The sequence below is a fragment of the Sminthopsis crassicaudata genome, chromosome 6 (assembly GCF_048593235.1).
Source record: "Sminthopsis crassicaudata isolate SCR6 chromosome 6, ASM4859323v1, whole genome shotgun sequence".
Lineage (NCBI taxonomy): Eukaryota > Metazoa > Chordata > Mammalia > Dasyuromorphia > Dasyuridae > Sminthopsis > Sminthopsis crassicaudata.
Genome location: NC_133622.1, coordinates 107210640 through 107271186, shown reverse-complemented (window position 1 = coordinate 107271186; position 60547 = coordinate 107210640). Strand labels below are relative to the sequence as shown.

Sequence of the window (60547 nt, the reverse complement as noted above, 5' to 3'; positions counted from 1 at the left end):
CATATATATAGATATCTATGTGTATATATGTGTTTACATATATGTGTATATATATATGTGTGTGTGTATATATGTATATAATATATATATATATATACAAACATATATATATATTTAGAGATATTTGCCTTTCTAAGGTCCCTTCCAACAATGATATTTTCTCATATTTATTTTTTTATTTCTTTGACTTTTTTCCATTTTTTTTTTTCTTCAGATAAGTACAGATGTTAACAGTGGGGAGGACCTCTTTATAATATCATTAAATTCAAGGTACTCATAATGTTATGTCACAGTCTCCTTGAATTGTCCCACCACAGATATTCTGCCCCAATCCGTTAATACCACCCTTCCCTCTTAATCATTAGAATGTTTGATAAGGATGAAGACCTTCTATTGATGGGAGTTGAGGTCCCTTTAAGATTCCTTTCTGATTACCCAAACCCATGGCTGACCTTGATTCACAAATCCTGGTCAAAAGCACCCTTTTGAATATCCAAGCCCAGCCCCCACTATCTGCTCAACTTTCCCCAGCCCCCACCAGATCTGAGCTAACTGAAAAGCCCGCCAAGAACTTGAGGTACCGCCCATCTCTTTCTAGGTATAAAAGAGTCGAGGTGGAGCCCTCTCTTTACAGGAGCCCTCCCCCCAATACATGGTATCCTTCCGGCCATGTAAGGGTTCCTGCCCGCCCAGCGGCCACCTCAATTTCTCGCTTGGAAGCCTCCAAAATGGAGGTGTCCACCACCCGGCTTGGCTGTAACTGAAAACTGCTCTCTTTCCCTGGAAAAAAATTCAGAGGGCCAGCCTCTCCAGGCCAAGAACCCAGATCCTCAACCACCCCAAGGCCCAAGGCGGAGATCCAAAGTTCTCTAATCTCTAATTCTGCTCTCATATCTTGCTGGGAAGCCTCCAAAATATAATGCTGGAGAAACTGAGGCAAGATAGAGATTAGAGAGTTTTTAATAATTTATTTGAAAGGGAGAGATTGTGCTGGGGGCATGTTGCCAGAAGATCTTTATCCTTATCAAACATCCTGTTGATTAAGAGGGAAGGGTAATGTTGCAGCCTGGGGATTGGGGCAGAATAACTGAGGTAGGACAATTCAAGGAGACTGTGGAATAACAATATTAGATTTTAAAAAATTTAAGGCCACGAGAGGTTAAGTTACAGCAAGAATTGGAACAACATTCCTCATTACCAGATCCAGCTTTTTTTCTATTCCATTTCCTAGAACTAGATAAGATGGATATTAATTTAATTTGTTCTCAAATCAGAGGGCTAACTTTATTAGTTTACCTTTCGATGTTCCATTGATATTCTTAATCCTATTCTTGTTTTGTCTTTTTTTTTTTATTGCATTTTAACATAGTAATTATCAACAAAATGCTAAGCCAGGCATATGTAAAATAGCTAAAACTATGACTTTGGAAGAAAACCAAATTTTTATAAGCTGGCAAGTTTTCATCATTTTTTTTTTTTTCTTTTTAATTAAATTTCTAGTCTATGATGCAAAGAATACACACACACACACACACACACACACACACACACACACACACACACACACATATCATTAAATAATTCTTTATATTAAAACACAAATAAAATCAAATCCCAAACTTTGAATTGTTTGCCATTTCTTTTTAAAGTATCTACTAAATTTAGATAACTACTTCTTCAATTATTCAGTGGGCCTGAACCTTATTATTATGAGTATTTTATCCATCAATAGATAACACAACTTACTTAGAATAATTTTAAAGTTCTGTTTTCTATTGGTAAAAGCCATAGACAGAAATAACTAGGCAATAAAGTCAGTTGTTTCTAAAGCACTGACATAGTTACACATGTTAAATAGAGTATATTTGTTAAATCCTTGCAGCTCCCAAATCTTGATGCCCTAATTATGTCTCAGGATATTTTATATATATATATATATATATATATATATATATGTATATATATATATATATATATATATATATATATATATATATATATATATATATATATATATATATATATATATATATATACATATATATATATATATATATATATACATATATATATATATCAATATAAATGAAATATAAAAGTGTATTCAAGGGTAACATTAGTGAGTCTCTTTTTTCTTCTCCCTTCTATCTTTCCAAAATGTTGAATTTTTTTTACTAGAGGACAGAGTTGTGTGTAATAACAAATGGATGTGTATTAGAATTCATATGTTTAAAGGTTTGTTTCCAATATTGCCTGAATCTATTTACGATGATAAAGAGCTATGAAATAAATCTATCAGTATAATAATATATAAATATTGTCATTTTGATTCAGTTTCAAATAAATTTTAATAACAACTCATATCCAGAACTGTGGTCAAAGAAAGGGAGGGGGAAATCATCACTACTCTATATTTTAAAATCCATGATAAGTTTTGATTTCCAAGAGATAAAAAGATTAATTAATTAATTAATTAAATTCTAAAATAACACAATGATGAAAAAATCATTCAAAGTCAGAATCACAAAATCTTGATTCTGACCCATTAATTAATTAATCCCTAATTAACTATGTGATCTTTACTGATTATACTTCTTTAAAATTAGGGACCTATTGATTACTAAATCCCCTTTCAGCTCTAGAATTGTATGTTTCAAATTTTTACAGGAAATTAGTTTTTTATCCTGCTATCATTATTAGTTATTTTGCCGGGATTTTAAAAGGATAGGTCATTCTCTCTTTTTTCAAGGGCAAAAATAAAAGCACTTCAGGGTGGCAAAGGAGAGTCGCTCAGGATCACTCTGGAAGTCTGGAGCAGAGTGAAAGTTGTCATCAAAATTTAAATCCTCTATCAGTGAGATCTTGGACAAATCACTTAAGAATCAATTTCCTCATTTTTAAATGAGGGGATCAAACCAAATGGTCTCTAAAGTCCCTATCAGATCTATCTCTATGATTCTCTGAGCCTAGGATAAATATATTACTTTTCCTAATTATCTTAAAAATTTTGCCAATATTACTATTGTGATAAGCATTGTCCAATATAAAGTGCTCTTCTACTGAAGGCTGCAAGTAATCTGCAAATTAAGAATATTGAAACAAACCTCTATTTACCCTTAAACATTTGGGGTAAGATTACATTTACAGAAGCAATGACCATCCCCTACATTGAATAGTTTATTTTAAATGCAAAAAGATAAATATCATAAGCCCCTGTATAAATTGTCACTGTGTTTAAATAAGGCATATTTTTAAAGTCCTTCAAGTTACCAAAACACTGTGTGCTTGGGTACCAAATGGCTCTAAATTGTCCTAAATATTACTTTTCAATTTATTTATTCTGACCTAAACTAACAACACCAGCGTCCAAAATCAAGGAATGAAAGGAGCATATCACATAATTACCACAGTAATGTAAAGGCAAACAATATTGCCATCAAAACTCTGATTAATGCCACGACTAAGTCTGCCTTCAAAAAACTGACCCCTTTATTTCAGGAGAGAGATAATAGACAAAAAAATGTGTGCTAGAATGTACCATATATTTTTTACTGTTGCTGCTGCTAAGGATGATAGCTAGTAATTATGTGGGGTTTTAAGGTTTGCAAAGTGCTTTTCAGATTATTATTATCTTCTTTAATTAATTATTATTTATTTATTATTATCTCACTTGATCCTTACAACATTGTGCTATTATTAACTCCATATTATAGATGAAGAAACCAATATTGGCAGAAGTTAAATGAATTATCCAATGTCACACAATAAGCTTCTATGATTGGATTTGAACTTGAATATTACTGACTCCATAGCTAGCATTCCCTGCACCACTTAAATTAAACACTATTGTAAGGTGACAAATGGTATTTAAAAATTAATAAAACATTTATTTTTTAAAATGCAAGTATCGTTTAAGATTTTTTTAAAGTAAACAACTTGGAGAAGAGAGTGCACCGTCCAATTTACAATGTAATTCCCATTTATTCTGTAAATTATGATGATAGGAAATACTCCAATTTAAGTATAACATCTTTAAGGTTAGGAAATTCACTGTGTTCTATTTTTCATTCCAAGTGCTACTTTTAATTTCTGGTAAAATGCATGGGCACGTTCTTTCTGAGCTGGCCAATGCAAGATGCATTGGGACTTAAACATTCCTCTTCTTAAACAAAGGGCATGATTCAGCTTATAATCTGGAATGTCTTCAAGAAAGATCAATATGATGGAATCTAGATTTTGTTCAATTGCTTGCTGGACTGCATGATGTACCTTGAACCTGAAATTAAAAGGGAATTCTTCAATGCGTCAAAAGATTCTTTACTTCCTTAGTGTGTATTCTTCCCCTATTAACATATATCACAAACTATCATTATTATGATATTATTACTACATATTATAAATACAATGATCATTACTACTAGTATGAGGAGTACTACCACTATCACCATTTATATAGCTCTTTATTATCTACAAAATGCTTTACATGTTATCTCATCTCCTACGTTTCATTGGTGATGTTCAGTCATTTCATTTGTGTCCAGCTCTTTCTCACCCAATTTGGGGTTTTCTAGGCAAAGATTATGAAATGATTTGCCATTTTCTTTTCCAGTTCATTTTATAGATGAGGAACTGAAGCAAACAGTGTTAAGTGACTTGCCCAGGATCACAGCTGGTAGATGTCTGAGATCAGATTTGAACTCAGATAGATGAATCTCCCTGATGCCAGTTCTAGTATTCTATTCACTATATCACCTAGTAAATTGTAATAAATTGAGTGACTTGCCCCAGATTACTCAGCCATAGCCAATGTAAGTCAAGGTAGAATTAGAATACAGAACTTCTTGACTGTATGGCCTGCACCCTGTTCACTATGCCTTTAAATTTTCTAATATGTAATATAATCTCTCAAATCAATGCTATTGTAATGTGTTTTTTAAAGGATCTTAAATATGGAGTATAAAAGAATTTTAGAAGATATTTAATCTAACTCCTACATTTTACACTTGAGGAAACTGAGAATCTGAGATTAATTGGTTAAGGTAAGTGGCAGATCTGGGTTAAATTCAGGTCTGAATCCACATGATCTCTTTAACCTTTCCTAGTTCTCCCAGCAAACCATTCCTGCTCTACATATACTTTTCTCCCTGAAAAGAGTTGACACTTTTTATAACTAATTCAAATACAGAATCTTTGAATCTCATATCTCTTCATCTTTCTGCTATTCTTGCCTACCAATTCCCAATTGTGGGCTACCCCCTCCATTCCTCATCTGTATTTGTACTACCCAAACTACTGGAAACTAATAGAATGAGTCAAACAATCATGGAGATTAGGTTCACAACAAAGTGCTAGCATCTATTTTCAAATGAGCCCTCACTGCTGTATATCAATAATTTTATTCTTCATTTCTCAAATACCTTTTCAAGTTCAAAATTCTAGTGACTATGTCTTGCTCAGCAGAACATCTTAATTCCTACTTTACTGAGAAATCCATTGCATGCCTTTTCATTTTCCCAGAATCTCTCTATATTGTTCAATATTCCCCTCCTTTTTTTGGGGGGATCCAATACCTGAAAAAATAGTGGTCCTTTTACTGGGTAAGATTAAATCTCTTCTAATTATGCTTTTAATCACACCACTCCCTTCTGGGTCTCCTCTGTTAACTTGTTTTTTCATCTCCAAACTTTTTCTACACACTCTTTCCTCACAGTCCACAGAAGGGATTACATCCTCCCCTTGAATAAAATAGTCAAAAACTTCTTTGACTGATTTTTGGCATCCTTTTAAACTTTTGAGCTATATCTCCCTTCCTTTTCACTGCCAAATTATCAGTAAGTCACCTATATCAGCTCCTCTGTGTGCTTATATCCCACTCACTTTCAACCCCTTTGCTTCCAGTGCCACCACTCAAAATATCATCAACAATCTCTTCATCTTTAATACCCAATGGTTTTCTCTTAGACCTCACCATGCTTAAGATTTTTTCAGATTTTGATATTATTTGTGATCTTCTAATCTTGGATATTCTTTACTTCCTTGGTTTCTTACACTCTTCATTTCATGATATAAATCTATTTTTACCACTTTCCAGTTTCCTTTACTGTGTCATCCTCCATCTCCTACTTCCAAAGAATAGGCAACCCCAAAGCTCCTTGTCGGGCTTCCTTGTCTTGGAGGTCTTCTCTCTTAGATCTATATATCATCGCCACAGAAATGACTTATAAACATATATCTAGTCCAAATATATCTCCTAAATTGCAATCTCACATCAACTACCTTCTGTATATCTTTGCCTGAAAGTCTGAAATTCAGCATGTGTCAAAGAATTTCCCTTTCAGTTTTTTCTTAAAAAAAAAAAAAAAGCTCTGAATTTCAGGAAATGTTATGTATGCATATATGGATGTATATATATATGGGGGCAGCTAGTTGGTACAGTAGATAAAGGGCTAGACCTGGAATCATAATGACTTGAATTCAAATCAAATCAAATTCAAATAGCAGATACTTGCTAGCTCAGTGATCCTGAGGAAGTTGGTTAAGTTTTGCCTGCCTCAGTTTCCTCATATATAAAAATATATATGTGCACAAATATGTATGCATATGTAATATATCTGCATGTATGTAGATACATATATTTAATATATGTATTATGTATAATTACACATATATAGGAGGAAGAAAAGAGGGGAAGGAAAAAAGTGCTTTTTTTTATTAAGCACTTTCTATGTGCAAGACACTGGATTAAGTGCTTTAAAAGTAGTATATCATTTGCTCCTCACAATAACCCTGGAAAGTAAGTGCTATTATCATCTCCATTTTACAGATGAGGAAATTGAGGCAGACAGCTATCAAATGACTTCTCCAAGGACAGCCAGCTAATAAGTGTCTTGAGGTCAAATATGAACTTTGATCTTTCTGGATTGCAGACCTAGTGCTCTTTGTACAATAATCCCACCTAACTGCCTCTATGGGGCAACCGGATAGAGTGCCAGTCAGCAGACTCCTCTTTTTGAGTTCAAATTCAGCCTGAAACACTTGATAGCTCAATAACACTGAGCAAACACTTAATCCTATTTGCCTCAGTTTCCTCATTTGTAAAATGAGTTAAAGAAGAAAATGACAAACTACTCCAGTATGTTTGCCAAGAAACCTCAAATGAATTACAAAGAGGCTGAAACAACTAAACAATATTGCCTTTATGAAAAGAGATCCCTTAATATACATGCACATCCCATATATATTAACTTACCTTTTACACAAGGGATCTTTCAAAAGATTTTTTGTTACAACAAAAATAATCTTCTTGCTCCTTTTTATGCTGTGCACAATTGCTTCAAGTTCAGGCATGCCAGCTTCAAAATCCCTTTCCTCTAGACAGAATCTGAGGGACTGGTCTTTTTCTTCAAGAGGAGAAAAATGCTTCCAGATCCATTGTGCATCTTCTCGGGCATGGACCACATAAGCTGCATAGTCAGGCTTCTCTGCCTGGTGATCAATTTCTTTGAAACCAAGGACTCGGTGTATGGTCACATTCCAGTAAAAGGCTATTCTCCAGCCTTGAAAGTGGACAAGCATGACAACAAACATCAGAGTGAATAGGAAACTGGTATTTATCATGAAGAGTATCTTAAAAGGCGCACTATCTTTGCAGGAAGCAGTATCAAAGGCCATCACTGAGGTAGCATGAAATTGTGGTGGAGTGTTGCAGAGGTAATGATTAGGCTGATCCTTGATATTTGTATGGGTTCCATTTAACCAATTAGCAAACCAAGCTATACTTTCACAGGTGCAATCAAATGGATTGAAACTCATATCTAAAACACTCAGATTCTGGAAAGCGGGTCCAAAAACACTCTTCTCAACAGATGTTATAAGATTCTTTTGCAGGTTCAATGATGTCAGGGATATCTGATCATCAAACAGAGAGTCTGGGAGTAAATTCAGATTGTTTAATCCTAAATCAATCATCTTTAGATGAGACAAACCCTTAAAGACAGCTGCTGGAATTTCATCAAAGCCATTAGACTCTAAATTAAGTATGTGGAGTCGAAAAAGACCTTTCAGAAAAAGAACGGGCCCACCAGGATTAGCATGTTTCCAAAGTCGAGCTAAGTTATTGTGTTGCAGATTCAAAATTTCCAGTTGACTGAGTCCTTTTAACATTTCATCATTTATGTTTGCTATGTTGTTGTTGCTGAGGTCTAGAATGGTCAGATTCTGAAGAGGATGAAAAGGAGATGGAGAAATATCCAACTGTTTGCAAGCTACTCTGCGGAGCATCAGTCTTTTGAGGCTTGGGACTGAAATAAATGAGTCACTAGTCAATGTTAGATTTTTGTTATAGGAAAGGTAAATCTCCATGATGTTATCCAGACCTTTCCACTCTTGGCCGGTAAGTTCTTGACTAATTTCATTCAGACCTAGGTCAAGGACTTTTAGATGGCCCAACCAAGAGAATGTTCCAGGCTCTATCCGAGAGATTTTGTTTCTAGTCAAGTTAAGAATAAGTAAGGGAGAATGAGCAAGGGATAAGAAGGTAGCATTGGTTAGAGTCTTTAAATATGTAAAGGAGCTAGATAAAATTATATGTCTCAGACTTGTTAATCCTGTGAACATATTGCTGGTAATGCCCAAAAGATTGTTATCCTCTATGCTAAGATATTCCAAACATTTTAACCACTGGAAGGAAAAATCGTCTATCTTAGGAAAGGAAAACATGGCATTTCTTGGTTTACTGAAGGTTCTTTTCAAGTTCAAATATTTTACCTTAGAGAGTCCATAAAAGGAGCGAGAAGATAGGTAGCCTATGTTATTATACTCCAATCCCAGCCATTCCATATGTGAAAGCCAAGCAAAGGAATCATTAGCTATTGCTGACAAACCATTATGGGAAAGGTCAAGCATAGTGAGATTTGTCTGGTTCAGGCCTTTGAAAGTCATGTTGGAAATTTTTGTAAGTTGTATGTTGCTCAGAGAAAGGATCTGAACACTTGTGCCTGATAATTCTAAACAAAGCTCTTCTGTGAGTACAGGCCCAAGCTGAACATTGTTCAAAGAAAGACCATACAATTTTCCAATTGACTGAAAGCATCCTGGAGAAAACTGGAAAAATAAAAATAAGAAATAAAAAACAATTAGTGGTTATTTTACATTACAACATAGTTCTATATTCTTTCAGAAAAGTAAGAAGCCAGGTGGTGATACAATGGGTGGACTTTGGGTCTAGAGTCAAGGAGATCTGAGTTCAAATCCTCTGTAAGACGTTTAGTAGTTTTGTGACCTTAGATAAGACATATAATCTCTATTTGCCTCAGTTTCCTCAACTGTAAAAATGAGAATAAAAATAGTACCTACCTCCTGGGGTTATTATGAGAATCAAATGAGATAAAAATTGTGAAATGTTTAGCATCATATCTGGGATGTGATAGGTGCTTTATAAATGCTAGCTACTTAGTAATAAGTTGGATACAGTTTTGCTTTTCTAGAAAGTGGATCTGCCTAAGTTCCCAAGAAGTTATCTTATGTGAAACTGAAAAGGAAGTTGAGAAGTGGACAGAGTATTATTATACTTGGGCTCAAACTCCATCTCTGGCACCTTCTAGCTATGTGACTGAGCAAATCCCTTAATGTACCTATGCATCATTTTCTTATTAGATAAAATTGATGTATTTTATTTATATGTCTTAATTGGAAGGCAACATGGTACCATGAATGGAGAATCAGTTTCAGAGATAAGAAGTACTTGGCTCAAGGTTCTACCCTGGCATAGATTATTTTGTAAATTTGAGCAAATCACTTAATTTCTCCACTCCTCAGATACTTACTAAATGTATGACTCTGAAAAAAAATACAACTTAATCTTTCTGGGCTTCAGACTTCTCATCTATAAAAGGAGTTGGATTTAATGGTCTTTAAGGTCCCTTCCAGCTCCTATAGAGGATCCTATGGATTGCAAGCAAGTAATGATATGAATTGGAAGAGGAAATTCCCCCCCCCCGGGAGCTCCCCACACTATTAAAATCACAGTTTGGAGATTAACATCATTCTCCCCCCCCAAAAAAGATCATCCTATTTATCTTACAAAGCTTTTAGTAAAAAGTAGTTTATAAAGCTTAAAGAATGAAACAAAATTGAGTAATAAATATCACACCCCAAATAATCTAGATTTTCTCTGAAAATAAAGAATATAAAAGATTTTGATTATTAAATATTACACTCAAATACAGCATTGTTCATATACTTGAAGAAGTTCTTTCCTTACTATGTGACCTTGAATAGATTACTTATAACTTCTCTGAGCTTCTGGTTCCTCAACTGTAAAATGATAATGATACATTTCTACTTATCTTTCAGGACTAATGTGAGAAAAAGTTAATAACAAACTATAGAGGCTAATATAAAATTTGGACCATCCAAATTCTTAGGCAGTATTTTCTGGGGAGTCACCATGTTCAATCCACTTTGATTAAGGTGTCTTGTCAGTGAAAGTAGAGAAGATGATCCTATAGAAAGGTGGTAGGGCTGTGTTCATAGTGGGCCTAGAATGCTAGACAAAGAAGCTTGAATTTGATTCTATGGGCAATTGAGAGTTCTGAGAAGAAGTGTCAAGGCTAAATCTGGGCAAAAGACTAGAAGGGAAGCAAATGGATGGCACAAGACCCACTGGAGGCTTCTGCAGTCTCTCTCTCCTCACCTCTGCCTCTGAGTGTCTCCAAATTTCCATCAGACTTCAAACTGAAATGCCATTTTCTACATTAAGATCTTTTCTGTTTTCTCTAGCTGTTAAAGTGCCTTCTTTCCAAAATTACCAAGTTTCTATTTTGTTTATGTTTATGTCCATTGTCTTTCCAGATAGATTGAAAGTTCCTTGAGGACAAGTTTTTATTTGATTTTTTTATACTTAGTGCCTAATATTATATCTGGCACATAGAAAGTTCCAACTAAATACTTGATTGATTGATTGATAGTCCAGGCTAATGAGAATCTATACTTGACACTGTGTGTTTGAGGGAGAAGAAGCAGTAGAATTAAAGAAAAGAAAATAAATATGAAATAAAGATAAAGAAGAAGAAATAATAGGACTTAGAAATTGATATATATAAGAATTTGAGAGAATAGAAGCAGTAATAATAAAAATAGCAATAACAAAAATATCACATATAACTCTTACTATGTGATAGCACTGTGCTATTATAATTTATAATTATAATTATCTCATTTCATTCTCATGACAACCCTGAGGTATTATTTATATTATTATTATCACCCCCATTTTACAGATGAGCAAACTGAGGAAACCAGCGGTTTAATGACTTGACTAGGGTTATATACTTATTTAGTGTCTGAAGCAGAATTTCAACTTTGTTTATCCTGACCACCTGTTGCTGCAGTACCCCCATTTCTCCAAAAAGAAATAGAATGTTGGTGGCCAACATCTTATTAATGAGTCTCTTGACAATGTGTGTCCTTAGACAAAAGACACATGATCGTTTCTAGTTTGTTAAAAACTCTCAAAACTTGAAATCCAGTTTTCAGGAAGTCAGGATCACTCTATGCTAGGACAAGATATCAAAGTAGAACTGCAGTGAAATTCTCTTGACCTGGGTCTAGGACCCAGATTTCAGGGGATACATGAACTTGGATGGAAAGCTAATTAGCATTTTTCTTTATTTTTCCTAACCTTTGGTTTTCTTTCTGATTTTATATATTTTGTATTAAAAACCATTAACCAGAGTGGAGACAAGATGATGGAGAGGACACACATTTCTTTCTGACTTTCTTCTACTACCCTTACACTAATTACGAAATCCAGCCTCTGAATTAATTCTGGACTGGCAGAATCCATGAATATTGGGAGTGCAGCAAATTAACAGCAGAAGATAATTTCAAAGATTGCCAGAAAATGTCTACTTCAGTCGGGCACAGGAGGAGGTGGCCAGGTGAAGAACACCAGTGCACACTATGCAGACTTGGAACTATGCATGGTCTCTATGGGGAGGTGCAGATTCCATGTGGTGTAGAATCTATGGGGAGGCATCTACTCCAGTGTTGGCTATTCTTTTGGGGCTGCAAGCCAATAGCTCAGCAGAGAAATTATAAAACATCCAACACAAACACTAAAAGTAAATAGAGAACCCCTAAATGCCAAAGTCTAAGAGGACTTAGCCATTCCCAACAAGTACCGGGAGTGAATCAGCGCAGACCCAGCAGAGCTGTGGTTGCTTTGCTGCCACATGTAGAGGAAGCTTGGAAAACCTCTCTTGCGCTAAAAGCAGATCCTAATTTTTTTTAATGAGTAAAAAGGCATAGTTAGTTTCTATGGTGAAAGAGAAGAACAGATTTCAAACCCTGAGGAGACTAACAGCAGATTGTCTCCAGATGAAGCCCTAAAGGGTGATATTCCCTGGTCCCCATCACACAAGGCTCTCCTAGAAGAAATAAAAAAAGTTCTCAAAAGAAAGCTAGAAGAAAAATGGGGAAAGGAAAGGAAAACTTTGCAAGAGGGTTTGGAAAAGGCATATAATTCATTAAAAGATAGATTTGAGAAAATGGAAAAAGAAAACAACTCCCAGAAAAACAGAATTTGTAAAATGGAGAAAGAAAATAATTCCTTAAAAAAACAAAATTTGTGAAATGGGAAAAAAATCCATAGAATAAAACAACTTATTTAAAAACTCAGTTGGACAAATACAAAAAGAAATAAACAAAAAGCAAATGAAGAAAATAATTCACTAAAAATCAGAACTAAATAAATGGAAATGAATGACTCAATGAGACATCAAGAATCAGTCAAGCAAAATCAAAAAAAAATAGAAAAAAATGTAAAATACCTATTTGGGAAAACAACTGACCTGGAAAAATAGATCTAGAAGAGACAAGCTAAGGATTATTGGATTCCCTGGTCACCATGATGAAAAAGAGCCTAGACACTATTTTTTTAGGAAATCACCGTAGAGAACTGCCCTGATGTCATAGAATCAGAAGGCAAAATAGCTGTTGAAAGAATTCACCTAACACCACCTGAAAGAGAGTGCAAGGGCTTTACATCTCAGGAAGAGGCAGAGGAAAACTATTACATTTGAGGGAAAGAAGGGAAGGGGATAAACATTGTGTGAATCTTACTCTTATCAGATTTGGCTCAAAGAGAAAATATTATACATGTTTGGTTTACAGAGAAACTTCTCTCACCTTGTTGAAAAGTGGGGGGAAAGGCAAAAAGGTAAAGGCTTCTAGGCTAAATAGAAGGAAATACAGAAATAATAGGGGAAAGATATAAGAAAGGGGAGGGACTCTAAAGGGGGGAGGAATTCTAAAGGGGGGAGGGCTGCTTGAGGCAAGGGGTGCTTATAAGTTAAATACTGGGGAGTGGGGAAAGGGAAAAGGAAAGAGAAAAGTATAATCTGGGGATAATGAGATGGCAGGAAATACAGAATTAGTAGTTTTAACTGTAAATGTGAAGGGGGTGAACTCCCCCATAAAGTGGAAACAGATACCAGACTAGATTAAAAGCCAGAATCCTACAATATGTTATTTACAAAAAACACATTTAAAGCAGAGTGATACATACAGAGTAAAGGCAAAAGGCTAGAGCAGAATCTATTATGCTTCAGATGAAGTAAAAAAAGCAGGGATAACTATCCTGATCTCAGATCAGGCAAAAGCAAAAATGATCTAATTAAAAGAGATAAGGAAGGAAACTATATCTTGTTAAAGGGTACCATAGATAATGAAGCAAAATCAATACTAAATATATATTCATCAAGTGGTATAGCATGAAGATTCCTAAAGGAGAAGTTAAGAGAGCTGCAAGAAGAAATAGACAGCAAAACCATAATAGTGGGAGATTTCAACCTTGCTTACGCAGAAATAGATAAATCAAACCACAAAATAAATAAGAAAGAAGTTTTTTTTTTTTTTTTTCCCACTGCATTAAGTTCTTTTCTAAATTAATTAATTAATTAATTTTAGTATAGCTTTTTATTTACAAGATATATGCATAGGTAATTTTTCAGCATTGACAATTGCAAAACCTTTTGTTCCAACCTTTCCCCTCCTTCCCCCCACCTCCTCCCCCAGATGGGAGGTTGACCAATACATGTTAAATATGTTAAAGTATAAGTTAAATACTATATATATATATACATGTCCAAACAGTTATATTGCTGTACAAAAAGAATTGGACTTTGAAATATGTACAATTAACCTGTGAAGAAAATAAAAAATGCAGGTGGATAAAAATAGAGGGATTGGGAATTCTATGTAGTGGTTCCTAGTCATCGCCCAGAGTTCTTTCACTGGGTGTAGTTGATACAATTCATTACTGCTCTATTGAAACTAATTTGGTTCATCACATTGTTAAAGAGGGCCACATCTATCAGAATTAATCATCATATAGTATTGTTGTTGGAGTATATAATGATCTCCTGGTCCTGCTCATTTCACTTAGCATCAGTTCATGTAAGTCTCTCCAGGCCTTTCTAAAATCATCTTGTTGGTCTTTTCTTACAGAACAATAATATTCCATTATATTCATATACCACAATTTATTCAGCCATTCTCCAATTGATGGGCATTCACTCAGTTTCCAGTTTCTGACCACTACAAAGAGGGCTGCCACAAACATTCTTGCACATACAGGTCCCTTGCCCTAATAAGAAATAACTTAAAGAAATAAATAGAATATTAGAAAAGTTAGGTATGATAGATCTTTGGAGAAAACTGAATGGAGACAGAAAGGAATATACTTTCTTCTCAGCAATTCATGGAATCTATACAAAAATTGACCATATATTAGAACATAAAGACCTCATCATCAAATGCAGAAAGGCAAAAATAATAAATGCATCTTTTTCAGTTACAATGCACTAAAAATTACATTCAATAAAAAGACAGGGGAAAATAGACCAATTAATAATTGGAAAGTAAATAATATCATCCTAAAGAATGAATGGGTGAAATAGCAAATCATAGACACAATAATTTCATCCAAAAGAATGATAATAATGAGACAACATACCAAAATTTGTGGGATGCAGCCAAAGCAGTAATAAGAAGAAATTGTATATCTCTACAGGCTTACTTGTATAAAATAGAGAAAGAGATGATCAGTGAATTGGGCTTGCAACTAAAAAAAACCTAGAAAAAGAGCAGATTAAAAAACCCCAATCAAATACCAAACTTGAAATTCTAAAAATAAAAGGAGAGATTAATAAAATTGAAAGCAAAAAAATATATTGAATTAATAAATAAAGCTAAGAGCTTGTTTTGTGAAAAAAAAAATAGAAAAACCTTTAGTAAATTTGATTGGAGAAAGGAAAGAGGAAAATCAAATGATTAGTCTTAAAAATGAAAAGTGAGAACATTCCACTAATGAAGAGGAAATTAGAGCAATAATTAGGAGTTACTTTGTCCAACTTTATGCCAGTAAATTATAACCTAGGTGAAATGGAGGAATACTTACAAAAATATAGATTGCCCAGATAAACAAAGGAGGAAATAATTTGCTTAAATATTCCCATTTTAGAAAAAGAAATAGAACAAGCTATTAATCAACTCCCTAAGAAAAAATCCCCAGGACCAGATTTATTTACATGTGAATTCTACCAAACATTTAAAGAACAATTAACCCTAATGCTATATAAATTATTTGAAAAAATAGGGAATTAAGGAGTCCTATGAAATTCCTTTTATAAACCAGGTAGGTTGAAAACAGAGAAACAAATTATAGGTCAATCTCCCTAATGAATAATGATGCTAAAATCTTAAATAAGATATAGCCAAAATAGTACAGAAAATCATCCCCAGCATAATTCACCATGATCAAGTAGGATTTATACCAGGAATGTAGGGCTGGTTCAATATTAGGAAAACTATTAGTATAATTAACCATATTAATAACCAAATTAACAAAAACCATATAATCATCTCAATAGATGCAAAAAAAAGCATTTGATAAAATCCAACACCCATTCCTATTAAAAACACTTGAGAGTATAGAAACAAATGGACTTTTCCTTAAAATAATCAGTAGCATCTATTTAAAACCATCAGTAAGCAATCATATGTAATGGGGATAAACTGGAACCATTCTCAGTAAGATCAGGAGTGAAACAAGGCTGCCCACTATCACCATTACTATTTAATATTGTATTGGAAATGCTAGCTTTGGCAATAAAAGTCAAGAAAGAGATTAAAGGAATTAGAGCAGGTAATGAGGAAACTAAATAATCACTCTTTGCAGATGATATGATGGTATACTTAGAGAACCCTAGAGATTCTACTAAAAAGCTATTAGAAATAATCCACAACTTTAATAAAGTTGCTGGATACAAAATAAACCCACATAAGTAATTGCCATTCTTATATATCACTAACAAAATCCAACAGTTAGAGTTGTAAAGAGAAATTCCATTTAAAGTAACTACTGATAATATAAAATATTTAGGAATCTATCTGCCAAGGGAAAATCAGGAACTATATGAGAAAAACTACAAAACACTTTCCACACAAATAAAGTCAGATCTAACCAATTGGAAAAATATTAAATGCTCTTGGAGAGGGTGAGCAAATATAATAAAGATGACAATACCATGTAAACTAATCTATTTATTTAGTGCTATACCAATTAGACTCCAAAAAAACTATTTTAATGACCTAGAAAAAATAACAACAAAATTCATATGGTCAAGAATTTCAAGGGAACTAATGAAAAAAAAAAAAATCAAATGAAGGTGGCCTAGCTGTACCAGATCTAAAATTATATTATAAATCAGTGGTTATCAAAACCATTTGGAATTTGCTAAGAAATAGACTAGTTGATCAATGGAATAGGTTAGGTTCAAAGGACAAAACAGTCAATAACTTTAATAATCTAGTGTTTGACACAAAGACCCCAGCTTTTGGGATAAGAACGCATTCTTTGACAAAAACTGCTGGAAAAATTGGAAATTAGAATGGCAGAAACTAGGCATTGATCCATAATTAACACCTTACACCAAGATAAGGTCAAAATGGGTTCATGAATAAAGAATGAGGTAGGCATAAAGAATGAGATTATAAATGAATTAGAAGAACATAACATAGTTTACTCTCAGCCCTGTGGAAGAGAAAGGAATTTATGACCAAAGAAGAACTAGATATCATTATTGATCACAAAATAGAATATTTTGATTATATCAAATTGAAAAGTTTTTGTACAAACAAAACTAATGCAGACAAGATTAGAAGGGAAGCAATAAACTGGGTAAACATTTTTACAGTCAAAGGTTCTGATAAAGGCCTCATTTCCAAAATATATAGAGAATTGACTCTAATTTATAAGAAATCAAGCCATTCTCCAATTGATAAATGGTCAAAGGATATGAATAAACAATTCTCAGACGAAGAAATTGAAACTATTTCTAGACATATGCAAAGGTGCTCCAAGTCATTATTAATCAGAGAAATGCAAATTAAGACACCTCTGAGATATCACTAGTCAGATTGGCTAGAATGACAGGGAAAGATAATGCAGAATGTTGGAGGAGATGTGGGAAAACTGGGACACTGATACATTGTTGGTGGAATTGTGAATTCATCCAGCCATTCTGGAGAGTGATTTGGAACTAAGCTCAAAAAGTTATCAAACTTTGATCCAGCAGTGTTACTACTGGGCTTATATCCCAAAGAGATTTTAAAGAAGGGAAAGAGACTTGTATGTGCAAAAATGTTTGTGGCAGCCCTCTGTGTAGTGGCCAAAAACTGAAAACATAGATGTTCATCAATTGGAGAATGGCTGAATAAATTGTGGAATATGAATATTATGGAATATTATTGTTCTGTAAGAAATGACCAACAGGATGATTTCAGATAGGCCTGGAGAGACTTATATGAACTGATACTGAGTGAAATGAGCAGGATCAGGAGATCATTATATACTTCAACAACAATACTATATGATGATCAATTCTGATGGATGTATCCCTCTTCAACAATGTGATGAACCAAATTAGTTTCAATAGAGCAGTAATGGATTGAACCAGCTATATCCAGAAAAAGAACTCTGGGAGATGACTATGAACCACTACATAGAATTCCCAATCCCTGTATTTTTGTCCACCTGCATTTTTTATTTCCTTCACAGGTTAATTGTACACTATTTCAAAGTCCTATTCTTTTTGTACAGCAAAATAACTGTTTGGACATGTATACATATATTGTATTTAACTTATACTTTAACATATTTAACATGTATTGGTCAACCTGCCATCAGGGGGAGGGGGTGGAGGGAAGAAGGGGGAAACTGGAACAAAAGGTTTTGCAATTATCAATGCTGAAAAATTACCCATGCATATATCTTGTAAATGAAAAGCTATAATAAAAAAAGAATATTATAAATAAATTAGAATATAAGATAATTTATCTCTCAGACCTATGGAGGAGAAAGGAATTTATGACCAAAGAAGAACTAGAAATCATTATTGATCATAAAATAGACATTTTGATTAATTAAGTTAAAAAGTTTTTTGTACAAATAAAACTAATGCAGAGAAGATTAGAAGGGAAGCAATAAACTGGGAAAACATTTTTACAATCTAAGGTTCTGTTAAAGGCCTCATTTCCAAATTATATAGGGAATTTACTCAAATTGATAAGAAATCAAGCCATTTTCCAATTGATAAATGGTCAAAGGCTATGAACAGACAATTTTCAGATGAAGAAATTGAAACTATCTCTAATCATATGAAAGAGTGTTCCAAATCACTATTGATCAGAGAAACGCAAATTAAGACAACTCTGAGATATCATTACACACCTGTCAGATTGGCTAAGATGACAGGAACAAATAATAATGAATGTTGGAGGGGATATGGGAAAACTGGGACACTGATATGATACATTGTTGGTGGAGTTGTGAACAAATCCAACCATTCTGGAGAGCAATTTGGAACTATGCTCAAAAAGTTATCAAAGTGTGCATACCCTTTGATCTAGCAGTGTTTCTACTGGGATTATATCCCAAAGAGATCTTAAAGGAGGGAAAGGGACCCACATGTGCAAAAATGTTTGTTGCAGACCTTTTTTAGTGGCTAGAAACTGGAAACTGAATGAATGCCCATCAATTGGAGAATGGTTGAATAAATTATGGTATATGAATGCTATGGAATATTATTGTTTTGTAAGAAACAACCAGGAGGATGATTTCAGAGAGGCCTGGAGAGACTTCTATAAACTGATGCTAAGTGAAATGAGCAAAACCAGAAGATCATTATACATGGCAACAAGAAGACTATATGAGGATCAATTCTGATGGACATGGCTCTCTGCAACAATAAGATGATTCAAACCAGTTCTAATTGTTCAGTAATGGAGAGGCCTCTGTACCCGGAGAAATGAGTGTGGACCACAACATAGCATTTTCACTCTCTGTTATTGTTTGCTTACATTTTTTGTTTTCCTTCTCAGGTTTTTTTTCTTTCTTTCTAGATCCGATTTTTCTTGTGCAGCAAGATAACTGTATAAATATGTATACATATATTGTATTTAACATATATTTTAACATATTTAACATGTATTAGACTAACATATCTAGGAGAGGAAGTGAGTGAAGGAGGGGAAAATTTGGAACAGAACGTTTTGCAAGGGTCAATGTTGAAAAATTACCCATGCATAAGTTTTGTAAATAAAAAGCTAAATTAATAAATAAATAAGCAAAAGAAGCAAAACAAAACAAAACAAAAATATTAAGCAGAGACAATATCCAGACTGCCAGAGAGATTCATGTTACAGAAAAAGATTAAAAGCTTGTGTGTGCTAGAACCAGCATTTTCTTGATGCAAATTCCTTTCCCACCCCCACATCCCCATCCGATGACCTCACAATTCTCTCACTACAACCTGATTGTTCCCAGCTTTCTTCATGCAGAGTTTTAGTCAAGGCACATAAAACATCCAGTTGTGTACAGTTGGGTCTTCTTAGAATTGGCGAATGCTTGAGACTAGCAAAGTCATCAAACTCTTACTAACTAGATGTGTTTTCAAATAGAGATGAGAAGGTGGCCACCTCCAGAGAAACCAAGTTGCACAGTATTCCCATTAGACATTCTTGCCATGTTCAGACAAAATAAGTACCTCCTTTTTGTTAAATGCTCAGTGGCTTACAGGTGTCTTATTTCATTCCAATCTTGAACTTTGTTTCAGAGACACACATTTGTTTCAGAGAAACAGACATGCCCAACCGGACTCCTGAAATATTACTTCGTATTAAATTCCAGATTTCTAATTTTTCTAATATTCCAGCAATCTTCCCTGACCCAAGCTGTGTAATTGGATATTGAAATCATTGCCTTGGGGCTGAGCTTTTTTCATCAGCTCCTCTCTCTTCCCTACCTTATTTTCCAGATAGCTACAGTTTTCTTTAGTTCAGGGGCTGAGAATAAAAAGAAATGAAAGACAAAAAAATCAAGCCAAAAAGAGGTTAAAAGATGAATCCAGTTCCTAACAGGATGAGTATTCTGAGGAACACTGTAAATACTCTTCACACAAGCAGATATCAGGTAGCAGCTTGCCTTTTTTTTTTTCAGCCAATTAGGAGGAAAACATGCAATAAATATAGTTGATGAAATCAGAAAAAAAATGGGTCATCTCTAAATCCTAGTTATTGAGTCTGGCTAATCTAGGGCATAATATTCAGAAATAAGAACCAATTCTCCTTAATCAAAAAAAGATTAGAAAGGCAGAGTGGTGTTCTCAGAAGAATGATATATTTGGAGAGAGAATCTGTCTTGTTGAGTAAACTTGGCAAATCATTAACCTCTTTACACTGCTTCCTCATTTACACGAGTGACTTCTGCAGCAGAGGTTCTTAACCTCTTTGTTTTTTAATCTGACATCTGTATTTCAGCATCAGTCTTCCTTTATAATACTATGTATTTTATCTTGTGCATTTAAAACATTCTGAGAAGGGATTCCTAGCTTATCAATTTATTAATAAATAAGCATTTATCAGTCTTTCCCAAAGGAATCCATGACAACAACAACAAAAAAAAAAGATTAAGAAATGCTGATTTTAAGAGCTTTGTCTAAGATCCTCTGCTAAATTAAAATCCTATTTCAACTGGAAATTTGTCTGCAAAATAATAAATACAATGGGACAATATTTCTTTATGAAAAGCAAAGAACAGAACAAAAGTTAGTTACCTCAAAGGAGAAAAGGCAGAAGAAAATTCTGAAAATGATTTTCTAATAGGTTTATAACTCTGACCTATGGAAGAGACTTCAAGATCATCTCATCCAACTCCATGGGTTCCAACAGGCCAAGGTTTCCTCAATCTCCCTTTAAAGATGAGGCAATTTGGAATCACAGGAATAAAATCTGTGGTCTCAGATAGTATTACTATTAGTAAGTAGGGGAAACAAGAACCTAGATTATCTTACCTCTCTTTGTAAGGTAGTATGTATGCAGAGCTCTCTCTTGGGTGCAACATATTGGAAAATATAGCATTTTAAATAATCATAATGGAGACTCTAACCTTCTTTATTAGGTATTTTCAGATTTTCATCAATTGGATTCTTTTATACAGAGCTCAACTTTAAGTCAATATCATTTCTTACCTCTTTCAGTTGGTTTGAAGACAAATCAAGTTTCCTCAAGGATGAATTACTAAGATAATCAAAGTTTTCCTTTTGTAATGTGTGTATTTTGTTGTTAGTTAACAGAAGTTCCTGGAGATTTTCTAGTTGTACCTGAGTTCCTAATTTAGTAGATGATAAGCCACTGTGAGATAGATCTAATATTCGTAAATCCTGGAAGGGAGAAATTAAAAACAAAAACATGTTAGTTTTCCATTAAAAACAACCTTAAATATATCCCATAATTATCCCTAAAGTCATAATATCACCTATAATCATTATTTCAATTCTTATGATCATTATCAGTTTGGGTGCTCCCTCTAACAATATGCAGTGTCATATAGATGATCATGTTCAGGAGATCATAGATTTAAAAGTGAAGAAGTCAAAAGCTAAATTCATTGCCTTCATTTTACAGATGAGGAAACTGAAGCATAGAGAGGTCAAATAGCTTAGGTTCACATAGCAAAGAAGTGTATGAGGTGAGGTTTCAATCCTGAAGGTTGAGATGACTAGAAATGTCATTACCATTTTGCCAACCATTAGATATTAAGCTTTTCTATATTTAGCTAAGCCTATTGTTGGATGACAAGCACAACATGTCTATGCAGTTTAGTAGGATTTTTTTAGAGGTTGCATTTCAATAGTATAACCTTCAACATGATCATGACCTTTATTAATACTAAACTATTAATAAGGAACTGAAAAAGACTTTGGTGAAAGATTCTATTAAAATGTGGGAAAATCTATGCTAGAGTGTTTTTTTTGTTTGTTTTGTTTTTTAAGCAACTTAATGTTTAATTGGACTGAGCTGAATTAAACTTCTGGCTGACAAAAGTACAAAATCTTTTGGCCTACTAAAGACCATTTTTAAGGACTTAATTTCATAATATTAGTAGAATTATTTTTATCTTTTTACCCAAAATGAAAAAAATTAAACTTAATAATTATTTGTAAACTCTCTCATCATGTGTGAATAATACACTTTAAAAAATGACATTTTGATAAAGCTAAATAATGATTTCATTTATTTATTCATTTAATCATTCCACTCCAACACTGATTCAAATTGAGAAAAAAACATTAGATGGAAGCATACTATTTAAGTGTAAACTAAAAGGATAATGTGAATTAAAAGGATATTTTGAAATATCTGTTTTGCCCTACTGTATTTTTCCCCACTATTCCTGTTTGATGACAATGGTCAGGAACTGCTATGACTGTCCTCAAAAATCTCATCATTCATCATCTCACAGACAGAATCAACAACACTAAAATTTCTCTTCAATGTCTTATAAGGTGAGAGTTGGTCAACATCTATTCTCCCTTCCTGGTCTTACAACACATGTCCTAAATAGTTGCTATCAGCTCTAACTTATAAAATTGTAATTACAAAAGGAAGCAATAAAAGCTGGATTTTTTATTTGGGATTTGGACCCATGAGTTCATTGAGTCCTGCCTTGTTTTTGTTCAGATGCAGAGGAAAGACCAGAGAGATACCAGATACTCATAATCATCTGTTTCAGTTAAAGCCAAGAAACAAGCAGTTTTGTGGGATAGCTGGATAGAACATTGGACTTAGAGTCAGGAAAATTTCAGTTCAAATCTAGTCTAAGACACTTAGTAGCTGTGACTCTGGTTGAATAACTTAATCCTTATTTTCCTCAGGTTCTCTTCTGTAAAATGGGGACATATTAGAGAAGAAAATAGCAACCCACTTCAGTACCTTTGCCAAAAAAAAATCCTATAAATTCTGTGAGGTCACTGGGAAGTCAGACACGACTAAACAATTGAATAGCAACAAGCATTTATGTAGGATTTGGATCTTGGATTTGAAAGGAAGACCTGGGTTTGAATACTGCCTAAAACATTTACTGGCTGTAGGACTCTGGGCAAATCATTTTATTTCTCTTATATATAGCCAGAGATGTGTCAACTATAAAAAGGTAATAATAATATCTATATCATAGGATTATTATAAGAATCAAAAAAGATAATCTATGTAGCACATTCTGCAAATCTCCAAACTCTATATACATGTTAGGTGGTGGTGTTGTTGCTATTTACATTATTGCTATTCACATTATCTCTGGGGAAAAAAAATAAGTTTATATTACCTTTAAATTTATAAAAGGATTGTTACTGATTTTTTTAAAAGAATTGAACTTTAAGTGAAGTTCCATAAGATTTATGCAGGAGGCAAACATGGCATCAGAAATCTGGGAGAGCTCGTTGTGTTGAAGGTTCAAAACTTTCAACAGAGGCAGACTCTGGCACAATTCTGGCTCCAACTTTGAGATGCTATTGAATCCTCCATCCAAAATGACAAGTTGGTTATATCTTGTAAGATTTGCAGCTGGCAATCTTTTGAGTTGATTATGGGTCAGGTTCAAGGTTGTGATGTTGGTGGGAAGATCAGGAGGAATTTGGGTCAATTTCAAATGACTGCAATCAGCCACTTCTTGTCTGACAACACAATTTTTTACAGATTGTGTGCACACTATCTGAAGGGGCAATATCCCAAGAAGGAAATAGCTCCAATAGGACCAACATCTTTCCATGCTTATGTTCTGCAAAAGAATCCAAAACATGTACATGATTAAAAACACATGATTTTCTAAATAATTTGCCCAGATTGCTTGTTATCTATACAACCAAAATAGCCGCTCCTATTTTGATAATGCAATAAGAGTTGCATTATGGATACAAAAGGATCTTTAGAATCAGGAGGGATCTGTGTTAATCTCACTTCTGACAAATATTGACTGTATGATTATAGATAAATTAATTAATATCTGAGAATCTCATTAATTAAATTAATTAATTTAAAGTAATTTAATCAATAAAATTAATACTTTTAATTAAATTAAATAATTAATAAGTTAATTATTAATTAAATAACTTAGTCTGGAAGATACACAGCAAATGTCAATTTGCATTGATAAAGGAAGTTTCTTACCCTCTATTAATGAAATCACAGCTCCAATTCTTGTCCAAATTTCCCCCAAAAAATTACCAAATCAAGAACTGTGTTGTATAATGGATATATAGATGCACCACTGCCTGACACTCCCCCCAACACTTCTCTCCTTACACTTTAGCAACATTCCTCCTTTGATTGTATTTTGTATCTCCCATGTCTGAACATTTTCACTGACTGTACTCTAGCCTGGAGCATTCTTTCTTCTGGCCTCTCTATATTGAGATACCTTAAGACTAAAATTTAAAAACATCAAACTCCAGACTCAAGTTAATTCTTGAGTTACAAAGTCTTGCTGATCTTACTTTTCCAATTTTGATCATCAAATCAATGTCAATAATATGATAAACATGCATGTGTCAATTGAAGAATACAAATTCAATTCAACAAATGCTTTTAAACATGTATCATGGACAAAGCTTGAAAAGTATAATTGACTTATATCTGGCCTTAGAATTAGAAAGACGCTAATGCAGATTGGCTCATTCAATGTCTTGATATGTTCAGATGATTCTCGATGATGGTGCTTCCAATCTGAGTTACAGATACTATATGCAATATAAGGCACTTTTAGAAAGTATAAGGAAAATATTTGGCAATTGAAACATTTCAAAAGTAGGAATATTAGTGAGAAAAATGTACCAATCAAAGAGAAAATAGCAAGAAAGCAGGGAAGTAGTGAGAAAAGAAATGTTACAGTGTACCAAAAAAAAACATGTGAAGGATACTGCTACAACAATAATTCCTATTGACCAAAACAAAATGAATGAGTTTTGGATATGAAATCCTTTTTATTTTAACTAGAACAAATAGTACCAATAACTCAATGAATAGAAGAGGAATTAATTGATTTCTATGAAGCCAAAATTCCAAAATCATTTCCAATTGATGGGGTAACAAAATGTCTGGCATACCATTGAAGAAGCATCCCCCTTTTTATTAGTTAGGCTCACAAAGCTTTAATTTTGCTTGCAACTTATCTCTGAATCAAATAAATCTCAATAAATTCTGTAGTCAGTCAAATCCAAAGCAAGAAATAATTTTGAGGCCAAATATAATGGTTTTTTTCAGAATCTTATCAAGAAGAAAATTGTTGATTGATAAGAGGCAAAATCAAGGGTTTGATTCACTTATTTAACAATGTTCTAATAAACATTGAAATTTTATGAGAGTAAACAATGTTGTTACTATGTTCTAAATAAGGTTTCCCTTGGCCTCAGACTCTTAACACTTCCTAGCTGTGTGACCCTGGGCAAGTCACTTAACCCCAGCCTCAGAAATAAATAAATAAATAAGGTTTCCTTGTGAATCACTTTTATATTCTCTCTTTTGTGCATGTATAGAATATAAACATATTGCCCACATATATGCATACATACACACAAACACACACACAGAGACATGCATAAGTCAACTATAGAATTTATTTCCAATGGACCCTAGGTGGCACAGTACATAGAGTACCTAGCCTGGAGTCAGAAAGACTCCTTCTTGAGTTCAGATCTGGCCTTAATAGCTGTGTGACCCTGGGTAAATCACTAACTTTGATTGTCTCAGTTTTCTCATCTATAAAATGAGCTGGAAAAGGAAATGGCAAACCTCTTTATTTTTGCCAAGAAAATTCTAAATGAGGTCACAAAAAATCAGACACGACTGAAAATGAATGAAAATCAAATATAACTTAAAATGACTGAACAATAACCACAAAAGAATTTCTTTCCATTCATTTTGAATAGGGGATATAGGAAGGTTTACTAAAAGCCCAAAAATATGCAACCCTTAAAAGGGTTGGGAACTTCTGTTCTTAGGATATTAGTTGAACAATAAATGTGTACCTTCACTGGAATATGGAGATTCCTTGGTAAGATTTTCTTACTCCAATGGAATTATGAATCTAGTTCAAATATAAGGATATATAAGATCTAGTGATAATCACTGCAAATAGAGATGTGACAGAATCTCTCTCCATGAGACACACAAATGACTCTAGGGAAGCTTAGAAAACTATGAAAGGCCAATAAAAAGTCTAATAGAACAATCTGAGAGATTTAATGTAAAGAGGGGCCAGTGCCAGATAGGGAGAATAAAGTGGATAATGATGCCTTGGAAGACTTGACAGCTGAACATTGAAGAGAGTCACCAAGTAGAATTTGAGGGGAGGGAAGTTTTGGGGGAGGCTCCATTCAAGTCATAAGGAAAGACTTAGACAAAAGCACAAATGTGAAAAAGAGTAGGTTGAGAATAGGGTGTAATGAACCCAGTGTGGCCAGAGTAGAAACAGTGAAAGGGAATACTACAAATAAAGCCATAGAGAGAAGAGGGAGGGGCAAACTTTTATTAAGCACTTAATGCACTTTGTGTCTAAGCTGAAGCTTTGGGAACTTTGGAAATGGGGAATAGCATTATAGCTCAGAATGCAAATAGGCATTTCTGAGGAAGTATATTAACTCTTCTAGTTGAGAGATCTTGCATGTTATTTTCAAATATTTTCCCCAGCAGGTCCATGATGATGTTTCAAGTGGGGAAGCAAGAGGAACATACAGCACCCCCTAAACAACTTGCCCACTTTGCTTCCTACTTAAGTTTATCCAAGGCAGTCTACCTGAAAATAAATAATGCACAGGAAATGACCCTCAGCATTTGAGTTTTATATTGAAGGCTTTAGTGTATGTATATCACTAATTGTGATTTACTGTCTTAGAAAGTTGACTGAGACATTAAGAGATTAAATCACTTATCTTTAGTCACTTGTCATCAGTCCAGTCAGTATGAGTCTCAGACAGGATTTGAACTCAAATTTTCTCTGAAACCACTCTAACTCATACATACATAGTCAAATTATTTCCCTCAATAATTAATCTTACAAACTTTCTTAATTATGCCCACTGGCTAAATTTTCTCTGAACTAATTGTTTTCCAGGACAGTTTTTCCATCTTCATTCATCTATAGTAAACCTCAGAAAAAATAGTATCTCTGGTGCTAGAGGACCTGAGTTTAAACTGTATTTATGAATCCTGAACTTGTATAACCTCCCACAACGTCAGTTCCCTCACTTGTAAATTAAGAGTGATTGGACTATTTGGATTCTAAGATCCCATCTAAATTTTATTCATGTTCTAAGTCTATGCATCTATGATGCTGTTGCTTTTTATCAGCCTACAAGAAGAATGGGCAGATTCATCAAATGAATCTTCACAAATCATTTATTGTTGAGCCCTTTCCTCTTCTCCAGGGCCTTCATAAAAGAGCATAGAAAGGATGAATAGATACCACTTTTTTATATCTGTCACCTTTCTGCTATTCTTTTTTTTCCCCTTTCCTGTCTCATATCCCTTAGATCCAATCTAATTTCTTCCTTTGAGCTTGAATTTCCATGGCATCACTTTTCTAATTTATTTTTCAGTGAAAGAAGAAAGGGTTTCTTAAAGAAAGCAACTCTCCCAATTTATATTGTTTAAATGTGCTTTGGGTGTCACTTTGATTTTTTTTTCCTCTCACTCTCTGATAATCATAACTTTCTCAATAAACATGCAAATAAACATCATTGACCAATTTCTTCTTTCAATTATCATTAAATCAGAAGAAGATTCAGTAAACTTTACATTCCAATACAAGCATTTTTATTCCTGTGCTTTCCCCTACAGAATTAATGAAAGAAACCTTTGCAATCTATCCTGTGGTAACTTTCTCTTTTTTGCAGTAGCTCAAAGTCCAGGGATTTGTTTAGAAATCACCTGTTTGCTCACCTTCTGAAAGTGAAACTACAGAAACTTAAAAATAATTAAATAAGAAAGAAAAAGAAAACCCAAGCGACTTTCTTTCTTACTTGGTTTTATGTACAGGAGAACCCCAACAACTCACCTGCTCAGTAATAGTAATCCAGAATTCTCAATTATTTGCTAAAAACTCCTTTCTTTGGTTTCTTTTACACTTTCTCCCCACTTTGAAGAAAATGATTCTACAGAGTGAGAATTCAGGGCAGGACACACCCTTGTTGGAATAGGGCAGGGCTAGGACCAGGAATGGATACACAAATTTACATGTCATTTCCTCTCTTTGGCATATATTTCTAAATAAAATAAAAATTGACTCAATAAAACTGGTTTATAATCATAAACTAATTTAATATGAATTTTTCATTATGAAGCACCCTTTGGTGATTCAGAGAGGCAAATAATAATGATAATGGGAACAAAAACCTCAGGAAGAGAGGGGGAAAATGAAGCCAAGTATAGTTGGAAGAATTAAAAAAAAAAAAAAAAAAAGGAGGGGAAGTCAGGGAGTTTAGGTTTCATGAATCCAAAAATGTTCAACTCTGCTTTATACCAGAAAAAGGATTTTATAGTGGTACACTAAGTGAACTCTTAGAAAATATTGTGTAACAACTTTAGCAAAGTTTCAAGATACAAAATAAATCCACATAAATCATCAGTATTTTTATATATTATTAACAAAGTCCAGCAGCAAGAGATACAAAGAGAAATTCCATTTAAAATAACACAACACAAAATATTTGAGAATCTATCTGCTAAGGCAAAGTCAAGAACTATATGAACAGAATTACAAAACATTTTCCACACAAATAAAGTCACTTCTAATCTCTTGAAAAAATATCAAGTGCTCATAGGTAGACTGAACTAATGATAAAAATGAAAATACTACCCAAATTGATCTACTTATTCAGTACCATACCAAACTCCCAAGAAATTATTTTATAGATCTAGAAAAAATAATAACAAAATTCATCAAAGGTCAATAATTTCAAGGGAATTAATGAAACAAAATGTAAATGAAGGTGGCCTAGTTGTATCAGACCTAAAACTATATTACAAAGTAGCAGTTATCAAAACCATTTGGTATAGGCTAAGAAATAGAGAAGTTGATTGATAGAATAGGTTAGGTTCACAGGACAAAATAGTCAATGACTATAGTAATCTAGTCTTTGACAAACCCAAAGACCTCAGCTTTGGAGGGATAAAAACTCATTATTTAACAAAAACGGCTGGGAAAATTGGAAATTAGTATGGCAGAAACTAGGCATAGATCCACACCTAACACTCTATACTAAGATAAGATTGAATTAAATTCATGATTTAGACATAAAAAGTGATATTATAAGCAAATCAGAAGAATATAGGATAGTTTACCTCTCAGATCTGTGGAAAAGAAAGTTGTGGCCAAAGAAGAACTTGAATACATTACTGAATGTAAAATGAATCATTTTGATTCTATTAAGTTAAAAAAATTTTATACAAGCAAAACTAATGCAGACAAACTTAGAAGGGAAGAAATAGACTGGGGGAAAAGTTTATATTCAAGAGTTCAGATAAAGGCCTCATTTCTAAAATATACAGAGAATTTACTCAAATTTATAGAATTCAAGTCATTCTCCAATTGATAAAATGGTCAAAGGATATGAATAGGCAATTTTCATATGAAGAAATTAAAACCATTTCTAGTCATATGTAAAGGTACTCTATAAGGTTCTCAAAGTACGGCCCACAGGCCAGATGTGGCTCGCTGAGGACGTTTATGCGGCTGCTGGGCAAATGGGCTGAGGGGTGGAGACAGAGTGTGAGTTTTTGTTTTTACTATAGTCCAGCCCTCCAACAGTCTGAGGGACAGTGAACTGGCCCCTATTTAAAAAGTTTGAGGATCACTCTCTAAATCATTATTGATCAGAGAAATGCAAATTAAGACAACTGTGAGTTACCACTTTATACCTCTCAGATTGGCTAAAATGACAGGAAAAGATAATGATGAATGTTGGAGGACATGTGGGAAAACTGGGATATCAACGCATTTTTTATGGAATTATGAACTGATTCAACTATTCTGGAGAGCAATTTGGAATTATCCCCAAAGGGCCATCAAACTGTGCATACCTTTTGATTCTACTGGGCTTAAATCCTAAAGAGATCATAAAAGAGGAAAAAGGATGCATATGTGCAAAAATGTTGTGGCAGCCCTTTTTGTACTGGTAAAAAAAAAAAATAGAAACTGATTGGATGCCCATCAATTGGAGAATGGTTGAACAAGTATATGAATGTTATGAAATATTATTGTTCTATAAGAAATGATCGGCAGGATGATTTCAGAGAAGCCTGGAGAGACCTACATGATCTGATGCTAAGTGAAATGAGCAGAACCAGGAGATCATTATGTATAGCAACAGCAAAATTATGCGATGATCAATTCTGATGGAAGTGGTTCTTGTCAATAATAAGGTGATTCAGACCAGTTCCAGTGGTCTTGTGATGAAGAAAGTCATCTGCACCCAGAGAGAGGACAGTGAGAACTGAATGTGGACTACAACATAGTATTTTCACTCTTTTTGTTGTTTGCTTGCATTTTGTTTTCTTTCTCATTTTTTTTTTCTTTTAGATCTGATTTTTCTTGTGCAACATGAATTATTTGTGGAAATATGTATAGAGGAATTGGACATATTTAACATATATTGGATCACTTGCCAACTGGGGAAGAGGAGGGGAAAAGAGGGGAAAATATTAGAACACAGAGCTTTGTAGAGGTGAATGTCAAAAATTATCCATGTATATATTTTAAAAATAAAAACCTATAATTTAAAAAAAAAGAAAATATTGTTTAAGCAATAGGAAAGATTAGTATGTTTCCCTTAGGGATAATATGACTTTCTATGTTATTTTTGAAATTTTTAAAAAGTATTTTCTAAACTCTTGAGAGTATAGGAATAAATGGACTATTCCTTAGAATAATCAGGAGCATATATTTAAGACCATCAGTAAGCATAATATGCAATAGAAATAAACTGCAACCTTTCCCAGTAAGATCAGGAGTGAAACAAGGTTGCCCACTATCACCATTACTATTCAATATAGTACTAGAAACGCTAGCCTCGGCAATAAGAGCCGAGAAAGAGATTCAAGGAATTAGAGTAGGAAATGAGGAAATCAAACTATCACTCTTTGCAGATGACATGATGGTATACTTAGAGAACCCCAAAGACTCTGCTAAAAAGCTATTAGAAATAATTCAGAATTTTAGCAAATTTGCAGGACACAAAATAAATACACATAAATCCTCAGCATTTTTATATATCACCAACAAAATGCAACAGCAAGAGATACAAAGAGAAATTCCATTCCAAACAAATGTTGAGAGTATAAAGTATTTGGGAATCCATCTACCAAAGAAAAGTCAGGAATTATATGAGAAAAATTACAAAACACTTGCCACAAAAATAAAGTCAGATTTAAATAATTGGAAAGACATTCAGTGCTCTTGGATAGGCCGAGCGAATATAATAAAGATGACAATACTCCCCAAACTAATCTATTTATTTAGTGCTATACCAATCAGACTCCCAAGAAACTATTTCAATGACCTAGAAAAAATAACAACAAAATTCATATGGAAGAATAAAAGGTCGAGAATTGCAAGGGAACTAATGAAAAAAAAAAAAAAACTCAGAGGAAGGTGGTCTAAGTGTACCTGATCTAAAACTATATTATATAGCAGCAGTCACCAAAACCATTTGGTATTGGCTAAGAAATAGACCAGTAAATCAGTGGAACAGATTAGATACAAAGGACAAAAAAGGGTACATCTATAGCAATCTAATCTTTGACAAACCCAAAGATACCAACATTAGGGATAAAAATTCATTATTTGGAAAAAACTGTTGGGAAAACTGGAAATTAATATGGCAGAAATTAGATATGGATTCACACTTAACACCATATACCAAGATAAGATCAAAATGGGTCCATAATTTAGGCATAAAGAGTGAGATAATAAATAGATTAGAGGAACAGAGGATAGTCTACCTCTCAGACTTGTGGAGGAGGAAGGAATTTATGACCAGAGGAGAACTAGAGATCAGTATTGATCACAAAATAGAAGATTTTGATTACATCAAACTAAAAAGTTTCTGTACAAACAATACTACTGCAAACAAGATTAGAAGGGAAGTAACAAATTGGGAAAATATTTTTAAAAGCAAAGGTTCTGACAAAGGTCTCATTTCCAAAATATATAGAGAACTGACCCTAATTTATAAGAAACCGAACCATTCTCCAATTGATAAATGGTCAAAGGATATGAACAGACAATTCTCAGATGAAGAAATTGAAACTATATCCACTCATATGAAAGAGTGTTCCAAATCACTACTTATCAGAGAAATGCAAATTAAGACAACTCTGAGATACCACTACACACCTGTCAGATTGGCTAAGATGACAGGAACAAATAATGATGAATGTTGGAGGCGATGTGGGAAAACTGGGACACTGATGCATTGCTGGTGGAGTTGCGAAAGAATCCAGCCATTCTGGAGAGCAATTTGGAACTATGCCCAAAAAGTTATCAAACTGTGCATACCCTTTGATCCAGCAGTGCTACTTATATCCCAAAGAAATACTAAAGAGCAGAAAGGGACCTGTATGTGCCAAAATGTTTGTGGCAGCTCTTTTTGTTGTAGCTAGAAACTGGAAGATGAATGGATGTCCATCAGTTGGAAAATGGTTGGGTAAATTATGGTATATGAAGGTTATGGAATATTATTGCTCTGTAAGAAATGACCAGCAGGAGGAATACAGAGAGGCTTGAAGAGACTTACATCAACTGATGCTGAGTCAAATGAACAGAACCAGAAGATCACTGTACACTTCAACAACAATACTGTATGAGGATGTATTCTGATGGAAGTGGAAATCTTCAACATAAAGAAGAGCCAACTCACTTCCAGTTGATCAATGATGGACAGAGGTAGCTACACCCAGAGAAGAAACACTGGGAAGTGAATGTAAATTGTTAGCACTAATATCTGTCTGCCCAGGTTACATGTACCTTCGGAATCTAATGCTTATTGTGCATCAAGAAAATGGTATTTACACACATGTATTGTATCTAGGTTATATTGTAACACATGTAAAATGTATGGGATTGCCTGTCATTGGGGGGAGGGAATAGAGGGAGGGGGGGATAATTTGGAAAAATTAATACAAGGAATAATGTTATAAAAAATATATAATAAAAAGTATTTTCTCATTTGTTCCCTCATTTTATCCTTCACCATCAGAGCTTTAATCAAGTGGGACAATCTGCCTTTGCTCCCAGCAAAGCACCTGGCAAAGCATTTTTGTTTTCTACAGAAGTTCAACGTCTACCACCACCACCCTGATTTTCAGTTTTCCACCATTTTGCACCATATAATAGGCTTCCACCCTAATAGTGCCATTACCAATCCCATATTCCTTTCCAACCCTGACTAGATTCTCTCTTCTGGTACAATTGTCCATATGGTCAGATTAACCATTTTGCCACTGACAACAGCACTGCCTTACCACCAATACCCTCAAATCATTTTGTCCTAGATGAACAAATTCTTATTTTCACAGACTATTCACTCATCTACCTTCTCTGTCTTTTTGCTACATACAATATCACTCAACTCTGTTCACTGCACTTCTGGAGATCCATGTCCATTGAGTTTTGGGATTCCTGAGTCAAACTAATTGATGCTGAGTCAGTGAAAACTCACATAGGCTGCTACTATTTATCTGATGTCAGACCACAACATACTTTGAATCTTATTCAGCCAAAAGCCCTAACAACACTTGCCATGAACTCTACTGTAGCATTTCTTATCTATTGATATCTTTGTCAACTCTCATTCTGGAAACAAAGTTCCTGTCTGCCATCATTAATTACCTATTGGATATTTCAAACTGCATATCTTGTAGGCCTCTCAAACACATTAAGTCCAAAGTGTGTCATCCCTTCCTATGAATTATGAATGATTTAGCTCTACTCAGCAAAATAATGACCCAAGATAATTCTGAAGAACTTAAGATGAAAACTGCTATTCATCTCCAAAGAAAAAAAATGATGAAGTCTGAATACAGATTGAAACATATTTTTCTTGAGTTGTTTTTTTTGTTTGTTTGTTTGTTTGTTTGTTTTTGTTTTTTTGGTCTGGGTTTTCTTTCACACCATGATTAACATGGAAATATGTTTTGCATGACTGCAGAAGTATAATTATATTAAATTGCTTGCCTGCTTAATGGGGGGGGGGGAAGAGAGAAGAAGGGAGAGAACGTGAGAACATGGAATACACAAAAAATTTTAAATGAATGTTAAAAATATGTGTATATGTAATTGGGGAAAAATAATGCATTAAAGAAAAAAAGAGCTTTCTTATCCTTGTAGTCTCACAGATTTGCAAGTACATTATGCTCAAAATCTCACTCTCTTTTACTCCATATATATCAAAATATATTATCAAATATTGCTTCTATCTCCATAATATCTCTCACATCCACTACTTAAACAGATTTAATCATCTCACCCAGAGTAGTAATTAGAATTAAATCTCTTTTCTCTCCTATTCATCCTATGTAGAGCTGCCAAATGATTTTTATTAGGCACAGGACTGACAATGTCATACCTCTGTTCAAACTCTGGTGGATACATAATGCCTCTACAAGGCTTTTTAAACTTTTTCTACTCATGACTCCTTTTCACTCAAGAAAATTTTATATGACCTCAGGCATATAGATATATAAAACAGACATACAAATCAAACAATTAATGATAATAAGTCATGATTTAATGGCATTCAGTTATGAAACTCCATATAGAGTTGTGACTCACAGTTTAAGAAGTTTTGCTCTAGAATAAAATACAAACTCATCTATTTGACATTTAAAACCAGTCACAACCTGTTCCTAAGCATACTTTTTTAGATTCATTATATTTTATTCTCCTTCCTTTATTTACTTCATGTGAGGGAAAGTTAAATTAATTACTTTTTTTGCTTTATTTTTTTTTCTTAAAGTCTCATGTAGTCATTAGGTTCCATTTGCCTAATTCTAAGTTTTAAGGAATTATTTTCCTCAGTAAGTTTTTACCTATCTTTTCCATGTTATCAGTTCTGCTTTTAAAGAAATTCTTTTCTTGAAAAGATTAATTTTTATGCTTCTTTTACTATTAGATCGATTCTGCTTCTTAAGGTGATATTTTCTTCAGTAGTTTTGTGTCTTTTTTGCAATCTGTTAAATCTCTTTTCATAATTTTCTTGCATCATTGTAATTTCTTTTTTGAATTTTTTCGCTACTTTTCTTTTTAACTCTTCCAGGAATTCTTACTGGCTTTGGATTTTCTTTGAGGCTTTGCTTGTAGCTATTTTTCACATTGCTATCTTCTAAGTTTGTCTTGGTCTTCTGAAGTAACTCTTTATGGTAAAGTTCTTCTGTTCTTCCCTGGTCATTTCTTGACTTGAATTTCATGTTCAAATTGGACTTTGCTCACTTGGGGGTGGAGATGTACTTTCCCCAGTGTCAGGCTTTTTAATGTTGCTCTTTTCTTGTTCTGCAAGTTTTTGGTTCTCCCAAAATGATGTTATTATTATTAGAAAGAGGTGATCAATGCTTTCTCGGTCTGTGTGCTCTGCAACTACAAGTACTAATGCTCTTCTTAATCCTAGAACTGAGACCAAACCCCTACTCCTTTGTGACTTACAGAATCACTCCTCTCCAGCCTGGAACTATGTATGACCTAGAACGATGTATGAGCAATAGAATTGTCAATTGACTCCAGCTGCACCCAGTGCCAGCAAAAGGTCCCTGTCATCTCTTTCTGACCATTTGTCTAACCTCTTTCTATCCTAGGATGAGAGCTCCTGAAGCTGCTGCTGCAGCCACCTTCAAAGTTCAATACATGCACTTCTGCCATACTCTGCACCTGTGCCCAGCCATGTGCTACAGAACTTTCCTGAATACTTTCTGAACTGTTTTATCCTTTGACATTTTGTTGGCTCTGCTTCTCAAAAATTTATTTTGAGCCTTTATTTTAAAGTTATTTAGAGTGGAATGTTGGGAAAAGTCATCTGGGTTGTCTGCTATTTTAGCTATGTCTCACTCTATAAGATGCTTTTAGAATATAGATATCAAAAGAAGGCTTACAATGTGAAGCTATAAAAAGAGCTAGATTGACATAACAACTAAAATTTCAGAAAACTCATCGTTTCTCTTTGTGGGACAAAACTAATTTATAGAATTTTGAACAGTTTGCAATAATAACTTGAGTCATTGATATATTCAAGAAACCATAGATGTTCTCACTTTCCATCTGTTCTCTCTTGGGTTTTCATTTCAATATATCAGGAAACCAGATACCTATTTGCAATTAGTCCTAAAACACTGATCACAGCTTCCAGGGGACACTTGAATTACCAGAAGCAAGCAAAGCCTCAGACAAGTAGCATCAATGTTTTCACACCAAGCAACTTCATTATTTCTGGATTGTATCTAGAGAGAAAAACATGACTTCCATTCCATAGCAAGTAGCTTATTTATAAAGGAAATAGACAGCAAGTGTCACACTGCTATCAATTACTTAGACAAAAAGACATATTTCTTCTCCACAATAAATCATAAATAACATTGTTTCGAAATAATGCCCCTTATTACTTACCCCAGAAATAGGAGGCTGAGATTGAGACGTTAGCTCCAAAATTCCTGGGAAATTCCACTTCAGTCAAGATATATATCTACTTCAGAACTGATGTATTTACTCAAGCAACATGTCCTTCTCAAGAGTGAAAAGCTATACTCAAACTTATTACAGAAATATATAACACGTCAAAATGCTATCTTCCCAGATTCACTTCCTTTTTGTTGGGTGCAAGTCATAAACCACGGAAAGCTGACTTGAAACAAACACATTCAGGCTTTCCCAAGAGTATTGGTGCAGATTTAAATTCTTAAATTTAAGCAATTATTATTTTTATATCCTTTGACCAATTATCTATTGGAGAATGGCTCTTAGTCTTACAAATTTGAACCATTGTTTATACACACACACACACACACACACACACACACACACACACAGAGGACTCTTATTAGTGATATTTGCCACAAAGATTTTTTCCCAATTATGGTCTCTATCCTTGAATCTTTGAGAAAGTTCCCAGGCTTAAGGCAAACTGAATAAAATAATGACTTGGGGAGTGTGTTTGCATCAGATTAATTAAATTGTTTTCTTTCAAGACTAATTAATTTTTCAGAGAAAAGAGAAAAAGATTTCTGCAAATTAAGTTCCTCTTATCAATTCCTATAGAGTGACTATCTTTGCCAGCATTATCAGTTTGAGATTTCTCAGAGATTTTTCAAAGTATTTAATGTTTTCTTTGACTTACTTATATTATTTTGATTTACTCATATTCTTAGCTCAGTGTCTAGTCTAGTTAGGATTATGGAGCAAAGCATTATGCTTGGGTCAAATTAAGAAAAGGCTAATAAATTGGGCAATAAAAAGATAATTGACAACTTTGGAGAATTACTTCTATTTAGTAATGAGGTTGGAAGCCAGATTAAAAAGAGAGTGATAAGAAGTGGAAATATAAATTATAGATGGCTTTCTAAAGGAATTTAGCCATGATGCAGGATGATAGTGAATGGGGACAGACAGATAAAAGGAGAGATTTAAAATTTTTATTCATTTTATTTTTAATTTGTGAAATAAAACAAGTATATCCATAACATAGCATAGTATAAATTTAAAAAGATGATTGCAGACAAAACTGCAAATCTGTTACATATAACCTTCTTTGGATACAGATAGCATCCTCCTCCATGGGTCTTTTGTAGTTAATTTGGATGTTTATAATAGTCAAAATGATTTATTCATTCATAGTTGTTCTTAAAACAGTAGTGCTATAATTGGAAATTGAGGAAATATCCACCAATGGATGAATAAATTGTGGCGCGTGATTATTTTATAAGAAATGATAAGCAGGATGCTGTCAGAAAAACTTGGAAAGACTTCCATAAGCTCATATAAAGTCAAATGTATTATATAAAAAGTATTACCAAAGTTCTGGGATAATCAGCTGAGAATAACTTTGTAATTCTCAGCAATGCAGTGATCCAAGACTATTCTGAAGGACTTAATGATCAAAATTCTATCCATACTCAAAGAAAGAATAGATTTTGTCTAAATACAAATCATAGCACACTATATTATTATTATTATTTTGAAATTTATTTTATTTTTAAAAAGAGAATAAGAAAAATAGAAAAGGAATACAAAACAAAAAGAACATTGTCATGTGTCCGGTAGAACATCTGGAAGGATTTAAAATATAAAACAACAAATACCAGTTCAAGAAAGTATATATAAGGGGAACATTCTAGGAAGATGGCAGAGTAGGCTGGTAAATTTCAAGATCTCTCAATTTTCCTCATGAATAGAACAAATTTGCACCAAAGGCCCAACTGATGAAAAATCAAGGACTTGGGACAGAACAGGGACCTCCTGATACAACCAAAGAAGATCTGAAGAAGGACGACCTGGAATTAAACAGTCCAAAATGCAAACACCTCCAGGCTAGCTCATCAGAAAGACCAAGTGGGGTACCTTGGGATGAACTGAGTGTGGTTGGAGCCTCAGCAAGAGCTGCTGAAACTTTCATCTCTGTTTGTGGTGTCACACACTCTACAAACGGAGTCGGGATCTGAGTCTGGGAAGATGAAATGAACCATGGGCTGATTGGGAATGCCAAGCCCAACTGTGCTGCTAAGACTTGGCCCTGGGTGAGAAGGAACCAGCACCCAGTCAGTGCAGAGGCAGTGGGGCAGGGACACTGCTGGATCATTTTACTCTTTGTTGTTTTGTGCAAATCTTTCCATTTTTAAAAATATCATCAAGTCCATCATTTCTTATAGTACTTATTCCATCACAATTAAAAAAAGAGATTTTTGATCATGAAAGAGACATGGGCACATCAGTCACAAATGCTCATGAACTATATACTAATTTGTGCCAATGTGACTTTTCAGATCTTTAGTTTGTTTTGAACAAGTTTGTTGTCAGGAAATATTTTTAATAATAAAATGCATATTAATATGAATTATTACTATTATTACTGTAGTGCTTTAAGGTTTAAAAAGCTCTTTTTTTCTCAGAAAGATTTTTTACTTCTGCTAACATTATGATGTAGGTAGTGAAGGCATTGTTATTTCTATTTTATAAAGGAGGAAATTGAATCTCAAAAGAGTCAGATGCCTTGCTCAGGATCAGACAACTAAAAATACAAAAGTATTATTCAAACCCATTTTTTATTTCAAGTCCATCCTATCGGTTCCATTCAGCCATGCTAAAATGAGTCCTTTACTTCAAAAAAGTAAAGGGAGGTCTGGGCCTTTTAATAATTATAATCTATTCAAAGGTTACTAAGATGCTAATGAGGTTATTTATATGTTATATGGTCAGGATGAACATCTGAATTTCTACATAAACTATTTGAAAAATTAGTGTCTGCACAGGTCTACATTTCTAACACATGGCCTCTGTCAATGTTTGCCCTTGAAAAAGTCTTCTAGTCTCAAGTAGAACTGAGTGAAAGAATGAATTGAACATGACTGGGGGGGGGGGAGGGAGGGAGGAGAGGTGTGTGTTAGTATCAACTTAATAAAATTGTTTTCTTCCAGGATTGCAATTGATTTTCCAGTGGTGGAAAAAAAGACTTCTGCAAATTAGGGAACAGCTCCTCCTACCAATGTCACTTGGGTTATAATATATTAATTAATGGAATATTATTGTTCTGTAAGAAATGACCAGCAGGATGATTTCAGAGAGGCCTGGAGAGACTTACATGAACTGATGCTGAGTGAAATGAGCAGGACCAAGAGATTATTATATATTATATGATATATACTTCAACAACAATACTATATAATGATCAATTCTGATGGATGTGGCCTCTTTAACAATGAGATGAACCAAATCAGTTCCAATAGAGCAGTAATGAACTGAACCAGCTACACCCAGCGAAAGAACTCTGGGAGATGACTATGAACCACTACATAGAATTCCCAGTCCCTCTATTTTTGTTCGCCTACATTTTGGATTTCCTTCACAGGGTAATTGTACACTGTTTCAAAGTCCGATTCTTTTTGTACAGCAAAACAACTGTTTGGACATGTAAATATATATATTGTATTTAATTTATAATTTAACATATTTAACATGCCATATGGGGGGGGGGGATTAGAACAAAAGGTTTGGCAATTGTCAATGTTGTAAAATTACCCATGCATATATCTGGTAAATAAAAACTATTAAAATATAAAAAATATATATTAATTATATTGTTATATATATTAATCATATATTAATTAATATATAGTTGATATTTTGTATATATAATATATAATTGTATGTATTAATTATTTTGTTAAATAACACACAAAGTTTTATTATTTTAACATTATGACTAATCTTTACATGATATTGAGTAGAGTATTTACCATCCTTGGTATTAAGTTTTCTTTTAAGATCAATGTTATTCGACACATACTCAAAAAAGTGCTAATCAAATACAATTTTAAAATAAATTTTATTAACTGCTAAAGCAAAAACTTTGAGTTTGCAATCTCTTTGAGTCAACAGCTTGGTCATTTAGAGTAGGTTCCTTAAATAGAATTGCATCAGATGACCTGGAAAGGATTTTTCCTTGGGATGTAACCATAGAAACCATCCAGGCCAATAGCGATCTCAATTCTGTCACCATCACCTGCTTAGTGGTTCTCAATAGCAATTACATCCTGATGAAAATGGTTCTCTCAGTTATGTCTCAGAGCATTCTAGAGACACACTCAGGTTAGTTAGAATGATGTCTACTCTTCACTCCTAATCCAAAAGGGAGAGAGTGAGGTAGTAAAATCAGTACTATGCTTAGATTCAGACACACTAAATTCAAATCTAACCTTGCCTCTAACTATATGAAGTTGTGTAAGTAACTTTGGACAAGCCTCTAGGGTCCTTGGTTTGTTTGTCCATAAACAGAAATTATCTGGTCTTTAAGAGCACTGTTAGAGGCTACTTGTATGAATCCCATTTTGGACATTTACTATATTGGAAAGTAGATACAGCCTTTTGCCAAGACAGTATTTGATATTTCTTCAAACTGGTAAAACTGTCAAAATGTGCAATCAACTTGCATAGGCTTTGAGAACCCAGACTAGAGAAGGTATAGTATAGATTGCATATTTAAGTGATAAGAAACAATGTCTGCAAAGAAGTAGATTTCTGAGGTATCCATCAATGCAATGAGAAAGCTCATTTGGGGAGAAAAAAAAAAGTACCTTCCTAATAAGTTTTGAGATTGTCTTAGCATTGTGTCATAGTAAGCCTTGCTATTTGTTCTTCATTTCTCTCTTTGATGATAACTTTGAATAATATGAGAATTCAAATATCTTCACAAGTTACTTATCAAGAACCAACAGCCATCTCAAAGCTTAATATGGAAAACAAAGCAAAACAATATAGATTTTTAAGAAGAAAATCCAAATCTTTTTTTTTTAAAAGCATGATTCAGAACAAACAAACTTCTGAGAGAATAAGCCAGTTCCAATTGTCTTCTGGGAATACATAATGACTGGGACCTTCTGGGGGCATTCTAGAAGTGCTGAATAATAACAGAGCTCACACATGCATAATGTATAGCATTTTCCAAATGAGTTCCTTATACCTACACCATGATAGAGCATACGAGTGGGATTGTCCCACCTTTAGATATATCGCGATCTGTACTGAAACAAATTTTAACCCAACAAAACTTAATAAGAGAGGCTAAGAGAGTTTCCGAAGGATTAATGGATTAAAGTAATATGCATATGGTCACACAGCTAGTGTTAAAGGTAGAACCCAGGACTTTCTGCACTATATCCACTACATTTCAGTTTGCTCTTTTAAAATAATAGGGTTGAACTGAAATCACTCTTTTTCTCAGTCTTTCCCTCTCTGTCTTATCCCTTTTCTCTCTCTGCTTTCTTTCGCTCTCTCTTGGTCTCTCTCTTCCTTTTCCTCTCTTCCCCCTCTCTCTTCCACTCTTTTTCCCCCCTTTTCTCTTTTTTTCTGTCTTCCTCCTCTTCTTGTCTCTGCCTCTATTCCTCCTCTGTCTCTCTATTATTTCTTGTTCTGTTTCTCCTCTCTCTCTGTCTCTCTGTCTTTCTCTTTCTTTTATTTCTCTCTCTCCTTCCCCTCTCTCTGTCTGTTTTCTCCCTTTGTCTTTATCACTGTCTTTTTCCTCTCTGTTTTCCCACCCCATCTCTCTGTTTTTCTATTTTTCTTCTCCCCTTTCTCTTCTTTTTCTCTGTCTTCCTCTTTCCCCCCTGTATTTCTTCTTCCTCTTTTTGTTCTTATTCTCTCCTCCTCCTCCTTCTCTGTATCTTTCCTGCTTCAGCTCATGAGAGAAATGATACATATAAAAATTAATCTATGCCCTAACAGAGATTTATGTTTTCACAGATAATCTTCTTTTTCTGTTCTAATTTGTATTTGGAAATTTTTAAGATAGTTATTAAATTCAAATTAAAAAAAAGAATACAGACTACAGCATACTTAATCCTAATATGTATCTTTCCATTAACTTCGGTGTATCTGTAACTGATTCTCAGAAAAAAGTGGTATTCTAAGATCTGTGATCACTTCAGTGTCCCTGGGAGAATGCAGGGGTAATAGAATTGGGCTTAAGAATTTTGAATTATCATGGGAATGTTAACAGTACTGATTGACTTCCTGAATGGAGTCCAGTCCACTCTCATTCTCTTTCTCATTTCTGAGTCTAGCTCATTGTCCATATGCATTCTCTGTGCTAGTACTGAAATGCTAGCTAGACATAGTATGTCTGGAACTTTTCACTAAAGTATTTTTCTTCTATTGACACACTTATGACAATCTCTTTTGAGTAATTATGGATTTAATTGAAGATATGATGTAATGTAGTATATAATATGATGCATTCAGTACAGTATTCTCTATAAACAAGTTCAAATGGATGACCTTACCATTCAGAGAGAATCCTTCCCCTATTTGGATCACTATATAGCAATTCCATGGTAGTACTGAAAATATGTTTTCAGTTGGCATATATCTCCCTATTTTATAATAAATAACCAAAGGATCAATGCATAGACTTTTTTCTACAGGTGTATTAGCTAGGAATTTCTCTCTCTCTCTCTCTCTCTCTCTCTCTCTCTCTCTCTCTCTCTCTCTCTCTCTCTCTCTCTCTCTTCTCTCTCTCTCTCTCTCTCTCTCTCTCTCTCTCTCTCTCTCTCTCTCTCTCTCTCTCTGTGTGTGTGTGTGTGTGTGTGTGTGTGTGTGTGTGATTCCCAAATAAAAATCCACAAATGAATATTTGGAAATCAAACCATATATAAGTTGGGACTTTCTTGTATTCAGGTAGTCGATTACTAGAACAATATTTTTAATCAAATTATTTCAGAGAGAAGAAAACAGGAAAAAAAGTCACTTGGATATTGTACAAATATATTTTCCCCAAAATGGTATTTAGAAACCGTTATTAGTTACATCCATGTGTACATATTTGTAAATGCTCTAAAAGGGAATGTGTGTATAATGAACATATCTAAGCAAAGTCTCTGTTGCCCTATTAATGGTCTTTTTTTCTAGCTTTGATTATGTCTCTTTAGTAAGGTATGAAATTACTTTGACAAAGTTAGGTCTTTGATAAATTGTTAAGTTTCCTCTACTGCCTGTAACAATATATTACTGATGTCTAATGATTGATGATTTATAACTAGTTTATACACCTAAGAAATAACTTGGAGCTTAGAAGCAGAAAAAGAGCAAAGAGGGACTAGTCAGCAGTTATACTCAGTTTTTTAGGTCAGTGGGCTTCAAACTGTTTTGATTGTGAACTTCATTAGTAAATTTTTGAGCTTATACTCTCAACATATCTATACACTTAGGTCCTAAATATTGTAAATAATGAATGCCATGAATGTTACATTTTTAAAATTCTCACTGCATGTTTCCATTGGACTACAACCAAATAACATATTTTATATAACTATCATTTTAAATCATACAAATTCAAATACATGAGATAATTTCATGGGATTAATTACCAATAACTTGCTTATTGATAAGTTATATACTATTACTAATAGTTCTGTCCATTATAAAACATAAAATTGAAGTCTGAGTTTAGATAAAAATAAAATCATATTTGATCCTGGATTTAAGAGGGAGATGTTGAATTCTATTGAATAGGGGAGTAATTTGATCACACCTAGACTTTTGGAAAATCTTTTTGGTAACAGAGGAGTTCTGGGAGCCAGTGGAAACAAAGAACAAAGCCACAACCCTGTATTTTGCCTTTAAAGCATTGATATATTATATTATGCATTATAATATAATATTCATTAAAATTTCCTTTTGTATCTTGAGTAGTGTGTAGCACTTTGTAAACATATAGTAGGAGCTTAATAAATGTTTTTAAAACTGATTTATTCTTTTAAAATGTATAATCAATTCAAGGTGTTACTTTCAAAGTTGTCATGCTTATTTCCCTATGATTTTTTTCTGTTCTCTTGTCTGAACTTTTAATTTTTTGATAATCCCATTTTCTTTCCTTTCTTCTATTGTGTAGACCCAATTGCAAATTCCTTTTTCTCTCTCAAAGCTGACCTATAATCCTTGTAATAAATAACCATAGTCAAATAAAACAAATACATGCAATTACCAGGTAAAATATGTGTATTTTATTTTACACTTTGAAGTCAGCACTATTCTGTCAGGAAGTGATGTTACATATGAAACATGCATCCTATTTTTAATAATGATCTTTTTGCAAGAAGTCACCTAAAGGGTATCATCCAGGTGAACATATATGTGTGTGCATGTTTATGCATTGCTATGTATATTTATAAATATACACATAAACATATACACATGACATTATTATGTGTAAATGTACATATATGTATAATACAGATATATTCATGTATGTATATACATGTAAATCAGCCACATTAGGTTTTTTTCCAAGCATATAATATATCTAAAATACCATCCATCATTGCAAATATAGGATCTTTCACTCAGAATACAGGCTTTTGTAAGCTGGCCTAGAACTAAAAATAGTTATCTCATTTTTCTGTCTATGAAAAACATATTGTTAGCTCCATTTAAGTAACTCACATAATATACAGATCTTTTAGATTCCCAAATAGAAATCCATGAAATGAATATTTGGAAGTCAAACCATATGAAAGTTGGGACTTTTCTTGTGTTGAGGTAGTTGACTACTAGGTCAATATTCCACAAAATAGATACCTTGACATAAATTATGGGTGACTATGAGGGCTCTAAATGATAGAAATGGAATATTTTTAAATGGAATTATTTCAGAGAAGAAAACAGGAAAAAAAGTCACTCAGATGTTGTGCAAATGTGTAAATATATTTTCCCAAAAAGGGTATTTAGAAACTGTTATTAACTACATCTATTTGTACATTCTTGTACATGGACTAGACAGGAAGATAAATTGGTTCGAGTAGTAGTAGCTTCTCTATTTTTGAAGCATTAAGTACCATCTACTTTGAATCAAATGTTTCCTTTTATAATCCCACCAAATTTCCAAGTTTAAAGGAAGCCATGAGGATGGGATTTACTAATTTCACCAACACCATATATTAATTTATGATTTGGGAAAACCCTATGAATATTATTACTGTGAGTCAGAAGTAGTCACTACCACATTTCTAGATTTTATAACTTTCTCTTCAAAACTAATTCTTTTGTCTTTTTAAAGACCCAATCCAAAGATATAATTGAGAGTTGCAATGTGGTATGGCTTGATGACATAGCACGTAGATGCATAGAAGTTAGCTAAACTTGAGTCAGTGATAAAATAAAAGAATAGTGACTAAGTCAATAAGGATTCAATTAAGTGGGATCTCTTTATTATCAGATGATATGAGAGGCTTAAAGGCTTATTTCTCCTAGGAACTGCTTAGGTACACATCATTTTTAAAGATTTCAGTTCCTTTTAATTGCACATAGGTGCCTATGATGTACTAACATGAAACCAGATTTCTGGGAGACTCTCTGGGGACCTGGGAAGGATCCACAGCATGAGACAATGCATTCAGTATAGCATTTTTTGTGTTCTTTTCTTATGCCTCCCCCTGGACATTATAATGCTCTGAGTCGGTAAGCACTATGTAATATACTTATGATAGTCCATAAACACCCCAAATCAGTATTTTGAGTTAATTGTCCATGTTAATTGTTGTGCACCAGCCTTCTCTAATAACTGGAAAACTATAATAGATTCTTTAATACACATAAGTGAAAGTTTATTTGCATAAGACTCTCCTCTATGTCCACATTAGGGAGAGAGTTGATAGGAGTTTGAGAGAAAAGAGATCCTTTTGGTTTGCAGCTTTGAGAAAGAAGACAGGTGGTTACAGATTCTCTTTAAGTCCCTAAAGAAAGAAAAAAGGCTCTGGAAGAAGTTAACATATGGAAGAGCTCAGAGCATCCACTAACACCCCTTTCTGAGGAGAGCAGATGCAGTGGGAAAGACTTCCTACAGAAGGTAATGTTTGAGTTGTGCCTTTATGGAAGCCAAAGAGGACAAGAAATGGAGGTGAACATAGAGAACATCCCAAAACACAGAGGATAGCTAATAACAATTTTTAATTAAAATTTAAAATTTTTTTTAAATTGGAAAATTGAGCAGTTATGTATGAGGAATGGCAACAAGATCACAAAAAAAGTAGAGATCATGATGGGAAGTAAAGTTTAAGAATACTGGAAAGCCAGAAAGAGCCCATCTTGATAAAGGTTTCTAAATCAAATAAGAGTATTTTACATTTGTTCCTGGAGGCAATATGGAATTTACTGATTAAAAGTGCCTGATGTCAATGCTGGAAAATTACCTATGCATAAAATTTTTGTAAAAATAAAAAAAATAAAATAATATTTTTTTAAAGTGCCTGACATGCTTTAGAAAAATTTCTTGGAAGTTGAGTGGGAGATGCATTGAAGTGAAGAGACACTCAAGACAGAGAGAACAATTAGAAAATTATTGAATTAATCCATGCATGAGGAGATGAAAGCCTATACCAGGATGGCATCTGTGTGACTGGAGAGATGAGGATGCATGCAAGAGAAAATAGAAATGACAAGGTTTGGAAACAGATTGGATTGTGAAATGAGTGTAACTGAGTATTCTAGGATGATATTGAGTTGACCAGGACTTGATCATGACAATAATTAAGAAATTCAAAAAAAGGAAGGATTTTGAGGAAAAGATAATGATTTCCATTCAGAACTTTCTTTTTACTCTTGTTATTGAAATTTGCTTTTTTCAAAATTGCTCTTCAGTTTTTTGAAATATGGATATCCAGTGTAGCCACGACTGGATTACCAATTCTATATTTAGCCTTCTTTCCTGTCACTACTTTCCATTATTCTAGAGATTTTCCAAACCATAGAAGATAGCTAATAAAATAAATAAATAAATAAACCATTTAAATTGGTAAGTGGAGCATTTGTTTAGCATTATCTGTTTCCAAATTATGCCTCTAGCTTCTTGGATAATGGCATACATTACCTAGGAACAGCACAAGTAATGTGTATGAAAAATGTTTTAAGGAGATTTTTTTTCTCACCCATATATCACATTACAGTTGTACAGTAGTTTCATTGGACTTTGGTCCACATACTGTCTTAGTTACTTAAACTTGAGTTCATAATAAAAATTCCAGAAGGTAGTTTGACATGCTTTATTTTATTTGATCCTCCCAACAACTGCGTGAGGTTCATATTGCATATACAGTTAACATCAATTTGTATATCAGCAAACTGAGGAGCAGAAAAGTTGGTCCGGATTTTGTCTTTCTCTTCTGTATCTCAAGCATGCCATCTCATGGTGAACCACCAGAGGGAGGAAGATACAAGCTTTTGTTCTGATGTCATTTTTTAAAAAACAACATATATATTTAATAAACATACACACACAAAATTTTCTTGTACAAAGTCAAATAGAAAAAAGATTACATATGAAAATGTGAATCTCTATTACATATCAAACCACACAAATACATATGTTCTGCTTGCTAAAGTACAAAATAATTCATTTTTTTCAAAGATGCCCTGCTTGTTGTGCATTAAAAAAATGCTTCAATGCTCTCTTTTCTTCTTTGTTTCTTTTTTCCTTCTCTCTTCCTTCCTTTCTTCCATCTTTCCCTCCCTCCTTCCTTCCTTTCTTTTTTCTTTTTCTTTCTCTTTTAAAAGGAAGAAAAGAAAGAGAAAGAAAGAAATGAAGAAAGAAAAAGAAAAGAAAGAAAGAGAGAGAAAGAAAAAGAAAAGAAGGAAGGAAGGAAGGAAGGAAGGAAGGAAGGAAGGAAGGAAGGAAGGAAGGAAGGAAGGAAGGAAGGAAGGAAGGAAGGAAGGAAGGAAGGAAGGAAGGAAGGAAGGAAGGATGATAAGAAGTCACATTTCTATAGCACTTTCTTTTACAAAATGCTTTCTTCTTAACCATCCTTGATGGATTAAATATTCTAATACCCGTTTTATAGGACATATATGCTGAGTGACTTGCTCATGGTAGGATTTGCATACCAGCCTTATGCTCTTTTATTATACTGAAAGCTGTCTAAAGACAATCAATATCTGTGTTTAGTCTTTTGGTACTTCCACTCACTTGACACTCAACAAATATTTGTGCAATAAATGATAAATAAATGAATTAGTTAACTTTAAATTACTTTTGGCAAGGGTTATAGTCTGTCAGGGATCTATGAAATGAATAAATTAATTGAATTGATTGTTTTGGCTCAGTTGTTTTTTGTTTTTTTTTTTAGTATAAATAGACTTTATTAAAGTCAGTGCCACTGAACCAAGACTGAAAATTGTGTCTACATATGCGCAAGTTATAGCACTTCACAACTTGAATGAAAGAATTAGCTAAATTAAAGTTTATTTGGTAGCTCCAATCATTAAGCACAGTGTCTTGACCAGAGGAAGCACTCAGTTGAATATAAATTTCTTCACCAAGTCTCCTATAATTTTTACAGATTGACTTTCTGTAGTTTAATAGCTAATATTTATTTATCACTTTAAAGTATGTAAAGTTCTTTACAAATACTAGCTTATCTTCACAACAACCCTGGAAGTACAAATGAGGAATCTGAGGCAGACAAAGATTGGGTGACTTGCCCAGGTTCACATAAATATTTTGCTGAAGCAGGATTTAAACTTAGATCTTCCTGATTCCAAGTCTAGTACTCTCTGCTCTGCTAACTAATATTAATCATCTTTTAATTTTTTTTAATGTATATAAAACAGATGAGATCAAATATTCACATGGAACAGTAGGTTCTGTGACTGCTCTATATATGAATTTTGGCTTTCAAATGACTTTCTCATCTATCTGCTCTGCTTCTGAGAGACTAATATGGACTGGGATATTTTTGCAAGTGGCAGATTTAGCTTCACCCAGTTTGTATATGAAATAAGCCCAAGAGGTCAATAGCAAGCTTGTAAAAATAAAACTGCAGTGCTGTTATCAGGTAAACAGGAAAAAAATAAATTTCCTTTAATTCCTTAGAGGAAGATGGGTAATTTAGCAAATAATAGCTTAGGAAAGAAATCATATTCCCAAATGAAAAAATCTATATTAAAGCATGTAGTCAACTCCCAGAAATACTACACAAATAGTTCATATTTGTAGTTCATATATCTCCAGTGGATGCTCAATAGCGAGAACAAAGTTTTCCCAAATTTATATTAATCCCATTAGGGAAAAAAAATATTGACTTTTGAGAATGGGAATGGCAAAGGATCTGCAGATATTATGCATATTCGGAAAATTTTCATGTAAAAGTTAAGTGGAATTTCATAATATTTCTAAATAGATTTTAAAATATGTGTTGTATTTGGTCTTTATATGAACTATGAAACAGTACAGTGGGGGGAGGGGGGGAAGGGGGAGGTTAGAGGGCTAGTCTTAGAGTTAGAAAGACCTGAATTCAAATCCTAGTTGTGTGACTGTAGGTAAATCACTTAACTTCTAAATACCCTCAAGCAACTGGCTGAGTCAGGTGAATATCTGATGGTAATTAATAGTTCTCTAGTTCAGTATGGTTGAATTAATGTTACAACAAATAATGGTTCCCTAGTGATATAATGATTGGTTTATACTCAGTATACTGTAAATGTTCTAATTATAATAGAGCATATAAACTGGGACATACTCAGCCAGGGTCAGACACAGAGAAGGCAGAAGACTGAGGCGGGAGCTCAAGCTTTCAGAGCCAAGGAGAGACATTCATTCCATCTTCCACCTTTGTGGTAGCCAGAGGCTGGAGCACAAGCTCTTAGACTGAGACAGACTTCAAGACAGAGACCATTGTGGTGGTCCTCCTGCCTCCCCTACAGAAACCAAGACACATTCCTGAGGACTTCAAGAAAGCTAGCTCAGGCCCCAGGCAAGGAGACAAGACTATGAAAGAGATAATAAAGAATTTGGACTTTATCCCTGGCTATTCTCGTGATGATTACTTTGCTGAAACGAAGGCTGCTCCAAGACCTCCAGAAAATCAACCGGAACACTATTCTTTGGAAGTACTACTTTATACCATCTGTGCCATTTAAGTCATTAGGCTGCATATCTAAGTAACTGTCTTTACAAAGGAAAGTAATATGGATTTTATTGACTCAAATTCTAAAGATAAGTCTAGAAATATTTCAATCTGAGCAACGTCAATAGATTTTCATTTTAAAAAATGTGTATATGGGTTTGTAACAAAGAATGGGTCAAATATTCTATGGGAAAGTGTGTTTGGGGATCTGTCTCATCTCCTTCTTTTATCTTTGCCAAAAAGTTTGATAGAAACAGCAAAAACAGATGGGGATAAAATCAATAACATGAAGTCAAAAAGACTTGAATTCAAATTTCACCTCACTTAATAGTTGTATGACCCCCAGATAAGTCATTTAACCTCTGTCTCATTTAGTTTTCTCACCTGTAAAATGGAGGAAATAATATCTACATTCCAGAATTTCATGAGGACAAAATGAAAAAAAATTTGTAAAAGACTTTTTAAATTGCAAAGAAATGCTCAAGTTATTGCTATTGTTTCTAAACAGTCACTTTTCCTTTTCCTCCATCTCTCCTTATTTCTTTTATATCTCTAATCTTGGAATTTGAGGGGCTGAGTGAGCTCCAGGCATTTGTCACACATTGGCTTGAAGGATGACACACATCATATCTTTGAACATCTTGTCCTTGTATTGGAATATTGCACTGCCATTTCAGCAGGTTGCAAAGTCACTAAATAAAAAAATCAGTTGTAAATTGAATGCTAACTCCATTATGCTAAGCCAAACGTTAAAGGGAAATCTCAAGGGAAAGAAATTAAGAACTGTTTGAAGCAAAAATTACAAATACTTTTCTGACCATAACCTCTGAATTGCTCATAGAATCAGAGTTGAACCAGAATGAAGAATTGGGAATAAAAGGTTTCCTCTCTCTGCTTGGGATAGGGGGAAAAAGTTGAACAGGTCTACACAATATTTTTTCATTCCCCCTCCATTGGTGGTAGGTAGCATTAATTCATTGCAGGCCTGACAAAAGTCTCCCATGGTTCTAGTTATTCTGGCCAACAAATTCAACTGCTAAGAGGCCTTCTGGTCTCATATTATGACTCCCTCCTCCATCACAGCCATTGTCTGACTGCTGGGCTTTTCTAGTGCCCGAGAGACACCACAGTAGCACACTTCTGCAACCATCCCATTAAGAAAACGAATGGCCAATCAGTGAGCAAATCTAACTTATGGTACAGGAGATTCTTTTTTAGGCATTGGTTATACTAGATGGCATCTGGAGTCCTCTTTCAACTCTGAAATTCTTGGTTTCTGTTTTTCTGTCTCTGTCTCTAACTCTATGTGTCTGTCTATCTCTTTCTATGTCTCTCTGTGTTGCTGTCTCCGTGTCTCTGTCTATCTTTCTGTCTTTGTCTGTCTTTATCTGTCTGTCTCTCTCTCTCTCTCTTTCTCTGTCTCTGCTCCTCCCTCCATTCCCCCCCTCTCATCTCTGAGAGGCACAGTTGTCATAATGAGTAGAGCACCTCACTTGCAATAAAGATGTGGAACCTAGTCTCACATTAAGACCCTACTACTGTGTAGCTTTGGACCATTTCTAATCCTTGTGAAGCTCAGTTTCTTTATCTGCAAAATAAGATGATTTCCAAAGTCCTTCCAGTTTTAGTTTCCACAAAGTAATTTAGTTCAAAGAAAAACAAAAGCAATGGACATTCCTTTTTCTGTGATGCTATAACATTTACAAAACATTTTCCTTACAGCAACCCTGAAATTGTTGATGCAAGTATGAGAATCTATCGCATTTTTGAGAAGGGAATAAGCAATGATGGCTTAGGATACTTCCAGTATGGAAACTCCCTCCATAGGTGCAGATCAACCATTTTCTGTCATTTAGAAAACCTAGAGGATTCTAAGTAGTTAAATGACTTGCTCCACATAGTCAGTATATGTCAGACTTGAACCAAGCTTTATATTTTTATTTTTGAATCTAATGCTGGTTCTCCATCTATTACATATGCAATCTCTCAAAACAACCCTTTCTTAGAGGTGAAGAACAAGATTACATATTTTTGTTTTGTTTTGTTTTTGTTTTGTTTTTGTTTTGTTTTGTTTTGTTTTGTTTTGTTTTGTTTTGTTTTTTCCCTTAGGCTCATATGCACAGTATGTTTCAGAGCCAGGATTTGGGTTCTGGTCCCCTGACTCACAGGACAATGTTCTTTCCACTCTTGAGATTGAAACACTCAACTAACAATAATTTCCTAAACTACTCTGATCTTCTGGGGAGTGGGGGATACAAAGACCAATAACAATAATGACTGCCCTCAGGGAACTTGAATGCTATTGAAGGAGCTAACATGTACATGTATAGATATACAAAAAGACATACAAAGTAGCTATATAAGGTAACATGGGGATGGGGGAAAGTGTGACCAGCTGGGTCTGGAATATCCTCCTGCAGAAGGTAACATGTGAGCTATCTTGAAGTAAGACAAGGAATTCCAAGAAGCAAAGGGGAAGAGGAGGAACATCCAATCCATGCAAAGCGTTCAATCAGTGCAAAGCCTCAGAGATGGCAGATATATTGTGTAAGGGATAACAATAAGATAAGTAATAAGAGCAATAAGATATGGCAGCAGAGTAAATATCGATGACTAAATGGAAGAAAAGACATACTGGAGCTAGGTTGTTCAGAGTTTTACTTGCCAACACAGAAGTTTAGACTTGATCCCATAGTACTATGAAGACCCTAAAGTTTATTAAGTAGGAAGATGATAACATCAGACCTGGGCCATTGTCAGTGGCTTTGCTATTGGCCTCCAATGACTCTGGAGGTGAAAGTGAGGCTGGTGACTTCATGGATCTCTGTCTCATCTAAATGCAATTCATTCGCAAATCAAGACATCATTGCTGATTTCATTGGTCCTTTTCAAGAAGCACTGGTGAACAGCAGATTTTGCAGCAGATTGCAGAGTAAAGAGTTGAGGATGACATTGAGGTTGTGCACCTGGGAGATCAGAAGAACTGTAGTGCTCTGAATAGAAATGGGAAATTCACACTACATAGAATTTCCAATCCCTCTATTTTTGTCCACCTGCATTTTTGATTTCCTTCACAGGTTAATTGTACACTATTTCAAAGTCCGATTCTTTTTGTACAGCAAAATAACTGTTTGGACATGTATGCATATATTGCATTCAATTTATACTTTAACATATTTCACATGTATTGATCAACCTGCCATCTGGGGGAGGAGGATGGGGGGAAGAAGGGGAAAAATTAGAACAAAAGCTTTGGCAATGGTCAATGCTGTAAAATTACCTATGCATATATCTGGTAAACAAAAAACAAAAAACAAAAAAAAAAAAAAAAAAAAAAAAAAAGGGAAGTTCAGAATTGGAGAGAGAATCTAAACAGAAAGATGTCGAGTTCTGTTTTGGACTTGTTGAGTTTGCAATGTCTACAGCATAGCTAGTTCTAAAAGTTAAACAAGCAAAATGCAGAACTGAAGCTCAGGAAAGAGAGCTCTGGCTCTGGAAGTTCTTGGCATCAAAATAATAACTGAACACGTGAAAACTAATGAGCTCATCAATCAGTCAATAAACATGTACTAAGTCCCGGGAAACATACTAAGCACTAGAGATATAAAAAAGGCAAAAGACCAAGTAAGAGAATGTAGACAAAATAGAAAAGGGCCCAGGGCAAAAAATCCATTGTTAGGAACTATGGCATCAATGGAGATCAAGCAAGGAGTAATGTGATAAGTGAGGCAGCTGGGTGGTGCACTGGACCCAGAGTCAGACAGGCTCATTTTCTTGAGTTCAATTCTGGCCTCAGACACTATCTACTTGTGTGATCCTAGCAAGTCACTTCAACCTTTATTGCCTCAATTTCTCCATCTGTAAAATGAGCTAGAGAAGGAATTGACAAATCACTCCACTCTCTTTGCCAAGAAAACTCCAAATGAATTCATAGGCAGATACAACTGAAAATGAGTGAATGACCAGGAGTAGAAGCAAGAGAAATGTTACAATACTCCAGAGAACAGAATATCGAGAAGGAGTGAATAGTCAGCAGTATCAGATGTTGCAGAGAGAGTGAGACAGATGTGAATTAAGAAAAGGCCACCAGGTTTGGGAATTAAGAGGTCATTGATAACTTCAGAGAGAGCAGTTTCAGGGGAAAAGTGAGGGGAAAAGCCAGAGTAGAGGAGGTTTAGAAGAGGAAAAAGCATGGAGACAAGGTTGTTATAATCATTTTTCTTCAGTTCAGATGAGAAAAAAATTGGAGATAGATAAAAGTGTAAGGTTTGTTGTTGTTGTTTTGTTTTTTTTTTTAATAGTGGTGAGTTGGGCATGATACAAGTAGGAAGAAACTAAATTTGTGTGTTCATATGAGATGGAAAAAGTGGAGGGAGACAAAGGGATGAGGAGGGGGAGAGAAGAAGAGAAGGGAAGAGATGAGATTTGTTCAGTGGCAAATTGCATATTTCAAAGGCTCTATTCGAACCCAGATCCTCAAGTGTTCTTTGCACTGTACCATGCTACTGTCTTTTATTTCAGGATGAAATACATTTGAGTTGTGTTCCTCACTTGTCCCCAGCTTTCTCACAATGCTTTTTCTTTCTTTTTTTTTTCCCCCTGAGGGTGGGGTTAAGTGACTTGCCCAGGGTCACACAGCTAGGAAGTGTTAAGTGTCTGAGACCAGATTTGAACTCTGTCCTCCTGACTTCAGGGCTGGTGCTCTATCCACTGCGCCACCTAGCTGCCCTGCTTTTTCTTTCAAAACTCAGAATATTAGTCATTCATTTCTAATATTTTGGCCAAAAATTCAGGCTCCAACTGCCCCAGTGTTTCATAAATAAAGGAAAATATTTTGGACAATATGATGAAGTAGTTCAAAGAGACATTTGTAAATGTGTCTGCAGAATTAAAGAGAGAAAATGGTGGGAAGTATCTTCATTAGAACTAGAAAAAATAGACTGTGTCATTAGTCCGGCAAAGCACCCTGCTGGCTTTGCTGGACTGAACTCTCAGGTTCAAGAAACAGTTGAGTGAACTCATATTTAATGGCTTCCTGGGGGAGCCCATTGAGTTCTCAATGGAAAAAAGTATAACTTAAGACATGTAACTATTGGCAAAGGGATGGAAACAAGGTCATACTGGGATTTCTGCAGTGTTGTTTGTTTTTCATTGTCCTCACTTCCTTGACCATGGTCTGAAATCTGGACAGCTGACAAGTTACCTCAATTAAAAAGGTCCAGTGGCCCAGCCTAATCCACATCACTGGTATTAAAACATATAAATGTGGCCAGTAATATTCAATGAATGCTAGACTACGGTCTTGAAATGTTCCACTGTACAGAAAAAAAGCCCTTGTTTTAGAATCAGAGGGTCTGGATTCAACTCTTGCCTCTGATACTTGCTTCCTACGTACCCTGAAGTAAATTACTTCCCTAAGCTTCAGATTCCTCATCAGAAAATACAAATTAGACTAAATGAACTTTGAAGCCCCTTCCAGTTTTAATCCTATAGTCCTATAATCCTATGAAATGAATTTTCTAGAAGTAAACTCTTAATGCCACATGACCTTGGTGCCAGTCCACTGTAAGCACTTGCATTCCTCCAGATCATTCTTAAAAGTTATCATTCCTATTGGTAATCCAAGGATTTAGATTTCTTAGCAAGGGAAAGGAAAGGAACAAAGGAAACTATGTAGAGACAGAGCTAGGGGACAGGAGCTGCAAAGAATATCTACAAAGTCATAATTCCCTCTATCCTCACATTCATGAAATAATTGAAATGTTCTTGACTTCCCACCACTCAGTTCAAGAAATCCTACTGAATTAGCAAGCCCTGATACATGTTTTTGGGTTTGTCTTTTTTTTCTGGCAATGATTCATTTTTTCTAATTCTCTTTTCAGAATTTTGGGTCCATTAAGCTTGAAAAAAGAATTTTAAAAAACGCATTCTAAGACTGATTTTTTTTTTTAATACTTCTCTGTTGCTGGGAATTTAATCTGAAAAGAAGAGAGCTGGCATGTGTTCCAGGAATGTGAGCAACTGCCTAATAGAGATGTGCTGAGGGAAACATTCATGCACTTCCAAACATGGCTCTCTCTGCTGTCTTACATCTTCAGCGTTGTGGCTTGTAGTGGATAATGGATAATTGACTGGATAATTGAGGTTATTACTCTTATTGAGGACACATAAAAACATGTATACATATATATATTATCTTATATATGAAATCAAAACCTTATCTAGTTAATAGATTTTAATAAGACCATTTTAAATTGTGCAGACCAAGTATGATCCAAATGAAGAGATATGAAAAAATACCCCCAACTTACCCTTTCATGCAGGTGGGAGGTCTATAAATGTTACACACTGCAATGTTTTCAGACTTTTTCAGCGTATTGATCAGTTGTGCTGACTGCTTTTTTTTTTTTCCTTTTTGTAAACACACTGCTTCTCACATGGGTTATTTCTAATGGAGGGGAACAGAGAAGGTTATATATGTATGTATGTGTATATGCATGTATGTATGAATTATGATTAGATTTATATATATATATATATATATACATTTATTTCTTTTTGAAAGAACCTATTTCTATTTTTTCAAGTAATAAACACATTTTGAAAAATTAGTCTACCCCTATGATTTCCAAGAATGCCTTTCAAAATAGAGTCATTGTTCCTTCACATTATTGACTTTCTGGGTGTTCTTGGTGTATTGATATCTAGTGTTCCAAACTTTGACTTTTGACCAAATTACACCAATGAAAGTTTAAACAAAGTAAAATTAGTCTATCCTTGTCACTACCCTTCTTTCTCAGAGCAAAATAAATCATAAAATGAATTAATGAATGAATGAAGATTCCTCAAATACATAGTTTAGTAAAAATAAATTCCAAAATTGGTCATACCCAAAAATTATTTCTGAGTTTTAAGCTCATTTCTCTGTCAAGTGAAGGGTAGGTTTCATCTTCATTCTTTTGGACTCAAGGTTTGTTATTGTTTATCAGATTTCAGTCTTAGAAAGTTGTTTTTCTCTGTCATGTTATCACTATATAAATTATTCCATGTATGATACTTTACCATGTATCAATTCCTGAAAATCTCACTTTCCTCTGAAATTATTCATTTCATCATTTAAGATACTAAAATATTCAATACATTCAAATATCATAATTAGTTTGGCCATTCCCTAATAGGAAGATAGTTGCTTAATATTTTTGTCTATCAAAAAAATCCTTATGCTCTTTCTTTGATTTCTTTTGAAGGTATAAACCTAGTAGTGGTATAGCCAGATCAAAAATGTATGCACAATTTAGTAATTTTCTGGGAGTAGTTCCAAATTGTTTTCCAGAATGTCTGGACCAATTCCTATCTCCACCAATATAACTTTAGGGTTCCTGTTCACGTTTATTTCTTTTTAGGAAAAAATATGAAAATCTGATAGGTCAATAAGACAAAAAAATTTCAGTACATAGACTCCATCATGTGACATTAGAATTGAAAGGGATCCAGCTGTAATCTATCTTCATCATTTTCTATGCAATTGTGATCTCAAAGTGAAGCCTCAGAGTTTCATGGACATGGTAGAAAAATTTCTCTTTGACTTGGGTCCCCATGCAAGATTTGCCCTAAGGACATCAGATTTTGGCTTCAGTAAATTTGTGCCATAAATAATCAAAATAACATTTTTCTCTTTCTAGAGATCTCCCTAGAGATGTCTTAATACTTAAGGTTTGTGTCTCCCACAAATAAAATATTCAATTACTGGAGAGAGCAACCCACTCTTACAAAGGACCTCATCTTCCCAAGGACATATACATTTCTTCACATTGTCTGGAGGTCTTGAGATAGGGAAATAACCAGTGAGCTGATGTCATTCATTTGAGTCTAAACAAGCCACATAACTCACAATATCAGCAAAGGATCAGTTCTAAGTTTTCTTTTCCACACCATACTTTTAAGATGTTGGGATAAAATATATTGTTTCACATATACAGTGAAAGTAGATATAATCAAGAGAGACAAAAAAATGACTTCTGCTTAAAAGCAATCAATTTGAAAGTTCCCTTCAATGCTGAAGATCCAACATATCCTTTGCTCAACTCTGAACAATTCTTGTCACATGCTCCCATTGGTTAGCTATAGGGGTTCCCCACAGTGTGCTAAAGGCTTTCCTTACCTCCTGACATCATAAGGATAATTATCAGTGGAGCATTTTGATTTGTCACCTGTAATCAATCTGTTTCTGTTTCTATCTCTCTTTGTCTCTGTCTGTCTTTATGTCTCTGTCTCTGTCTCTTTCACACACACACACACACACACACACATACACACACACACACACACACACACACACACACACACACACAAACACCCCTTTTACTTTTGCTAATAGCCTTGTCTGGAGTTCCACCTATTATCAAGATACTGAATCTCCTCTATCTGACTGATCTAGCTTAAATTCTGCATTCCATATTTGGGAAAATGTTTGGCATAGATATTAATTCAGTTTTCAATATATTAAAACATCATTTCAAAATCATTACAATTTCTTATCTTTGGTTCAGAACCAATGCCAATCCCTCCTTGACACTTTCTTCTTTCTAATGGCATTTCATTTCAATGGTTTCATTGCTCCTCCTGTTGTCAGTTTTTGAAGCTGACAGTCTACATGAATTACAAACTTAAAAGGCCTTTCAGCTTTTTGCTGAAATAAATTTGCCATAAATAAAATTGTCGTATACTTATCAGGATTCCCTTGAACACCAAATTGCTTTTCTAGTCTCTGCAATTATTTTTGCCATATGATTTGGGATATTACAATTTTCATATTTTAAATAAATTCCAAATGCTGCATTTTTACAACTTTCTGATTACCTATCTCTTTTCTGCCCTTCGGTTATCTGCTACTGTTGTAAAGCTTTAGTTCCTCTTCTAACCCAAATTTATTTCTTGTTAACCACTCCCAATAGCCATAGCTCCTTCCCTGCAATATATTATAGTTTAGGGCTGTAGTTCCATTCTGATATTATCTTATAACTTATAGTGTAGGGAAGCTCATTAAAATTTGAAGTCAATTTCTGTGTTTCGAATGGCTTTTTATTCCAAATTCTAATAATTTATCTCCAGATATATTTTCCTTAATCAATATAATTTTAACTCTATTAAGCATGTTCTCCTCTACTGTGAGAAGTTTTATAATCAAACTTCAATCATTCTCTAAAACTCCTCTATTATTGGAATTTTTAAATTGGTCTACACACCTAGTTGTCTACACAAAACAGATAAAGAGGGAGCTAAGATGGTGACATATAGGTAAGAATACAGCTGAACGTTCCCAAAATTTCATTCCAAACAATTTGAAAATATCTCCTCACACAAATTTTGGAGTATCAAAGCCAACAACTTTCCAGCCTAAAAACAATTTAGGAGTTCTATAGGAGAAGTCTGTCTGAATCACCAGATCAGCTTGAGTACCAGCAGTGGGCTTCAGAAGTGGCTGCAGCAGCAGCTTCAGGAACTCTCAGCA

At 34.2% G+C, this 60547-nt stretch overlaps 1 protein-coding gene across 2 annotated transcripts; it reads right to left on the bottom strand.

Annotated features, from left to right (window-relative positions):
- Positions 1 to 3864: 3864 nt before the first annotated feature.
- Positions 3865 to 37163, bottom strand: TLR3 (toll like receptor 3). Of its 2 annotated transcripts, none has more exons than XM_074273568.1 (5): positions 37046 to 37163; positions 23726 to 24178; positions 21591 to 21782; positions 7250 to 9102; positions 3865 to 4276 (listed from the first exon to the last, which is right to left on the bottom strand). In XM_074273568.1, exons 2-5 carry the CDS (start codon positions 24167 to 24169, stop codon positions 4048 to 4050), a joined length of 2718 nt encoding a protein of 905 aa, XP_074129669.1. In that variant the 5' UTR covers positions 24170 to 24178; positions 37046 to 37163; the 3' UTR covers positions 3865 to 4047. The 2 variants fall into 2 exon arrangements, with proteins under 2 accessions (XP_074129669.1, XP_074129668.1); XM_074273567.1 differs by lacking the exon at positions 37046 to 37163 and adding an exon at positions 28451 to 28574.
- Positions 37164 to 60547: the final 23384 nt, after the last annotated feature.

What these genes read in the sequence shown, in the direction of transcription:
- TLR3 (XM_074273568.1), bottom strand. Translation starts at nt 24,169, where the DNA reads ATGGAAAGATGTTGGTCCTATTGGAGCTATTTCCTTCTTGGGATATTG. An exon ending in CTTCAAACCAACTGAAAGAG is followed by an intron (nt 9,103 to 21,590) that starts GTAAGAAATGAT and finishes TTATTTTTCCAG; the next exon opens with TTTTCTCCAGGATGCTTTCA. An exon ending in AAAGATCCCTTGTGTAAAAG is followed by an intron (nt 4,277 to 7,249) that starts GTAAGTTAATAT and finishes TTTTAATTTCAG; the next exon opens with GTTCAAGGTACATCATGCAG.